The 70,513-nt window shown below is 44.2% G+C and overlaps 2 protein-coding genes and 1 pseudogene across 10 annotated transcripts; 2 read left to right on the plus strand and 1 right to left on the minus strand.

Annotated features, from left to right (window-relative positions):
• Positions 1-9,416: 9,416 nt before the first annotated feature.
• CD244 (CD244 molecule) lies at positions 9,417-39,819 on the plus strand. Its single transcript, XM_024757666.1, has 9 exons — positions 9,417-9,676; positions 28,640-28,978; positions 29,068-29,343; positions 30,793-30,900; positions 31,344-31,411; positions 33,568-33,621; positions 36,003-36,068; positions 37,482-37,538; positions 38,604-39,819. Exons 1-9 carry the CDS (start codon positions 9,616-9,618, stop codon positions 38,682-38,684), a joined length of 1,110 nt encoding a protein of 369 aa, XP_024613434.1. The 5' UTR covers positions 9,417-9,615; the 3' UTR covers positions 38,685-39,819.
• A 1,534-nt stretch (positions 39,820-41,353) lies between these two features.
• Positions 41,354-60,744, minus strand: LY9 (lymphocyte antigen 9). Of its 9 annotated transcripts, none has more exons than XM_024757168.1 (10): positions 60,589-60,744; positions 56,535-56,861; positions 52,239-52,514; positions 51,378-51,716; positions 49,942-50,211; positions 48,741-48,848; positions 47,696-47,749; positions 44,387-44,667; positions 43,943-44,014; positions 41,579-41,828 (listed from the first exon to the last, which is right to left on the minus strand). In XM_024757168.1, exons 1-10 carry the CDS (start codon positions 60,713-60,715, stop codon positions 41,760-41,762), a joined length of 1,923 nt encoding a protein of 640 aa, XP_024612936.1. In that variant the 5' UTR covers positions 60,716-60,744; the 3' UTR covers positions 41,579-41,759. The 9 variants fall into 9 exon arrangements, with proteins under 9 accessions (XP_024612956.1, XP_024612936.1, XP_024612931.1 ...); XM_024757163.1 differs by having other exon boundaries at positions 44,387-44,709; XM_024757166.1 differs by having other exon boundaries at positions 49,906-50,211.
• Positions 60,745-65,872: 5,128 nt separating this feature from the next.
• LOC112408137 (SLAM family member 9-like) overlaps positions 65,873-70,513 on the plus strand; it is a 10,718-nt pseudogene continuing 6,077 nt past the window's right edge.

The following is a 70,513-nucleotide window of genomic DNA, read 5'->3' on the forward strand; positions in this document are numbered from 1 at the left end:
AGAAAATGAAGAACAAAGAAAACCCAAAGTTAGTAGAAGGAAAGAAATCATAAAGATCAGAGCAGAGATAAATGAAATAGAAACAAAGAAAACAATAGCAAAGATCAATAAAACTAAAAGTTCGTTCTTTGAGAAGATAAACAAAATCAATAAACCTTTAGCCAGACTCATCAAGAAAAAAAGGGAGAGGACTAAACTCAATAAAATTAGAAATGAAAAAGGAGAAATTACAATTGACCCTGCAGAAATACAAAAGATCATAAGAGACTACTATAAGCAACTTTATGCCAACAAATTGGACAACCTGGAAGAAATGGACAAATTCTTGGAAAAGTACAACTTTCCAAGATTGAACCAGGAAGAATTAGAAAATATAAACAGACCAATCACAAGTAATGAAGTTGAAACTGTAATTAAAAACCTTCCAACAAACAAATGTCCAGGTCCAGATGGTTTCACAGGTGAATTCTATCAAACATTTAGAGAAGAGTTAACACCTATCCTTCTCAAACTCTTCCAAAGAACTGTGGAGGGAGGAACACTCCCAAACTCATTCTATGAGGCTACCATCACCCTGATAGCAAAACCAGACAAAGATATCACAAAAAAAGAAAATTATAGACCAATATCCCTGATGGACATAGACGCAAAAATCCTCAACAAAATACTAGCAAACAGAATCCAGCAACGCATTAAAAGGATCATATGCTATGATCAAGTGGGATTTATCCCAGGGATGCAAGGATTTTTCAGTATACGCAAATCAATCAATGTGATACACCATATTAACAAATTGAAGAATAAAAACCCTATGAGCATCTCAATAGATACAGAAAAAGCTTTGGACAAAATTCAACAACAATTTATGATAAAAACTCTCCAGAAAGTGGGCATAGAGGGAACCGACCTCAACATAATAACAGCCATATATGACAAACCCACAGCAAACATCATTCTCAATGGTGAAAAACTGAAAGCATTTCCTCTAAGATCACAACAAGACAAGGATGTCCACTCTCATCACTATTATTCAACATAGTATTGGAAGTCCTAGCCACGGCAATCAGAGAATAAAAAGAAAAAAAGGAATACAAATTGGAAAAGAAGTAAAACTGTCACCGTTTGCCGATGACATAATACTATACATAGAAAATCCTAAAGATGCTAGGATTCTAGAAACAAATGAAACCAGAAAACTACTAGAACTAGTCAATGAATTTGGTAAGGTTGCAGGACACAAAATTAATGCACAGAAATCTCTTGCATTCCTATACACTAACAACGAAAGATCAGAAAGAGAAATTAAGGAAACAATCCCATTTGCCATTCTCAACAAAAGGAATAAAATATCTAGGAATAGGACTTCCCTGGTGGCGCAGTGGTTGAGAGTCCGCCTGCTGATGCACGGGACACGGGTTTGTGCCCCGGTCCGGGAAGATCTCACATGCCGCGGAGCGGCTGGACCCATGAGCCATGGTCGCTGAGCCTGCGCGTCCGGAGCCTGTGCTCCACAACGGGAGAGGCCACAATAGTGAGAGGCCCGAGTACCGCAAAAAAAACTAAACAAACACACAAACAAGCAAAAAAATAGGAATAAACCTACCTAAGGAGGCAAAAGCCCTGTACTCAGAAAACTATAAAACACTGATGAAGGAAATCAAAGATAACATAAACAGATGGAGATATATACCATGCTCCTGGATTGGAAGAATCAATATTGTGAAAATGACTATACTACCCAAAGCAATCTACAGATTCAATTCACTCCATATCAAATTACCAATGGCATTTTTCACAGAACTAGAACAAGAAATTTTACAATTTGTATGGAAACACAAAAGACCCCGAATAGCCAAAGCAATCTTAAGAAAGAAAAATGGAGTTAGAGGAATAAGGCTCCCTGACTTCAGACTATACTACAAAGCTACAGTAATCAAGACAATATGGTACCAGCACAAAAACAGAAATATAGATCAATGGAACAGGATAGAAAGCTCAGAGATAAACCCACGCACTTATAGTCAGCTAATCTATCACAAAGGAGGCAAGGATATACAATGGAGAAAAGACAGTGTCTTCAATAAGTGGTGCTGGGAAAACTGGACAGCTACATGTAAAAGAATGAAATTAGAACACTCCCTAACACCATACACAAAAATAAACTCAAAATGGATTAAAGACCTAAAGGAAAGAATGGACACTATAAAACTCTTAGAGGAAAACATAGGAAGAACACTCTATGACATAAATCACAGCAAGATCTTTTATTTATTTATTTATTTATTTAATTTTTTGGCTGTGTTTGGTCTTCGTTTCTGTGCGAGGGCTTTCTCTAGCTGTGGCAAGCGGGGGCCACTCTTCTTTGTGGTGCGCGGGCCTCTCACTATCACGGCCTCTCCTGTTGCAGAGCACAGGCTCCAGATGCATAGGCTCAGTAGTTGTAGCTCATGGGCCTAGTTGCTCCGCAGCTCGAACCCGCGTCCCCTGCATTAGCAGGCAGATTATCAACCACTGCGTCACCTGGGAAGCCCTCAGCAAGATCTTTTTTGACCCGCCTCCTAGAGTAATGGAAATAAAACCCAAAATAAACAAATGGGACCTAATGAAACTTAAAAGCTTTTGCACAGCAAAGGAAACCATAAGATGGAAAGGCAACCCTCAGAATGGGAGAAAATATTTGCAAATGAAGCAACTGTCAAAGGATTAATCTCCAAAATATACAAGCAGCTCATGCAGCTGGATATCACACACACACACACACACAAAAACCCAGCTCAATCCAAAAATGGGCAGAGGACCTAAATAGACATTTCTCCAAAGAAGACAAACGGATGACCAACAAATACATGAAAAGATCCTCAACATCACTAATCATTAGAGAAATGCAAATCAAAACCACAATGAGGTATCACCTCACACCAGTCAGAATGGCCATCATTAAAAAGTGTACAAACAAGAAATGCTGGAGAGGGTGTGGAGAAGAGGGAACCCTCCTGCACTGTTGGTGGGAATGTAAATTGATACAGCCACTATGGAGAACAGTATGGAGGTTCCTTTAAAAAACTAAAAATAGAACTACCGTATGACCCAGCAATCCCGCTCCTGGGTATATACCCTGAGAAAACCATAATTCAAAAAGATACACGTACCATAAGGTTAATTGCAGCACTATTTACAATAGCCAGGACATGGAAGCAACCTAAATGTCCATCAACAGATGAATGGATAAAGAAGATGTGGTACATATATACAATGGAATATTACTCAGCCATAGAAAGAAATGAAATTGAGTTATTTGTAGTGAGGTGGATGGACCTAGAATCTGTCATACAGAGTGAAGTAAGTCAGAAAGAGAAAAACAAATAGCATATGCTAATGCATATAAGTGGAATTTAAAAAGTGGTATTGATGAACCTAGTGGCAGGGCAGGAATAAAGACGCAGACGTAGAGAACGGATTTGAGGGCACAGAGGGGGAAGGGGTGATTGGGGTGAAGTGAGAGAGTAGCACTGACATATATACACTACCAAATATAAAATGGATGGCTAGTGGAAAGATTCTGCATAGCACAAGGAGATCAACTCGACGCTTTGTGACGACCTAGAGGGGTGGGATAGGGAGGGTGGGAGGAAGGCTCAAGAGGGAGGGCATATGGGGATATATATATATACATATAGCTGATCACTTTGTTGTACAGCAGAAGCTAACACAACATTGTAAAGCAATTATACTCCAATAAAGATGTTAAAAAACAACAACAACAAGAACAACAAAAGTAGCAAAGAGCCTAGAAAAAAGAATTAAAAGGAATAGCCAATGGGCTGCAAACGTGCCTGAGAAATCTTTTGGGGGTGATGAAAACATTCTAAAACCAGTTTGTGGCAATGAAACCGCAAAATTCCATAAATTTACTAAAAGTCATTAAATTGTGCACATAAAATGGGGGAATATAAATTATACCTCAATAAAGCTGGGATGGTATTTTTTTTTTTAAACAAAACAAAACAAAACAAAAGAACAAAAAGAACAGGGCAGGAGGAACCAATGCATTTAGAAAAGATAAAGGGGCTGGTTGTGAAAGATAAAATGTTATTTTTCAGACTTGAGGAAGTGAACAGGAATAAAATTTCTGGGGTCCAAGACCCAAAAGTTATCCTTTGTTATAGGCTGGGAAGAATTACTAGAATTAAAACACAAGGCAACAAAAGTCTCTGCCAAGGACTTATAAACCTGAAATGATGCTTTAAAAACCTCTGTTGGAATGAGGCTGATGTACTTTTTGACATTTAATGGTGTGTCTAACACTTGTGCTTGTGCTGGATTGCCCTGGCTGGGATGGAGGACAGAAAAGCAGTATTAGATAAGAGAGTGGAGCAAGGGGAGGTCAAGGCATGTGATCCCCAAGTCTCTTTCCTCACAAGAAGAAAGCACACAGATGTACTAAGGACCACCAGCAGAGGCAGTTAGAACAGAGTCTTCCAGAAAGACTGAGAGAACTTCACATGAAAGTTATATAGGGAAGTTGGATGGGGGGAGAAAAAGGGGAACTCTTGGGGGATGGGAAGTCCAATCTAGGCTCTTCATTTTTTGTGGTCTAATATGTGGGTATGTGGACATGTGTAACCTGTGTAGTAGATGTAACCGCACATGGAATCAAAAACCTGTCAGCACTGATATGGATTATACATGACAGACAAACAACAATGTGGAGAAAAGAAAATCCTCCAGAATAGAGTTTGCCATGTCAAGAAAATTTCATTTATGGTTTATTGCGAATGTTCATATCATTAAAAAAAACAAGATAATTTGGTTTTAAGTTCCTAACTGCAGTATGAAACTTTGATCACATGCGCTTGTTTTCAGAGGTACCAGTGTACCACAACTTAAAAAATTAAAGGGAACATTGGCTTGCACAAATTATCATTCACACCTCAATTTTGATCTTCTAAATTTTTTTTTTTTGCGGTACGCGGGCCTCTCACTGTTGTGGCCTCTCTCCCGTTGCGGAGCACAGGCTCCGGACGCGCAGGCTCAGCGGCCATGGCTCACGGGCCCAGCCACTCCGCGGCATGTGGGATCTTCCCGGACCGGGGCACGAACCCGTGTCCCCTGCATCGGCAGGCGGACTCTCAACCACTGCGCCACCAGGGAAGCCCTGATCTTCTAAATTTATAATTCACAAAGTAGGTGCAATTCACAAACTAGGTGGCAGGGCACCTAGAGTCATTTTGTTTTCTTTTCCATTTTTGCAAAACACTCTGATATATTAATATGTCAAATGTAACAATTTAAGTATAAAATTTGATGCTAAATCAGATTCTGATTTATACTATACAAGTTGACCCTTGAAAAATGAACAATGTGGAGGTTAGGGGTGCTGATCCCGCCCCTACCAAAGTCTAAAATTTGAGTATAGCTTTATAGTGGGCTCTCCATACAGGCGGTTCTGCATCCGTGGATTCAACCAGCCACAGGTCGTGTAGTATTGCAGAACCTATTGAGTGACCAAAAAAAAAAAGGTTTACTCTCCCTCAAGTAAGAGAAAATTCTCCCGCCTGATGACCTTCAAACTGAGACATTGGCTCTGCAGATTTTGGATTTGCCAGCCTCCATAATTTCATGAGCCAGTTCTCTATAACAAATCTCTTTATCTCCATCTCCATTTCCATCTCTATCTCTCTATCTATGTCTATATATCTCCTATTGGTTCTGTTTCTCTGGAAAGCCTCACTAATACATTGATCTTATGTTATGTAGTTGAAAACCTGGGAACTTGGAGAACTGGTATTTTAAATCACTGCACATGCAATATAGTTATTGTAAAAAGTTCTGGACAGGAGGTATATGTGGAATAAAAAGTAAAAGTCACTCACTCACCTCTACTCAAAATTCTATTTCTTAATCTAAATGTTGCCATCATGAATATATATATATATACATATATATATATTTTTTGACTGTGCTAGGTCTTTGTTGCTGTGTGCGGGCTTTCTTTAGTTGTAGTGAGCGGGGTTTACTCTTCGTTGCTGTGTGCGGGCTTCTCATTGCGGTGCCTTCTCTTGTTGTGGAGCACGGGCTCTCTAGGCGCGTGGGCTTCAGTAGTTGTGGCACCCGGGCTCAGTAGTTGTGGCTCATGGGCTTAGTTGCTCTGCGGCATGTGGGATCTTCCCGGACCAGGGCTCGAACCTGTGTCCCCTGCATTGGCAGGCGGATTCCCAACCACTGTGCCACCAGGGAAGTCCCCATCTTGAATATTTTTCCCCAGGCATGTTTCTTTGCATTTACAACCATTCAGAGAACATAAATACACACACATTAGTTTGTCCACCTAAACAGAACTATATTATGCAGATGGTTTTGTGAATGTCTTAAGCTTCTTTTCATGTGAGTATGTAGACATTTATTTTACTTTTTAAAAGTCTTCTTAATATACTGTAGTATAGAATGAATACACCATATTTTTTAAACTGTTCCCCACTGATTAACTTTAGGTTATTTCCGATTTTTTTACTTAACAATGCTATAAGGAAGAATCTTGCTTATCTTTGGGCATTTGTGAAAGTATTAGTGAGAGTATTTCTGTGGGTAAATTCAAAGAGGGGTATTGCTAGGTGAAAGGGCATATGTATTTAACATGTTAATGATTACTATCAAAATGCCTTCTAGTAAATTATCAAAATTGAAGGTGGTCTTAGGGACCCCAAATTTAAAATTAGTCTCAGAAGTGGGTGGATTGTTTCAGACATTACATGAAATTTCTAAAAATAATATGTGTTCTGGTATAATGTTATAAGTCATAATTCTAGTTATTACTTTAAAATGTATATCTCAGAAATAACTAAATTTCCTTGTCAATTGCATTATTATGAACTTTCATCAAATCCTTAACCATGGTCATTTTAAAGTTTTTTGTCATTTACAGACAGTTCTGGGTGTACTCTGAGGCTTTTGCAAAAATGTTCCTATAAAAGGGTTTCATCTTCACGGAATCCGTGGAAAAGACTGACAAGTACAGGTTTCTGGTAACTGACGACACTCCTGAACTGAATGAATAAGCATTTTCAGAACTCTAATGGAAAACTGATGAATTCATAAAAGTGCTAACAAAACATCAAGATAAAAAAAATTAATTACATGGGACTGAGTGAACTGATGAGGATGATTATAATTTTTGTGACTTTCTGTTTGAATAAAAAAAGAAAATCCCACAAGGACTCAGAGGCAAAAAATATACAAATCAATTTTCACTGCAAAGTAAAGGAGCTGTTACAGTGGAGGATTCCTGGACTGAATGTCAATATTATGACATAGTATGAGTGTGTTTCGTGTTTGGTAATTGCCATCATTGTTGCTTTTGTTGTGGTCATCCAAAAAAAGAAAAAAAGAAGTGAGTGGATTTGGGGACTCATCACTATTGTAGCTGGGATATACTAAAATGAACTTGACTCCTTGAAATACGGTGAAAGTGTGATTTGAGAAAAAGAAGGATGAGTGGGTGGGGGTTGATGAAACATTCATTCTTGGATGGTCACAGACCGTTAAATGTCCAAGACTTACAAAGACCTGGGGAATATGCATGGGAAATGGGAATACAGGAGTTTCTGAGTTTATGTGGACTTTGTAGCATCTTGGGTCTTCATACTAAAGTGGCTGGATTACACAGAATGGCTCTTTGTACGAGGATCCTGCAGGGCAAGGTATAAACTCCATGAAGGCAGGGACCATGGTGACTTAGTTTACCAGTGTATCTCAGAGGGAAGGGAAATGCTTTCTCTAGGGAACTCATTCATTCCTTCAGCACTCAACAATCTATAACCAACCATTAAGAGCCAGGCACTGGGCCAGGCTCTGGAAACACTAAACTAAGGAGAGAAAAGACTTCATGTAGAAGAGCTCAAGGTCAGGCAGGGCAGTGTGTAGAACAAGTAGCAGTTATCATGGGGTAGAGTATGGTAAGGGCCACAAGACACAAAGTGGTACATCTGCTTCCAGTTCAGTTTCCACGGGATGGTAGGTCATCCATGTGACTGGTGGGAAGAGGATGGAGTTGGTGTTGGGGTCAGGAGTGGTGAACCAGATTCCTAATTAATGTTGTCCATTAGTTGCTTTGAACAGATGGACCTTGTCCTCCATCTTTAATGAGAGGAAATTTACTCTTCCTTATTTTATCATGCCTTGAGCACCAGTTCTTAAGGTCAAGGGCATGGCCAGATCAACTCTGAGGAAATTTCCCAGGACTGAGGACTGCCCCTTGGGAGGAGAAAAATGAGAGAAGAGCTGATAACCATTAGATTAGCTGGAAAAATCTGTGTCGGTCTCCGTTTAAGAAGACAAACAAAACCTTACCGTTGTCCAGAGTGTTTTACACGCATCCTCTCAGGTACAGTTTTTAATTTGATTCTGAAACTACCTTGTAAGGGATGGGAGCCAAGTATTGTTGAGCCCACAGGCTCAGAAAATAATTTGGTCAGGATCACACAGGTTGTGTGTTGCTGAAATGGAACTCAAGTCTACATCTTTGACTCCAAATCCAGTGCTCCATCCGGAATATCACTGTTGCCTTTTTTGGCAGGCAAGGCTTTCAGTCTGCCTCCCCTCAGCCCAGCTTCAGACAGGGTGACTGGAAATGGATCAAAAGATTGAAAAGGAGAAGAAAGACTGACCTGAAGTGAACTGAAAGTATTTTCTGCTAAGGGGAAAGCAGAAGAAAGAGAAAGGCATAGAACTCTGGGGTGTGGTCTCAAAGCAATTGCATTCTGAGGAAGGTGGGATGCCTCCACTTCTCCCTGGCGGGGTGAAGAGGATCAGATGCTACCTGGCCTTTCTGGAGGGTGGAATCAAAGTGCGTGCTGGAGGGAAGCAAACATGGGTCTACATCCTGTCTGGGTGAGAGCAGCTGAGAGAAGGAATAAAGGACTATTACGGGAAAGTAGAAAAAGAAGAAGGGAGGGAATTTAGAAGTACAGATAGGAAACTAGGGCAAAAGCACATTCTTAAGAAAAAAATTTAATTTGCATATGCTTAAACTTTGGTATCAACTTGCAGAGATTCCCCGGGCCTGTTAGATTTTTCTAGTGCCCCTTACTTGTCTTCTTCAACATTTCACCCACTTATCTAGGGTTCCACTCCTCAGTCCACATCCTTCCCAAACCCTCTCCCCTCCACCTTCACAATGTCTGTTGGGATGGGACAGGCTCTGATGATGGCTGTTTGGCCCCCATGTAGGTTTCTCCATATTGCCAGTAGGATGCAGAGAATTGGAAGATTCCTTGGGCATCTGTCCTTTAAACAAAGCAGCTGGGCTGGGGCAGAGCTTGGGACAAGATATTGAAGCTGGTTTTGTGAGTCACTGTGAACTCTGAACACCCGCCCACTTGAGGCAGACTTTGCAAGTTTAGCTTGCGGGAACTATCAGACCAGGTCCAGGGACTGGGGCTTCCTCAACGGCCTTGTTAGTGTTCAGCTAATGAGAACAGCCTCAAGTTGAGGAAACTGTGGCTGGAGCGAGGCCGTTCTGCTCTCCGTCAGCCTCCTGCTGATGGGTGGCTGCTGAGCCTGTGCAGGGCAGAGCATCTGGTGGGAGAGGGCCCGGCCTGACCCCTCTGTCTTGTGGGGATGTTGGGACAAGTGCTTACCCTCACACTCTTTCTGCTCATCAAGGGACATCAGGGCCAAGGTAAGGAGGCTCAGCCTGGCAGGGGTGGGGCTGGCATGGACTAGGGGCCGTGGCCTTCAGGGAGATCAGCATCTAGAGCCTCTGGGTTGTGCTGCTTACATTGGTGACCTGGAACTGTGACTCTGAACAGTTCCGCACAGCTCTGGACAGGCTGGGTCAGAGAGCAAAGGCTGGCAGTGGGTTGGGAGGTCCTTGAGAAGCGCCTCTGGCCAAGCAATCCAGGCCACCTCAGGCAAGGTAAGTCTTTTCCACTGGCTTCAGTTTTCCTTTCTGTCTAGTGGGGAGAAAGTATCCTCCCTGCTGGCTGTAAGAAGGACAAAGGAAATATCCTCTAATTTGGTGCGATTACCAGCAGAGAGGAGAAGTGGCCATGAGCTTGGGTTTCTCCAAGCAAGTAGGGGTACTGGAGCTCAGAGACTGACAGATTATTCTCTGAGGCAGGAGAGCTGAGCCCTGGCAAGGGAGAGGGGAGAGGGGAAGGGTGAGGCCAAGGCCAGAACAGAGGCTTTACCAGCATGGCCTGGTCCCTCATCCCTCAGCTCTCCCAGGAGCCCAGAAGCCATGGGAGCCTGAGGATTATTAGGGAAAATGTTGTCTGGGGGCAGGGTGAGGGGAAGGGAAGAGAAGGAGACAGTATAAGGAAGCTCCATAGCAAACTGATAACTGTCAGCTGGGCCCTGAGCCAACTAATGTTTGTGTGTGTGGGAAGCAGGCTCCCCCTCTTTTTCCAACCCTAAGTCTAGGATGCTCTGAGACTTGGAGCCTGCATTTTAGATCAGTGACTCTTTGAGGGACATCACGAGCGGGGGGTGCAGTGAGAGGAGGGCACACTTTTGTGCAAAGGGAAGAAACAGAGGCACAAGGAAGTATTTGTGCAGGGCCTGTTAAAAGCCATCCCTGGGTACTCAGTTCAATCACGGAGCCCCTGAGCACTCTGGTATCCTTCAAGAAGACACATTCCAGGCTCCGGCTTTTGTAACGAGTACAGGCGGAGTAGGGCAGGGTGTAATAAGGAACAGGGAGCAGAGAGAGAAGTCTGGAGACTGGGGCTCATGCGTGTGGGCTGGGGAGACCCAAAGACGCAGGATCCTAGGTAAGAGAGCTAGGTTGGAACCTGGGCTAAGTAGCCTTGAAAGCTGAGGTAGGACCCACATGCTTTGATGCCTGGCTTTGGGGGTGGGAGGGACAGAAGGTTGAGGCTGACTCAGATCCTGAGCCCAAGTGGCAGGAGGACGATGCTCCCTCCATCCCCATTCCCAGGGCTGTGGTGCTCTCTTTGGGTTTGGCTATGACAAGACCCATTGGTGGGAGGTAGGGGGGAACCTGGCGAGTGATTCTTTGAGCACAGGGAGGGATGGACTTTGGTCTTAGGGAACTTCTCTCTCTTCTTTCTATGCCCTGTGTCTGTGGGTCCGGCCTGAAACTGCTCTGTTTATTTAGTTCAATTTGTAAACTTCTTAATTGAAAATGATTTTTAAGTTTCAGGGAATTTGCAAGAATAGCCCAAAGAATTTTTGTATTTCCTTCACCTAGATTCACCAGTTGTCAACATTTTATCACATTTGCCTTATTTCTCTTTCTCTCCAAATATAGGTATGTGTGTATTGCTGTATAATAATAATTACTTTTGTGGAATATTCAAGAGTAAGTTGCAGACATCATGCCCCTTTACTCTTAACTATTTTAGCACACATCTTCTAAGGACAAGGATGTTCCCATATCATATCATATATCAGCACAGTGATCAAATTTAGTAAATTTGACATAGATACAATCAAACATACAGTCCATATTTAAATATTACCAACTGTCCCCCAAATGTGCTATACGACATCTTTTTTCCCCAACCAGAATCCAATCAGGATCATGTATTGCATTCAGTTGTTATATCTTTTTCGTCATCTTCAATCTACAATTATTCCTTTCTTTGTCTTTTATGAATTTGACATTTGTGGAATACAAGTCAGCTGTTTTCTAGAGGGTTCCACAATCTGAGTTTGTCTAATGTTTTGTCATAAGACTTAGGTCACGCACTTTTGGCAGGAATACCACGAAAGTGATGGCATGTCTTTTTCAGTGCATCCCATCAGGTGGTATGACAGTGGAACATTTTTTCTAAGACTTGGTTTACTGAAGAATGTAATATGCATCACATATGTGTAAGAGGCTCATAGCACTCTTGAGCATTGCAAAAGTCTTCCAAAGGCTTCTCACTTCACGTAGAGTAAAAGCCATACATTTTACAATGGCCCACGTGATCTGGCCTCCCTGACCACTGCCCCTTCCTCTCTGGTCTTCTCACTGCATTTCAGCCACGCTGGCCTGCTGGTCCTCACGCACGTTCCACTTGGGGGCTCTGCACTGTTTCCTCCACTTAGAATGCTGTGTTCCCCTCATTTGCCATGAGGCTTGCTTCCCCATTCTGCTCAAATACCACTTCTGCAGTGATATCTTTCCCACTAAAAATGTCAACCCCTTCATCCTGTAACTTCTTATCTCCCTCTTCGTTTATTTTTCTCTGTAATGCTCGTCTCCATTTTACATACTATATGTGTACTTATTTGTCTTATTTTCTATCTCCTAGGCTCTTCTTTACCTCATTAGAATGTAAGATCCTTGAGGCCAGGGCTTTTGTTTGTTTTGTTCACTGCTGTATCTTCGGCATCTAGAACAGTATCTGGCACAAGTAGACCCTCACTATGTATTTATTGAATAAATGAGTACTTTAAATAATCCATGGAATAAAGTGAGTTTATCTGCCTACCAGAAAGTTTCGTTGGGAAAACTGTTTTAGATTTTAAAGCATGTAAATACTAACTACCTCTGTGGCCTTGAGGAAGTTAACTAACTTCTTGTTTCTCAATTTTTCATTCATAATATGAAGTTAACAGCGGTGCCTGCTTCCTGGGGGATGTGTGAGGACTAGATGAGATATAGTGTATAAAGTGTTTAGAGAAATGCTGAGTTATAACAAGTCCTCCCAAATGAATGCTCATGTTAGTCAACTCTTTGGAGGCAGGGTATATATTTCACTTAGTTTTGTAGTCAGAGTAAAGAGGAGAGACTATTCAGCAATCTTGTGTTGACTTTAATTAATCGAATAGAAAGTGAGTTAGAGAATCTTCAGATAAGATGATAAAGTTTTAATGTGTGACCCTTTTCTGAGGGTTTCTCATTATCATAACCAGGATCTTAGGGAGACTTCAACATTTTTAACTTAAAGAAACATGTATTCAAGGCAGTGAATCACATGATTACATCGTAATGTAAAGTAGTCTGTTTTCACAATAGCATCTCCCTCTCTATTCCCATTCCTTCCCTGGATATGTTTTGAGTAGCTCTGCACCAGGTGCTGGACAAGATATGCAGGATTCAGTAGTGATTAAGTACACGGCCCCTTTGTTTATGGAGCCTACACCATTTTTATCCATCAGTACATAATTACAGCTGTGATTAGTGCCCAACGAAGTGCCCAACACAGTAAGTGCTCAAAACACGTTAGATGAAAGAATAAATGAATTGTTTTCAGGCATCTTAGAGGAAGATTGGGATAATTTTGGGGTCAGATGGTTTGGGGACCGGGGACCTTCAAATCACTGCCCATAAGAGTGGACTTGGGTCCTAAAGTTCATTTTGGATACTAAATTCAGATTTTGGCTATGCATTCTGAAGAAACTACAAAGGACACACCAGAGGCTATAAATGCCCAGGGACCACAAGGTCTGGGGTGAGATGTGCTGGACAAAAAAAAAAGGGGCAGGGGCAGCATCTCACAGATTAGCTCTGAAGGCTGCAGGCTGTTCCCATAGGTTGTGTTGAAACTCACTTCTCAGGAAGGAGTCACTGATCGCAACTGCTCTGGCTGGGATCCAGACATGTTCTAAAAAGGCTGGATTTATTTTTGTCCATCTTTTCCTTATTGTACTCCCCCTCAGACAAAGTGTGAATAGTGAAGTATCTGTCCACAGGAGAGAGATCAGGACTCAGAGAACTCAGGGCTGCAGCACCACTGGAGGGAACCAGTTCTATAGAAATCCCTCCAGAGATAGCTGGGCCATTGTCTTCATGATATGTGTGCAGAAAAGCGTGCAAAATTATAAACGTACATCTCAATGAGTTGTTAAGTGAAAACACCTGTGTGTTTACCACATGTTCCCTCCTTTCCTTACCTCCACCCTCTTCCACAAATACAACCACTCTTCTGACTTCTAACATCATTGGTTAGTTTTGCCTGTATATAAATGGAATCATAAAGTATATACTCTTGTATTTGGCTTCTTTTGCTCAACATCTGATGAGATTTATCTCTGCTATCACTTGCAGCTGGTCGTTTTCATGGCTGTATTTCATTGTATGATTATATAATGGTTTATTAATCTATTCTACCATTGATGAACCTTTGGGTTGTTTCAAGGTTTTTTTCCCTATTATAATCACGCTGCTAAGAGCCTTTAGGCCAAGCTGCTCAGCATGCGGGATCTTGGTTCCCTGACCAGGGATGGAGCTCGCGCCCCCTGCAGTGGAAGCTCAGAATTTAAACCACTGGACCACCAGGGGAGTCCTCTCTGAGCCTTTTAGTGCATGCATGTCTGTTGGGTGTATCTCTGGGGGTAGAATCACTGGGTATGTAGATATACCTCTAGTCGTTGCTGCCAAACTGTTTTCCAAAGTGGTTGAAGCAAGCAGTGCGTGAGAGTTCCAAGTTTCAGGGCCATCAGCTTTGTGTTCTGAGGACGTGCAAATGGGAAATGAAAGTGCAGGGGTGTGGAGCCTGAATGGTGAAAGTCAAAGCCAAGAGAACCATGTCTGTTCTGGTTTCCCTGGTATACTGCACGAAATTCCTACATGAGAGTCATTTCTGGGAGCTGAATTTAATTAATTAATCAACTGAACACTTCATTAAACCCTTACTATGTTCCAAGAACCATGCAAGATTTTGTGGAGGAAACAAAGATGAAACACACATTGGTTCCATCCTTAAGAATCTTTCAGATAGTTAGAGGAAAACAGACCTGTTACAATATCCACTCTAAGGGAAGACAGCAAATGCTAAAGCTAAGTGTCTCCGACAGGCAAGATACATTTAGAGCACAAAGGGTGCAAAGAAGATGGAGAGTCCTTCTAGGTAGGGACACTGGGGAAGTGGCCTTGAAGGATAAATAAGAGTTCAGGAGATAGGGGTAAGGTAGAAGGACAAGCTAAGCAGAGGGAACAGCCTAAACAGAAGTAGGGAAAACAGGTTTGAACGAGGAGACGTGAGAAGCAGATGGTCTTGTCATCTTGGAGAAAGACAGTATTACAAATGGGATGATTCAGTTAACTGATACAAAGAGTCGGACATAGCCTAGGTAAGTTGACAGAGGTAAGGGGTTGCATCGTCTGAGAGATGGAGTCAGTATAGTCAGGAAGAAGCCCCCCAGGGTGGGGCTAGGTGAAGAAGAAGAGAGGTGATGAATTGGGTTGTGGACCTGGAGGGGATTTTATCTACTTTATAATTTTGCCTTGACTAGGGCCGGCCCTGCCCCAGCACTTCTGGGATCTCACTGAGCTTTATCCACCCAGACCCCATCAGGAACCCCTTCTGTTGCCTTCACTCCAAGCCTGGTGACATAACCCCGAGCTGAGAAAACCTCAACATCCTTTGTTGGCTGGGGGAAGTTATACTTTTCTGAAAGTTTTCTTTTCTCTCCCCTGTCCCCTCTCCCAGGCTCTCAGGCCTCAACCTTCTTCCCATCTCACCCTTCCTCTGACCAGCAGGTCAAGGTCAGAGGAAGCCGAGCTGACGGTGGACACCGTGAGACTTTGGAGGCTGCAGCTCCTGCACCCAGCTCTGGGGCTGAGCGGGACTCACTGCTGGGTCAGATCATCTGCTTGACCGTCCTCTGTGCTGGCTTCCCTCTTCTTCCTGAGGAGGTGGTGGAGTTAATCACTTGACCTCTGCCCTCCCTCTGCAGAGTTGTTTCACCCCATTCTTTCCTAACCACCGGAAGAGAGGCCCCAAAGCTGCTGAGTGGTAACAACAGAGGTAGCAGCAGCCCTGGGGCCTGCTCTGACCACTGGAATCTGCTGTGGCCTCTCTGCTCTGAACAATCCACCACTTGTTGGGGCCTCCTCCACCTCTCACTAAGCATGTGAGAATTTGTGTTGAAGTTATCTTTTTTTTTTTTTTTTTTTTTTTTTTGTGGTATGCGGGCCTCTCACTGTTGTGGCCTCTCCCGTTGCGGAGCACAGGCTCCGGACGTGCAGGCTCAGCGGCCATGGCTCACGGGTCCAGCCACTCTGCGGCATGTGGAATCTTCCCGGACTGGGGCACGAACCCGTGTCCCCTGCATCAGCAGGCGGACTCTCAACCACTGTGCCACCAGGGAAGCCCGAAATTATCTTTTCATACTGCCATTTCTTGTCTCTCCATTTGGCATATGTGCCCCTCTGGGACAGGGACAGAGGTCTTTCTGCCTCAGTCACAATACCCAGTACACAGTACCTTGCCCACTCATCTTTCTGCTGTATCCTCCCACTCCAACCTTCACTGTCCTGGGAATCCTTGTTTCTGATCCACAGCTTTCCCCTTTCTCCAAAGGGGTGATTCCAAACCTTCATCATATCTTCAGGATCCTGTTCCATCATCATAGCTTTTATCAGCCTACACTCTCCTTCTCCAAGTAAATGGAGGCCCCAGTTAGGGATTCTGCCAACCTCACCAACAATCCCTCAACATCAACTGACCTCATCTGTGCCCATAAATGACCACATTCACCTCTGCTCTGCGTTAGGGAGCTCTCCTCCTTTCCTTGGTCTGTCCTTCCCCGTGTGCTCTGGACATCACGGCTTCATCTGGTAGGTCATCCAGGACCTGCCCAGTTCACGATATCTCTGTTCTTTCTTCAACTGCTCCTTTTCTGTTGGCTTTCCACTCTTAGTTCATTATCCTCCCATTTAAAAATCTATGTTGGAATACCATCCAGTTTTTCCCTACTGTGTCTTTCTTTCCCATGTGTCTCTTTTACTACTCATACAGAACACTTCGCTTCTGATACCTCTGGTCTCCAAATGTGTGTGTGGTTCTTTCCCCACACCAAGCAACTCTCTGTGGCCCCACCTGGGTGTCTTACAATTTGACTCAATTCTGACACCATCTGCCCGGAGACTGTTAGATTTCACAGGTTAAGGGCTCGTTCCCACAAGATTACCTCCCTCTGCCATTTCAGACACCAGTCTCAAGCCCAGGTTGTAGATCAGAGGTTCCAGTGATCCCCTCTTCTGATACAATTAATTTGTTGGAGTGGCTCACAGAACAGTGGGAAACACTTACTTACATTTACCAGTTTATTAAAGGATATGATAAGGGATACAGATGAACAGCCAGATGAAGAGATAAATAGGGCAAGGTCTGAAAGAGAGCTTCTGTTCCCTTGGAGTTGGGGTTCATCAAACTGGTAGCTTCCCTAAACTCGTGCTATTGGGATTTTATAGGGGCTTCCTCATGTAGAGGTGATCAGTTATTAACTATTAACTCCATTTCCAGCCTCTATCCCTCCTCCGAAGGGTGGGGAATGGGGTTGAAAATTCCAAGCTTTTAATCATGGCTTGGCCTTTTTTGTGATCAGCCCCTCCCACCCAGGAGTTCATCCAGAGTCATCTTAATAGAATAAAAGATGCTCCTGGTGCTCTCATTACTTAGGAATTTACAAAGGTTTTAGGAGCCCCATGTCAGGGATGGGGTCAAAGACTAAATACTAAAGCAAGAGATGCTTTTATCACTGAGAAATTATAAGGATTTCAGGAACTCTGTGCCAGGAACTGGGGGGAGAGAATAACGTATATATTTCCATTATCTCACAAAAACCAAACCAGCAAACCAAAATAACAGCTGGTGTTCTTCCTGCGGTAGCTTCTTTCCTAGATCCTTTTTAGTTGGAGACAAACCCTTCTTAAGCGTATAAACTAATACAATTTATGTGAAAATATAATAGAATAGTATCATTAAAAAATGACGACAATGGCAGTATAGCATCAGGAGTGTAGATCACATATTTGATTCCTTAATAATTTAATAGTTTAGTTCATAACTTAATCATTCCCTGTACACTCTATATTCAGTTTTTTAAAAATTAATTAATTAATTAATTAATTAATTAATGGCTGTGTTGGGTCTTCATTGCTGCTCGCGGGCTTTCTCTAGTTGCGGTGAGTGGTGGCTACTCTTCATTGCGGTGCGTGGGCTTCTCATTGCGGTGGCTTCTCTTGTTGCGGAGCGTGGGCTCTAGGTGCGTGGGCTTCAGTAGTTGCGGCACGCAGGCTCAGTAGTTGTGGTGCGCAGGCTCTAGAGCGCAGGCTCAGTAGTTGTGGCGCACGGACTTAGTTGCTCCACGGCATGTGGGATCTTCCGGGCCAGGGCTCGAATCCGTGTCCCCTGCATTGGCAGGCGGATTCTTAACCACTGTGCCACCAGGGAAGTCCTATATTCAGTTTTGTCACAATGAAGGAGAACCAGAATGAAGGCTCTATGTTTTGATCTGATAGTGGTTATTCAGGAGTTTACTTTATAATTATTCATTATACTATGCATTTATATTTTAGGCACCCTTTAATATTTGTGCTACCTCTCAATTTTACAAAAGGTAAAAATAAAATAAAACCATCACAAGCCCCTAAAAACTAAACTCATGTTCTATCACCCCACTCTCCAGACCTGCTGGAGAGAGCTTTATTACCATCCTTAGCAGACCCATAAGCCAGAAGTATGGGTGTCTGTAACAATGCTGCTGTTCTGTCTGTGATGCCCTCTTCCATACTCCTTTCTCAGTCCGCCTGGTAGGCCTGGGTGCCTCAGGCAGTGCCTAGCTCACCTCCTCTGGGAAGTCACTCCTAATGCCCCAGGGAAGAGTAGAGCATGCTTTCCTTATGCTTGTGTCACACCTTGGGCATACCCCCATAGCACATTTCACATCAAGTCTTAGTTGGCTGTTTTAGGTTTATCTTCCTCTAGACTGTAAGCACAGTAAAACAGAGATTGTAACTTTTCCTTTACGTCTTTGCCCAGTGCCCTTAATTGTCCCCTTCTCCAAAATAGTGATATTACAAATATCTACTTACAGATATGATATGGGCAACAGCAATCATAAGAGATGCCAACTCTGAGCAACCTGGAAAGCTTTATTTGGTGTATTGGCTGAACTTCTTCCCTGCCTTTGGGCAAGATGCACTCATTCATGCACCAGTAACCTTCGCTGTTCACTGCTCCCATATTACACTTATATGCTTCTGTTTTGGTCCTGTTCTCTTCTTATGATTTGGCTTTCATTTCTTATTTAAAATCCTGCCCAGCACTATAGATTTTGGTTTTGTGGCAAGCATTTCTGGCACCCAACCTGGAGCCCTTAAACTTGGCATTTCATGTTGGTCTTGGAGTTGGCTCCTCTGGGATACTCAAGATCCATCTGTAGTCTCGGCCCTTTTTCTGCCTTAGATGGGGTGGAGTTTTAGATACCCATTACTTAGCCCAGTGCCTGGCCAATGAAATATGTATCCATTGGTGTGGCTCCCTCTCTACTGAGCCTTACCCTTGACCCTTCATATGACTGACACTGCTATTGCCAGTTAACCAGTCTTGGGAGTTCCATATCTTCCTTTAGCACTTGCTTGTTATGTATGGGGGGCATTTCTATATTTCTGTGTACCATTCTATTTGCAACTGTCCCCAACTCTACTTGCCTAGGTTAATCTCTTGAATGTAATTTGGTTGTTTTATCATCTCCCATTTCTATAGTCTGTGAAGGTGATGTCCTGTTTCTAGGAAATTAAGACTTATCATATGTATGTATTTCTTTGCAAATGCTGCCAACCACTAAGACCATCTTGCTTAGTTCTTCTATCTCTAATATTCTGCCTAAGGGCTGCACCTTCTGCTTGATTCCCTGTCCCCAGAGGAGCTGTGAAGTTGCAGTTCCCCCTACCCAGAATGTTTTTTTCTGTAGCTCTTCGCCTGGCTGGATCCTTCATTTCTACCATTTCTTAGCTCAGATGTCACCTCCTCAGAGAGGTCTTCTCTGGCCATGAATCTACCAGTCACTCTGTTATATCACCTTTTAAAACTACCTTCATGGCACTTATGCTTCTCTGAAAGGATCTTGTCTCATTTTTCACTTATTTATGGTGCGTACCCCAACTGGAGTGTAAGCTTCATGGGAGCAGGGACCTTGTATCTCTTGCTCACCCCTCTAGTCCAATGCCCTTGAGCAGTGGTTCTCAATTGGGGACAATTTTGCCCCCCAGGGGACATTTGGAAATGTCTAAAAACTTTTTGCTTGTCGTGAATGGGGCAGGGGTGCTGGCATCTAGCAGGTAGAGACCAGGGATGATGTTACACATCTTTACAATGCACAGGACGGCTCCCGCTTCCTCTGCAACAGGGAATTAACAGGCTCCAAATGTCAAGTGTTGAGTTTAAGATATCCTCCCTAGAGCAATACCTGACACACAGAGAGTATTCAATAAATAATTGTTGAATATAGGAGTGAATAGTCTTCTCATTGCCTCAAAGGGGCTCACTGATTCTTATAGATGTACCTGGAACCTAGGTTTAGAACATCTTTGTTAATCTGTAAATTTGCCCAACCTATTCTCTAGTCTATTTTACCTGTGAGAATTTCTGATACACTGATTTCTGGTTGTCATTTGAGTAAGTATCAGGAAGAATTTTCTAATATTTCACCAAAAGGTGAGTGCAGAAATCTCCTGTTTTTCCACTCTTGCTGTGGTAATGTTTCCACAGTGGCAACATCTTACTTTGCTCTTATCAAAGTACATTTTACTAAGTTTAATGATCAGAACAGCTCTCTGAGAGGTAGTAATTACTCCTTTTTTACATTTTGTATTTTTATCAAGATATAACTTACAGTAATGTACAAAAAGTTTAAGTGAATAGCTTGATGAACTTTTACATATGTATGTACATGTAACCACCACCCATCTCAAGATGTAAAACATTTCTAGCACTCCAATAGTCTTCTTTGTGTCCCCTCCTACTTGATAATCTCTTCAGAGTCAACCAATATTCTAACCTCTTACCATGGATTTGTTTTTTTTTAATTTTGAATTTCGTATAAGTAGAATCATTCACTATATACTTTTTGGTGTCTGGCTCCTTTATTAATAACCAAGTCAAAAAGATCCATCCACATTTTTGCTTGTAGAAGTAGTCTATTCTTTTTTTTAAAAAAATTAATTAATTTATTTTTGGCTGCATTGGATCTTCATTGCTGCGTGCGGGCTTTCTCTAGTTGGGTGAGTGGGGGCTGCTCTTCATTGCGGTGCATGGGCTTCTCATTGTGGTGGCTTCTCTTGTTGCGGAGCACCGACTCTAGGAGCGCGGGCTTCAGTATTTGTGGCATGTGGGCTCTAGAGTGCAGACTCCATAGTTGTGGCACAGGGGCTTAGTTACTCTGCGGCATGTGGGATCTTCCCAGACCACGGATCAAACCCATGTCCCCTGCATTGGCAGGCGGATTCTTAACCACTGCGCCATCAGGGAAGTCCCAGTTTATTCTTTTTCATTGCTATGTAACAGTCCATTATATGAATCTAACATGATTTATTTATTCATCTAATGATGACTGATATTTGGGTTGTTTCCCATTTTGAATTATTATGAATAAAGCCAATATGAACGTTCTTGTATATATTTTCTTGAGTATGTACAAATTCTCCTGGGTTATAGGTCATATGTAACTTTCTTGAGTATGTACAAATTCTCCTGGGTTATAGGGCATATGTAACTTTAGTTTTAAAAGATATTGTCAGTTTTCCAAAGTGGCTGTACCAATTTACACTCCCATTAGCAATGAATCAGAGTCTCAGTTGTGCCTCATCCCTGTCAACACTTGGAATTTTCAGTCTGTTAAATGTTAGCCATTTTGGTGGGGATATAGTAGGGTCTCATTGTTTTCTGATATCCAACAATGTTGGGAACCTTTTTGCTGCTTGTTGGTTAACTGGGTATCATTTATTTGCCAAGTGCCTGTCCTAGTCTTCTGCCTTTTTTTTTTTGGGGGGGGTTGTCAGTTTATTTCTTACTGATTTTTAGGAATTCTTTATAGACAGGTATACCTCGTTTTATTGAGCCTCACTTTATTGCACTTTGCAGATACTGAGTTTTTTACAAATTGAAGGTTTGTGGCAACCCTGTGTCACACAAGTCTATTAGCTCCACTTTTCCAACAGCATTTGCTCACTTTGTGTCTCTTTGTCACATTTTGGTAATTCTCTCAATATTTCAAACTTTTTCATTATTATTATATTTGTTATGATGATCTGTGATCAGTGATCTTTGATGTCACTATTGCAATTGTTTTGGGGTGCCACAAACTGCACCCATATAAGATGGTGAATTTAATCAATCGTTAAGATGACAACAAAGGATTCAGAATATTACATAAACTTAGTTGATGAAGCAGCAGCAGGGCTTGAAAGGATTGACTCCAATTTTGAAAGAAGTTCTACTGTGGTCAAAATGCTGTCAAACATCATTGCCTGTTACAGAGAAATCATTTGTTAAAGGAAGAGTCAATCCATGTGGCAGAGGAGGCTCAAGTAAAGGGCGGAGCCTGACTTTCCTTCTCCAACCCACTACTCACCATCTGGGCAGAGACTACTTCAATGTGCATGGTGTGAGGGTGTGCTCTAACTTCATTGATTTACATGTAGTTGTCCAACTTTCCCAGCACCACTTGCTGAAGAGACTGTCTTTTTCCCATTTTATATTCTTGCTTCCTTTGTTGATGATTGACTGCAGGTGTGTGGGTTTATTTCTCGGCTCTCTATTCTGTTCAATTGATCCATATGTCTGTTTTTGTGCCAATATCACACTATTTTGACTATTGTAGCTTTGTAGTATTATCTGAAGTGTGGGAGGGTTATGCTTCCTGCTTTGTTCTTTTTCCTTTGTATTGCTTTGGCAATTCTGGGTCTTTTATGATTCCATACAAAATTTAGGATTATTTGTTCTAGTCCTGTGAAAAATATCATAGGTATTTTGATACAGATTGCATTAAATCTGTAGGTTGTTTTGAGTAGTATTGCCATTTTAACAATATTAATTCCTCCAATCCAAGAGTATGGGGTATCTTTCCATTTCTTTGAATCATCTTTAATTTCCTTTATTAATGTATTATAGTTCTCAGCATATAAGTCTTTCACCTTCTTGGTCAGGTTTAATCCTAAGTATTTTATTTTTCTTTTGGTGTGATTTTAAAAGGTATGGTTTTGTTACATTCCTTTTTTGATATTTCATTATTAATGTAAAGAAATGTAACTGATTTCTGTATATTAATCCTGTATCCTGCTACCTTGCTGAATTCATCTATCAGTTCTAGTTGTTTTTGTATGGAGTCTTTAGGGCTTTCTCTATATAGTATTATGTCATCTGCATATAATGACAATTTTACCTTGTCCCTTCCAATTTGGATAACTTTTATTTCTTTTTCTTGACTGATTGCTGTGTCTAGGATTTCCAATGCTATGTTGAATAGAAGTGGTGAGAGTGGGCATCCTTGCCCTGTTCCAGATTTTAACAGGAAGGATTTTAGCTTTCCACCATTGAGTATTATATTGGTTGTGGGTTTGTCATAAATGGCTTTAATTATGTTGAGATATGTTCCCTCTATACCCACTTTCGTAAGAGCTTTTTTAAAAATCATGAATGGATGCTGAATTTTGTCAAATGCTTTTCCTGTGTCTGTTGAGATAATCATGTGGTTTGTCTTTCTTTTATGAATGTGGTGTATCACATTGATTGATTTATGTATGTTGAACCATCCTTGTGACCCTGGAATGAAATCAGCTTGACCATGGGGTATGATCCCTTTTATGTAATGTTGGACTCAGTTTGTCAATATTTTGTTAAGGATTTTTGCATCTATGTTCATTAAAGATATTCGCCTGTAATTTTCTTTTTTTGTGGTGTCTTTGTCTGATTTCAGTGTCAGGATGATGATGGCTTCATAGAAGCCATGAATTTGGGAGTATTCCCTCCTCTTAAATTTTTTTTGAATAGTTTGAGAAGGATAGGTATAAGTTCTTCTTGGTATATTTGGTAGAATTCCTCAGTGAAGCTGTTCAGTACTGGATTTTTGTTTGCAGAGAGTTTTGTTTTGTTTCATTTTTAAATTACAGATTCTATTTCACTTCTAGTGATCAGTCTATTTAAATGATCTGTTTCTTCTTGACTCAGTTTTGGCAGGCTGTATGTTTCTACAAACTTGTTCATTTCTTCCAGGTTGTCCAGTTTGTTTGCATATAACTATTAGTATTCTCATAATCTTTTTGTATTTTTGTGGTATCTGTGGTTAAAATTTCCCTCTTTCTTTTCTTATTTTGTTTATTTGGGTCCTCTCTCTTTTCTTCTTGGTGACCTTGGCTAGAGGTTTGTTGATTTTGTTTACCTTTCCAAAAAATTAGCTCTTGGACTTATTGATCTTTTCTATTGTTTTTTTTTGATCTCTATTTTATTTATTTCCTCTCTGATTTTCATTATTTTCTTCCTTATATTGACTTTGGGTTTTGTTTGTTCTTCTATAATTCTTTTAGGTGGTAGTTTAGGTTGTTTGTTTAAGATTTTTCTTGTTTTTTGATGCAGGCCTGTATTGCTATGAACTTCTCTCTTAGAACTGCTTCTGTTGCATCTCATAGATTTTGTAAGGTTGTGCTTTCATTTTTGTTTGTCTACAGGTATTTTCTGATTTCTTCTTTGATTTCGCTTTTGATCCAGTGGTTTTTTTTTTTTTTTTTTTTTCCGATACGCGGGCCTCTCACTGTTGTGGCGTCTCCCGTTGCGGAGCATAGGCTCCGGACGCGCAGGCTCAGCGGCCATGGCTCACGGGCCTAGCCGCTCTGCGGCATGTGGGATCTTCCCGGACCGGGGCACGAACCCATGTTCCCTGCATCGGCAGGCGGACTCTCAACCACTGCGCCACCAGGGAAGCCCGATCCAGTGTTTTTTTAAGAGCATGTTGTTTAGTCTCCATATGTTTTTCTTTTCCTGTTTTTCTTTCTGTGGTTGATTTCTAGTTTCATATTGTTGTGGTCAGAAAAGGTCTCAGTTGAGTTTATTTTTCAGTTATTTTATATTTTATTCCTACAATTTTCATTTGGTTCCCAAAAAATTCATTTTTTCAGGTAACTATTGCTGCATAATGAAGCACCTCCAAACTTAGTAGTACAGGCGGACTCTCAACCACTGCGCCACCAGGGAAGCCCGATCCAGTGGTTTTTAAAGAGCATGTTGTTTAGTCTCCATATGTTTGTTCTTTTCCCGTTTTTCTTTCTGTGGTTGATTTCTAGTTTCATATTGTTGTGGTCAGAAAAGGTCTCAGTTGAGTTTATTTTTCAGTTATTTTATATTTTATTCCTACAATTTTCATTTGGTTCCCAAAAAATTCATTTTTTCAGGTAACTATTGCTGCATAATGAAGCACCTCCAAACTTAGTAGTTTAAAACAACAACCACTTATTTAGTCAATGATTCTGCTAGTTGGCAATTTGGGCGGGGCTTAACTGGGTCATTATTTTCATTTCAGCTTGCACCATTTTTGCATATAGGGTCAGCTGCCAGATTGACTGGGGACGGCTGATCTAAGAAGGCCTCAGCTTGCTGCATGTGATTTCTCATCCTCCAGGAGGCTATCTGAGTCTTGTTTATATGTCAGCTAGACAACATGCCAAGAGAACATGTAGAGGCACATTCCAAGAGGCATGTGCAAGGCCTCTTCAGATCTAGGCTTAGAACTGGCACAACATCATTTTTACTGCATTCTGTTCAGAAAGCCAGCCCAGTTACAAGAGATGGGAAAGTGAACTCTATCTCTTGATGATGGAAGGAGCTGCAAAGTCACATTTCAGGGAGCATAGCCATTTTGCTTTCTATCACACTAGTTCTCTGCTGTAATTCTCAAACATATTTTATTTCCTTGAACATGTTAAACAAAATTACTTTAAAGTTTATGGCTGATAACACTATTATCTAGATGTCCCTTGGATTTATTTCTATTTTTTCTTTTGGTTTTTGGACATGTTTCCTCTTCTTATGCCTGTTTATTTTTTTATTTCATTTTGGACACTGTTGTATGAAAAATTTTAGAAATAGTTTAATGCGCTGGTTTTTGTTATTTTCCTCCAGAAATAATTTATATTTGCCTCTAGTCAGATTAGAAATACTAGAGATATTAGATAATGTTAATCCAATTCAGGGTTGAAATTATTCAAAACTGGGCTTCAATCTCTGTGAGAGCTGGCCTATTTCTTTTCTTTTCTTTTTTATTAACTTTTTGGCTGCGTTGGGTCTTTGTTGTAGTACATGGGCTTTCTCTAATTAAGGAGAGCTGGGGGCTACACTTCATTGGGGTGCATAGGCTTCTCATTGCGGTGGCTGCTCTCATTGTAGAGCATGGGCTCTAGGTGTGCAGGCTTCAGTAGTTGTGGCACACAGGCTCACTAGTTGTGGCTTGCGGGCTCTAGAGTGCAGGCTCAGTAGTTATGGCACATAGGCTTAGTTGCTCCATGACATGTGGGATCTTCATGGACCAGGGATCGAACTGGTGTCCCCTGCATTGGCAGGCAGATTCTTTTTTTATTTTTAAATTAATTAATTCATTAATTTTTGGCTGTGTTGGGTCTTTGTTGCTGTGCGTGGGCTTTCTCTAGTTGCGGTGAGCGGGGGCTACTCTTCGTTGCGGTGTGCGGGCTTCTCATTGCGATGGCTTCTCTTGTTGTGGAGCATGGACTCTAGGGTGAGCAGGCTTTAGTAGTTGTGGCACACAGACTCAGTAGTTATGGTACGTGGGCTCTAGAGCGCAGGCTCAGTAGTTGTGGTGCACAGGCTTAGTTGCTCTGCAGCATGTGGGATCTTCCAGGACGAGGGCTTGAACCTGTGTCCCCTGCATTGGCAGGCAGATTCTTAATCACTGTGCCACCAGGGAAGTCCTTGGCCTATTTCTTCTTCACCCTTACTCTTAGTGTGTAGACCTTTATGGTACAAACCCCAAATCTGCTGGATTTTAGGTATACCCACTTCCTCTCAAGGGGTTCCTGAACTCCATGTTCTCTTAGTTCCTTGAGCTTATTGTAAGCTCTGCTTAGCTTCTCAGCATTTCAGATGCTTTTTATGGACTCAGAAGATGCCTCCAAGGGGCAGCAGTCAAAAATTCTGGTTTCACCTCTCTGAGTTTCCTTCTTCCAGATCTTGGCCCTATAACTTTATACTGCTTTATTAGCTCTCTGATGCCATTAACAACATACTTTTTTACTTTGCCCATTTTTTCTAGTTATTCTCAGTGGGAGCATTGGTTAGCATGTCTTAATCTGGTCTTCCATAATCCGAATTAGAATTCTTTAGATGATTATGTATCTCAACCTTAAATGTATGCTGTGGCATGAAAGCATGTTCTATTTCCAGATCACAAATTCTCTGGAGTCAGGAACCATATCTTACACATGAAGAGGCCCTGCCTTTTCAGGGCCCTCATTACAGTGGGGACTCAGTAAAGACTGCATAATTGGTGATGACAGTTCATGTCCTTTTTGTAGGTTTAGTAATTATTTTTCTGTTCACCTTTGTTCTCAACATCTTTAGGCAGTGCTAGGACCTCAAGAGACGAAGTCACAGAGATGTATATCACAGTCTCTGCTTTTGGCTTGGTAATAAGCAGAGCCAGCCCAAATCATGGGACTATGAGTAGGAACCTCATGTGTTTTACTCTGAGGAGTGTCAGATCAGAGGAACATATTATATTAACCAGATTGTAATTACGAGTCCTTTAATTATTTACTTAGTCTCTTGAGAAAATGCTGACCTGAAGGTATGGTTAGGAGTGAGCGCATTTATAATGCACGGGACATCTAAGGATCTCTCTCCATCGCTCTCTTCTCAATGTCCTCCATTTTAACAGATCTGTTTGTATAACTATCTCCTTCTTCTATTCTCTCCTCCAAATTCTCCCTGACCCTTTTCAACCTGCCCAGACAGACCTTTTTATTTCCAGCATCCACTGGGCCATGCCGCATACCTTCCTTGCCAAAAATGGCTACAAGGATTTCTACTTGTTTTCACTGATTGCACTGGAGTGCTCTAGGGTAGGCAATGACAAGCAGCTCTACGTCACATTCTCACGGTCATTAGCCCCCATAATGGTCCTTAGAGAGGGATGTGCTAGGATATGCCTTGGTAATATAGTTTTATTTTTCTCTATTTGTTTTCTACGGAGCAATCCTGTGGATACTTTCTAGTAACTAAAAAATTGGCAAACACTAATGAATAAAGACCACAATCTTATGTGCAAAGTGCTACAAGAAAGGATTATGAATCTAGTTCTATAAGGATGGAGGATGGAGGAGGGAGCCATTAGTTCAACTTGGAGGGTTAGTCTTATTAGGTCTGGCCATTAAGAATTTCCAGCAGTCACTGATGGCCACTGTTGGTTGCCTCAGCACTGCAGGGAAAGAGTGACATCATATATGATATTTATAACATTGTGGTTAAGAATTCGTCCTCTAAAGCCAAGTTGACTGGATTTTAAGCTCATCTTTCTCACTGTGTAACTTGGGCCAATTACTTTTAAGCTCTTTCTAACTCAGTTTCCTAACCTGTAAAATGGGGATAAGACTCTTTTAGGGTCATTGTAAAGTGAAATAGTAAAAATATGTAAAGTGTTTAAAATCTATCTGTCCCATAATAAGAACTCAGGAGATTTTAGCTAGTATTACTGGCTTGTGGGCCCTTCAGGCACAGAGCGTGGAGGGAGGGGAGGCAGATAAGGGAGATACACTTTCAGGTTCTCTTAGACTTTGGGCTCCTCATAGGCATTTCCATCCTCTTGGTTTAAGGGAGGTCACATCCAACAACCCACAATGCTCAGGCTTGAAACTTTTCTTTCCACCTCCAGCCTGGGTTCTCTTTCCTATAATCCCTAGGTTCTGCTGATCATGTGGTTGGAATCTCGGGAGAGTCTGTCTGGTTACGGCCCCCCAGCATACAGATAAGGACATACTCTGTTATATGGAAGATGAAGCCATACTCAAATTCAAGCTGCTATCTCATACACTCTTGGAAGAATGTTTCCAGCCAGAGCGATGTAGGGAAGAGTTTGAATTGGACTTCAAATCATTTCAACAATAGACTGAGCTTTATAAGAGAAAACTTAACTCTTCTCATCACGGCAGTTCAGCAGCAGGACAGTGGCCTCTACCTCCTGGAGGTCACTGAAGACACTGGGAAGGTTTGGAGACATAAGTTCCAGGTTTCTGTATTTGGTGAGTCCTCGGGACAGCTCATACTGCACCTCTGACTCCTGCAGGGCTTGTATTTCCAGCACCTTTCTGATCAACATCTCTGCTTCCAGATCGTGTTGAGAAGCCCCAGCTGGTGGAGAGGTGGAAGGTCCTGGACAGGGGGATGTGCCAAGTGACTCTGTCCTGCTCAGTCTCCAGAGGTGGTGATGTGAGCTATGCTTGGTATAAAGGGACTGAGCTGATTCAGACACCCAGGAACCTCACCAAACTGGAGGAGCAGATTGATGTCGGTGATTTGCACACATATACCTGCAACGTCAGCAACCCTGTCAGCTGGGCGAACCACACCCTCCAACTCACACAGGGCTGTCTGAATGCCCACTCGAGTAAGTGGAGCTCTTTGCGCTGTAACAGGGGCTGAAGGTGTGGGACCCCACAGCCAGGCTCATGTGCAAAGGAGGCTTGGCTCTGAGATCCCTTGGCTGCCTCCCCCAGGGCTTTGCAGTCCTTCCCCAGGGAGGTCCTGGCCTCTCGGCACACAGTTTCCATAAAGCCAGGGCTGTCTTTGTCTGGGAAGAATTTTATCCCAATAAAGAATCTCCTTCTGGGAGATGTGCATTTCTCCTTCATGTAGGGAATGCTTACTTGTTTGGTGAGTCGCAGCCCTGCCATGATTCTGATCATCACTTCCTTTCTCTGAGAGACTGATGGAGATCTACTTTCTCCTCCTGAGTGATAACTCCCCCAAACCATAGAGCTCCCCAAGAGGTAACTATGCTGTACACAGTACTCTGAGTCATAGGGCCATCAGGATGATCTTGGGGGTGACTAGAAGAGTTCTTGTGTCTTTTTTGCTTATGCGCATCCTGAGGGTTACCCCGAGTTAAGTTTACACCATTATTGATTAGGTAAACAAAGAATTACTGTGCCATCAGCGTGGGCATGACGGGGAAAAAACAACCCCCAGTTCCCATACTTAAGGAACTTATAATCAAATGGGGCAACACACGAAGCATTCATGGGCAAAAAAGAAACAAGCAAGCTGAAGTAATGTGGAGTGACAAGGACACTGGAGTTTGGTTCATGCCAGCCATGGCTCCATCATTCACTAGCTCTGGGAACTGAGGCTGATGCATTACTTCTCTGAGACTCAATTTTTCTTTTGGGTAAAATTGGGGATGATAATAATAAGTACCTCACAGGATTGTTGTTAAGGTTAAATGAGATAGTGTTTGTCAAGAGCCTAGCCAGCTGGCATCTGGAACTTTAATTCATTTCCCTTCTCCTCATGTTGGCTGGGTTATATAAGAGGTTACACGTGTGACTCAAATGTTAAAGTTTGAATGAAGAGCAGTGAAAGCAAGAATAGCAGAAGGTGAAATGGAAGACTTGCCTGGCACATAGTAGGTGTGCAACAAATGTCTGTTGAGTTAAAAACAAAAGAGTGAATGGATTAACATTTGCTGTGCCAGATGTTTTACATATATTAGACTGCGTAATTAACCCCCATGTGTAGAAAACATTATCTCCTTTCTGTAAGTGACAAAACAGAGGCTCAGAGAGTTTAATTAAGGAAGTTGCCCAAGGGCACAGATGTTATAGAATTAGAATCGAGCCTGGCCTCTGAGACACTAATACCCAGACTCTTAGCATCACTCAGGGGAGGTCACCCAATTGAGAAGAGAGATGACTTTGATGGTGAATTCACAGGGTGCGAGGAGACCAGCCATTTGAGAGAGGAGTGTGGGTTTTGAGACAGTCCCTGCAGCAGACAGGTGGGAAGGGAGAACAGAGAGGGCTTAGCACTCAGGCCTGGTGCCTTCCATATCTCTCAGATTTCATCTTTCTGTCCACTTTGGTGAGCACCATGGTTCTCCTAACGGCATTGTTCCTGGGCGCCTTCACCTGCTTCTATGTGCGGAGGTGGAAGAGGAAGCAGTCACGTAAGTGGGGGGTTCCTAGGAGGTGTGTTGCCTGATTTGTCATCCCCAGTGGCATGTACCTGGGAGCACAGTACCTGCTTTTTCTTGGGGGCATTGAGGTATGTGTGTGTGTGCTTGGGGGAGGGGAAGCAGTGGCTGCTGGGCCCTCTCTCCCAGGTCACGCCTTCTGGGGTGGCTGCTGGATGTTTACCGTCTGATCCCCAATGTGCAGCTTTACCTGCACTCTGCCTGGCCTGACGGAATAGGTATGTCGGGGCAGGTTGCTGCCACTGTGCCTTTCGGGTATCCTAGGAAGAGCACTAATCTGCCTCCTTTCTAGAACTTTTCTCAAGGTCTTGGTCATCTGGGATGGAGGGAGGATTTCCAGAAGCAGAAGCCTGGACAGGACGCCCTCTGGAGGTCTCTGCAGCTCTTTTCTTTGCTTCTTTGCTTTCCTCTCACAGAGACCAGACCAAAGGAATTTCTGACGATCTATGAAGATGTCAACAACGTGCAAACCAGGAGAAATCAAGTATGGCACCCTAGGGGCTGCGGTTTCTCTCAACTAGTCTGGGAGATGCTCTTGGGAGAATGACCATCCAGAGCAGGGGGTCAAAGAGGACCAGACAATTGTCCTCAGTCCTCCCCATCTGTCTTTTCTCTGACAGCCTCCTAGCTCTGGCCGTGGAGGAAAAGAGGAAAACAAGGGGGCCTGGGTGCAGAAAAAATGAAGGAGGCAGAAGGGGCATCTTGGTGCAGCATCGCACCTGTTGGGGAGGGATGGCCCCCTGGTGTCCTCATTTCTGTCCTGTCTTACCAGCCAGGCTCAGCCACATGAAGAGTCCAACCTTCTTGTATTTTGTGTCTGACCACAAATTCCCGTGTCCCTGCAAGTCCGAGTTTACTTTTGCGGGTCCCTTGATCGTTGCCCAGGCCTAGAAGGAGGCCAGCCTGAGCAGCCAAAGCACAGCAGTTTCACAGATGCCTCAGTGGTCTGTGCTCACAATGCTTTGGGAGGAAGAGGCCCGAGTCTGGCTGAGGTGCTAGAGAGAGTAACCAGGTTAGCACAAAGGTTAGTTCCTCTGCGAACCTCTCTGGCCAGTCAGTCTCTGCAGGTAGTGGCCAACTCTGCCTGTCATCCAGGGGTGTCGAAGAGGAGGAAACTGCAGGGGGCTGCAGGGGCCCTCCTGTTGTTCTGCCCCTGAGCAGGGCAGGATGTGTGACAGGCCTCGGGGAAAGGCAGTGCCCAGCTGAGAAGCCAGGTGGGAAGGGTGATGGGTGTGGGGAGGAAGGGCCCTCTTCCCACCCCTATTCCTGGTGCGTCACCTGCGGGGGCGAGGCAGGAAGTCACAGCAGTGGGACTCTTGCTTGTCACAGGTGTGAGGCCCTGTGAGACCTCATAGAACAGAGAAGCAGCTTCCCAAAGGTCTGGGCTCAGTGGGAATTAGGAATCAGTGTGGCTCCCCTGGCCTGTTTCCTTGCCACACCCATGGAATATTTTGGGGCATGAAAAACAAAAGGAGACTTTGTTTCTCCCATCATTACTGGATGCTGGTACAAATTCCTGAGAGCAAGTGCATCTTCCTACAGCCACGGATGCCCAAATGCTCAGTAAAAATAACCTTGCTTCCCCAACAAAATGAAGGTGACTTCAGATTAAGTAAAACGGAGGAGAAGACAAAGGAAAATAACTACTCAGAGTAAAAGAGACCTCTTGGGGATTCAGGTCTGTTACTCTGCATCTGATTCAGGGCTTCCTCCCTCCGTGGCCACATCTCTCTATGGCCTGTCCCTACTGTCCCCAAGGTTCTGCTTGAAGGCCTAAATCTCAAGCTTCACGTGCTCTCACTTTGGGCCCCAGCTCTGACCTTTCTGGAGACACTTCACTCAGGTCTGGGCAGAAGAGAAAAGCACAAACTCCTGTTTCTTGCCAGATGCCAGTGACTCCAGCCTCCACGGACGGCTCATGTTTCTCTGCTCCTCTTAGCGTCTTCCTGCTTCTGGGGAGTTCAGCTTCTTCCTTGTCTAATGGACTCTAATGGTCTCCATGGGCTCTCCCCCAGAGCCCCGCCTGGCAGTCTGTGTTCGGGTCGAGCAGCATGAAATGCCTCCAGCCCCAGTCTCCCGTGGGACAGGACTGAAGAGGGAAGCAGGAAGGGCATGTGCTCCCTGCCTTTGGCCTCGCTCCAGGGCTCCACCCAGCACCACCAGCACTGCTCAGAGGCTGGCTTGAGGCCAAAGGCAAACTGGCCACCAAAGCTGGATCTAGAGAGGGGGCTTTAGAACATGTAGAGTGCCTGAATTTGTGTCCTTATAGGTGCGACTCAGATTAGAGCCCCACCCAAAGCTCTGCCCATTATCAGTAGTTATGTGGCAAATTTAGTCAGAAAGTCAGCAAAGGCAAGTTTCTAAGTTACTCAAGTAAAGCAAGTGACAGGAGACCCTTTGGGCAGGGTCACTCGATGCAATTCTTTCACACTTGGGGGGTTCCTCACTTCTGACACTAACTGCTGCACGGTGAGTCGCTCCTACTGTCTCTCCCTATCCTGAGATGCTCAAAGGACACCTCCCTCCCAGGTTCCTGGGAGCGCCTCTTCTTACGCTGTTTCTCCCCCACTCCATCCAAATTCAGACAGACACAGCTGTCTGCTCACGTTACCATATGTCCTTTAACTATCTCTTGTGCAGGAGCAGAATTCCCCTGGAGAAGGGAGAAGCATCTACTCCATGATCCAGTCCCAGGTAACACTCTGGTTTCTCGAATCCATTCTGTACCTGTCCATGGGGTTTCCTAATGCCTCCTAGACACTCACACCCTTGAATGGCAGAGTAAGACCTTGGTGCTCCTGGAGTCCCGGAGACAGCTTGGCCTCAGCTGCATTAAGTTGTTTGTAAAGATGAGTGTGATTCTGGAATGTCTTGACAGCTGAATAGAGCTGGAAAGTCTGATGCAGACATTCTTTTCTCTTCCATGCCTGGTAGCAAGCGTGGTCCAGATAAAGTCAGTGGGAGGAGGAAACTTGTCAGGGGACTCAACTTCTGTTTTCCCTCCCTGTTGCTTCCAATACTTGGGGGCCTTGCACTTTTTATTCCTGCCCTTGATTATACCTGTTTTCAGGAGAGAATGCATCTGTGTTGTTCCCTTTTATCTAATTATGACTTAACAATAGCATTTATTAAGCACTTAACATGTCTATTTTCTTATTGAATGTCACAAAACAACCTCATGAAGTAGGTCTAATAAAAAAAACCCCCATTTCGGGGACTTCCCTGGTGTCGTAGTGGTTACGAGTCCGCCTGCCAATGCAGGGGACACGGATTCGAACCCTGGTCCAGGAAGATCCCACATGCCGCGGAGCAACTAAGCCCGTGCGCCACAAATACTGAGCCTGCGCTCTAGAGCCCATGAGCCACAACTACTGAGCCTGCATGCCACAACTACTGAAGCCAGTGTGCCTAGAACCCATGCTCCACAACAAGAGAAGCCACTGCAATGAGAAGTCCGTGCACCACAACGAAGAGTAGCTCCCACTCGCCACAGCCAGAGAAAGGCCGTGCGCAGCAACGAAGACCCAACAAAGCCAAAAATAAATAAATTAAAAAAAAACCCATTTCGTGGATGAGGAAACAAACTCAGAGGTTAACTAACGTGCTCAAGGCCACATAGCTGTGTTGCGGCAAAGTTGAGCCAAATTGTTTCCGAGTCTTCACTCCACCTCTACCTAGTTCATCTCTAATATTCTGGGATTGTGGAAATTCACCCGTAAACTGGAGAAGGAGCCTGTACCGTAATATTGACTGCTAAAATGACTGTATTGATAACCCAGACTGCTGAGGCATCTCTCGCAAAGGAAACACTGCCCCCTGGTGGCCAGTAATGATAATTTCTGATACAAATGACATTATTTTACCTATTTATTTTTTAAAGAATTAAGACTTGAAGCAGCAACCTCTTCAGCTTGGTGGCTAGGCTGCAGGGCAAAGAAAACTCTTGGGGAATGGTGATAAGCTTCAGAGGGAGATCAAGAAAAGAGGGAAGAGGTGACGGGAAGACAATGGAGGGGAGAGGAAGAGAGGAGAGAAATGGAAAAGAGGGAGGAAAGGAAGAAGGAAGGTACCCGACCCCTCAGAGGCACTCTGGAATTCCCAAGCTGGGTGTTGCCTACTTCTACTCCCCTTAAGATAACGTGATTCACTGATAATGGGTCAAAGTCAAAGAGAGATGTAAGGACAATTGATATCTGGCAGTTTTCTGGCTTTAGTCACATTGAATTCCAACAAGAGGAATTTAAATAAATGCAAGGAAGAAATCCTCTTAGACTGAGATGGTGGTGAGAATGAGATTTCTCCTCTGGAGCATCTTAAAAAGAGGATGCTTACCTGCCTTTGAGGACACCTGGCTCAGGTCCAGAGAGGGAAGGCATGATGTCAAAGGGAGGCACTGAGGTGTTGAGGAAAGAACCTTGGAGAGTCTGAGGTTTAGATCCTGCTTCTACTGTGAGCACACTCTCTGACTTGGGCTATTTACCCTTTTGGAGTCTCATCTGTAGAATGGGGCAAATTATGATTATTCCTATTTTGTAGGAGTGTTATAAGGGTTAAGGGAGAATGCATATACAGAATAAGCACTCAAAAAGTAGCAGCTGGGGCTTCCCTGGTGGCGCAGTGGTTGAGAGTCCGCCTGCCGATGAAAAAACAGCTGCTACTTTTTTTGTTTTGTTTTTGTTTTTTTTGCGGTACGCGGTGCTCTCACACTTGTGGCCTGTCCTATTGCGGAGCACAGGCTCCGGACGCACAGGCTCAGCGGCCATGGCTCACGGGCCCAGCCACTCCGCGGCATGTGGAATCTTTCCGGACCGGGGCACGAACCCGTGTCCCCTGCATTGACAGGTAGACTCTCAACCACTGCGCCACCAGGGAAGCCCACAGCTATCTTTAATAACAGAGCAGGACTACCTTTCAGGTTGTCTGACCTCCCAACTAGTCCAGGATTCTTTTCACTAACACTTAAACCTGCTGTCTGGGCAAGGTTGAAGGGGAGGAATGGAAGAGATAGATGCCTGCCTCCCCAGGGCTGTGTTGGATCTCTGCTTCTGAAATGGTTTTATTTCTCTTTTCTGTAGTCTTCTGCTTCCACATCACAAGATAACGCAAATACATTGTATTCATTAGTACAGTCTTCCTGGAAGGTAAGTCTCCTCCGCAGGTGCTCTTTATGCAGATACGTATTTTGCCTGTGCGTATGCAGGCATGTGTTTGCAGAGGGTGTGTGTGTGTGTACTTCTGAGTGAGTTGTCTTCCACTGTGTGTATCTGAGTAGCTTGTGTTAAATGACTGTGTTTAAATGTTAATGGGTCAACTAGAAATGCCTTTCTGGTTCTGTCTGGAGAAAAAGAACAGCTCTGAGATTAGGAGAAGAGTGGATTCTATAGGAGTTTCTGTGGGAGGCGGAGGACCGTCAAAGTCAGAAAGGAGGTGCTTTGTGCAGAAGGACCACAGAGTCCTCATTAGACCAACTGAGGCTATGGTGGGAGATAATGGAGTCATTTCCAAGGCAGGGGCATATAACCTGGAACTGGAGGAGTAGACTGGACGTAGAGAGAAACAGTGTTGACTTTCAGAGAATCAGACAAAGGTTCTGGCCAGTCACCTGCTGGTGGTGGTCTCCAGAACGAGGCAACCCATCACGGTCTCCTTGAATCCTTCTCCAAGCTGAGCTCACAGCTGTTACATGTGCCTGGGACCACAAAGTGGGACATCCTAGTGCCCATGGTCATATTTCCACCTTGGGGGGTGGGGGGGTGGGAAGAATGTTAATTCCAAGGCTGGAGTCACAGTATGAAGCCAAAACCTTACCACGGTAGTATGGGAAGTTTGGAATCTGCCGAACTGTGGAAGTGTTGAGTTCATGTGTGTCAGGATCCTGTGTTTGTGTCAAATGGGGGAGAGGTTTGGGAAGATTTTTAGACTTTTCACTCACTTTCCTTCTAATAAGTCATCAAATCAACTTGGATTCTACCATGAGAGGTATTTATATTTAAAGTATACACTAGAGTTTATGGACGTATAGATGGTCACGGGCACCATGATCACATGCTTTTGTATTAGGTTGTGAAGGCTCTGTAGACTACTGAAAGTGCTTCTGAATTCCTGCACTGTCTCCAGTGTTTCACCATGTTCAGGGTATGTGCTAGGATTGGTACTTATGTATGTGCCAGAATTGTTTACACTAAGGTGTGTATGTATGCTATGTGTTGAAAAGATACACGGTTTGAGGCAGTATTTGTAATAGGTTTGTCTGAAGGGGGTGTGTGTGTGTGCTGGGAATGTGTGTATGTGTGGATTTTAGGGGTCTGTGGGTGTGGAATACTAAACTCTTTTGGTTCAGAAATGTCATATCATAGGCAAGTATGTACTGTGCCTTCTTTGGAAACCGTAAACACCATTGTTTACTCCCGGGGTAGGAAATTCTATTCACTTCTGGCTGGGGACACTTTAGGGACTTTCTGGGCCCTGAGTCTCCTTTGGGACCTCTCACATCAGTTAGGAGTGGAACATTTCTTAACTTGAAATTAAGCACTCTTTACCCTCTGAATTTCCAGTCTGGATCCAAGAAGACGAACCGCAACACTTCCTTCAATAAAACTATCTCTGAAGAGGTAAGGAGCTCCTCTGAATGGGTTTAGTGCTCATAGCATAGCCCTGAACTCATACACGTGTGAAAAGTCATACATAGAGTCTCAGGGTTGTAGGGATTTTAGGGATCTTCTAATCCAAATCTTCATTTTAGAGATGAAGAAACTGAGGCTCAAGGAGAGTGATGGTCTAACCCAAGATCATATCATATTTTGGAGTTTGACCCCTGTTGGGGAGATAGAGTTTTAAATTAGGGCTAACCCCAGGCTAGTTTCCCAGCTGTGTGCCACACACTGGACATCTCTCCTTTCTACGGGTATGTGTGTGTTGGGGAACGGGGAGCCGAGAAGGGAGGATAAATGAATTTAAATGATTTTCCCATTAGTAAGTAATTGAGAATCGTTCCAGGATATAGGTGATCTTCAGCTGCTGCTGGGATGGACACTGCACGAAAGAGACCAACGAGCCCGGTGGCCGAAATGATTCCCATCAGGCCATTTAGGGAATGGAAAGTAGGGGCTCAATGTTTATTGGAGGTTTATTGCATATATATATATGCCTGCCAGTGTCTTCATGTGAACTATCTAATTTAATCCTCACAGAATACTATGAGATAGCATAGTTATACTTCCCATTTACACCCAGAGAATTTAAAGCATGGAGAGCACCCCACCCATCAGCCTCATTTAACACCTGAGCTTCCACCTGTGGCCTGATAAAGATGTTACCCCTGGTCACAAGGGAGAGGGTAGATGGGTGCCTGCTGGAATTTCTGGCACTTGAGCTGCGGCCCTACAGTAAAGCCAGCTGGACAGGCCAGGGTTGTAAAGGACACCATGTGGGCCAAAGCATTCTAGGTGGGTCACGAAGAGGGGTGGTGTGGTTAAAGAGCACTAGAAATGGAGCCAGAAGAACTGGATTCAAGCCCTCCTTTACTTCTTACTAGTAGTTGACCCTGAATTATTTGCCTTACCCACCTGAGCTTCCTTTTCTTACGAATTATGAATCAGGATAATAATTCATAGCCCATAGGGTTGTTATAAGGATCTCTTAGTGGGAGGGTCTGAAGTTCTCCTTTTCTTCTGCAGGTGGGAAAGAAAGCATCCAAAGCTGAGAACCCGGCTCGACTGAGCCGCAGGGAGCTGGAGAACTTCTGTGTATATTCCTAGTTGCCGCAGCTGTTCTCACCTTCCTTACAGTCCAGCTTCTGTTACAATGGATGACACCACATGACTCTCTGCAGAGCAGCTCCTAGTCTGGAGAGGATATGAGAGTTTGTGCATGGTCTATATTTTCTTTTGAAAAAATGATTGCTAACAGCCATTATAGGAGCAAGGCTCAACTCACAGACCGGACAAGAATGAGTAGAGATATTGGGTAGTTTCCAAAAACGGACTCAGCAATCCAAGTACTGGTAATCTTTCAAGTGCGATGTAAATGTACGGTGGTGTTATTACTAGCATTAAGATTCCTTTCCTCTGGTTTTCTAATCTATGACTTGTCTTCCTTCCTCCCTAGTCAGGGATGACCATGTTTTTAGACCCTTCCCTTGCCCAGGTCCATCTTCCAAAGAGGAAGGAAAGATAATGGGGATGCAGAGGAAAAGAAACAGCCCCCTCTGTGAGGGTGGAATAACTAGCTGTAAGCCAGCTGGTAGGTTCTCCAAGGGGGCCATGCCTGGGCTTTGGTCACAAAAGGGTGTAGGCAGGCGCGAGGGTAGGTGGTGCAAAGCAAGCCCATCTCTGAGTGGAAAAGTCACCCAGAGCCCATGCCATCCTGATAACCTGGCAGTGGGACCAGCTTTGTCTACAGAACGAGATTTGACTTACAAAAACACATTATTAGACATCTATTCTGGTCTCTTCACAGTTACAAGCAATATTGTATTTAAGTTCTGAGTCCTGATGTTTCCCATGGCACATGCTGGAGGGAGGGCTCAGACAGCTGAGCAATCGGGAACCAGGCACCTTGCTGGGCCCCCCTGAGTCTTCAGGCCAGACCCTTCCACAAGGCTGTGGAGAGCAGGCTGAGACTCTGGCCGAGCCCAGGAAAGAGTAAACTGGAAGAGGGCCTACTCAGGGACCCCCAACAGGTGACATTGCATGGAGCCTGTTCTTCAATTGCCCCACTCTGTATATAAGGTATGAATTTAATATAGAACTGTGTTGTTACTTAGAGGCAGTCTAAATTTCTTTCCTGAATTAAATGTCTGGGTCTCCTCCCTATTCTGTACTTTTCTTCTCTATCGCAGCCAAAGGGCACACGTGGGCCATCAATAAACACGTCTGTTCAACTCCTGCTGGAGAGGAGTCAGGCCTCCTGGTAAGCTGTCAGTGTCTCCCCGCCTGTGTTCACACTGGAATCACAGATTCTAGGGTCCCCAGATCCCAGGACCACTTAGTCTTGGGGGATAAGCCACTTGTTCATGCCCCACTTGATCCCTCTCCCCTGCAGGTGTGTGGTTGGCCAGGCTAGCTTCTTCCTGGAGGCAAGTGTGGACAGACCACATCCTAGAGAAAGTGTCAAGGGTAAAACTTGGAAAATATATGCAAAAGGAAGGGCAGGGGGAGGAGCCGAGGCACCTGTTAGGAGCTGAGCTGCTCAGTCAAGGAGTTTGGTGAGAAGAGGGAGTGGGAAATGATAGGGGTCACAGCAGGTCCGATGAATACCAGAGATGTGGACCGTTGCCTGCTGCTGGCCTTTCACATGTCCTGAGTTGCATAGCTCTTGAACTGGCCAGATTTGTTTAAGGAGCAGAAGAGATCCTATGGGCCCAAGACCTTTTGGGATGCTGTATTCTGGAGTGTAATCATGTATATCATTATCATCTTACATGTCTTTGTTGAGCTTCTGTGATAAAGCCTTACAAAGATGATTATCCATGCAATGACCAGCCAATGAGCAAAGCAGTAATTAAGCTCCTGCTGTGTAGGAAGCACTGCCTGGCTCCCTGGGAGTACTCACTTCAGGCCACAGAAGTCATACTGACCCCATGGACCATGTGCAGGGGCGCATGACAGCAGAAACACAGTATTCAGAAACATGAACGGGCTGCAAAGCACATGTAACGCAAGTGGACACGAGAGTATTATGAATGTAAGTCAAGGGCAGTGTAACTTACAGGCAGGGGGACAGGGCTGAGGCCACAGTTTGGGGGAGAAGACAGATATTATGGCTGTTATGTATCCAGGCCTGACAATAAGGAGGGCAATTCTTTTGGGTAAATACAGGAGGCTTATTCAGAAGAGGCATTTTAAGCACTTAAAAAATATATCAAATGAGTAGTACACACGAATGGTTTAAAAAATATCTGGCAGTACAAAAAGTATGCATTAAAAAAATCCCCGGGCTTCCCTAGTGGCGCAGTGGTTGGGAGTCCGCCTGCCAATGCAGGAGACGCGGGTTCGTGCCCCGGTCTGGGAGGATCTCACATGCCGCAGAGCGGCTGAGCCCGTGAGCCATGGCCGCTGAGCCTGCGCTTCCGGAGCCTGTGCTCGGCAACGGGAGAGACCACAGCGGTGAGAGGCCCGTGTACCGCAAAAAAAAAAAAAAAATCCCCAAGCCCCTCCACAGAGGCAGCCACTGATAAGATTTTTGTATTTCCTTTCAGAACTTTTCTTTACCTATATAAACATAGTTATTTTTTTATCCAACTGGTAGCATATGATACACACTGTCCAAGACTTTGTTCTTTCCATTAACAATGTATCTTAGAGCTCATTCTATATTAGCACATATTAGTCTTTACTTTCCTTTCTTTACAGAAGTGGCAGGTTTTGCCATTGCATGGGTATACTTTCATGTGCTTAACCAGATTCCTACTAGATGGACACTTAGGTTATTTGTAGCTTTTTATTTAAAAAAAATACTACTGTGGTCATGATTTCACCTAGATCTTTGTGTCTGTAAGTGAGAATATCTGTTGGTTTTATCTTAGCAGCTCTTTAGAGGAACACGTGAAGGTCCAGGTCCCCTTCAACAACATGACAAGCCTTGGCAGAGTTCTGAGGTGTGCATCTGAGCTGAGAGGCAGAAACACTATGAGCATGCAAGGAGACAAATGGAGCCCAGAAGTTGTCTATCTGTTAATGGGTTTGGGAAGTCGTGGGTGTGAGAGGAAGGGGGAGCCACAAATCCAGGTATCGCTGGGACACTGAAGGAAATTCTGAAGTGCTTCTGCCTGCGGGAGCCCCAGGTCCTATTAGGTCCAGCACTCCAACCTCATGGAGGGAGGCAGCTGCTTTTCAGGGGACATTTTCATAGGTAGATATTTCAGGAGACTCAAGATCATTCTGTTGCGGTGCTGGCACCACCTGTGAGCCAAAAGACACACAATAATATGGTTAATAAAGCAATTATCCAAGCTGATGGCAAGCATTTATGGAGAAACTCCTAATGGTGAAGGCCATGCGCTAGGCTCTTTGGAAGGGAGATATAAGACAGTTTAGTGCAGCAAATTGAGGGTGTTCAAAAATGACAATAAAAGACCTCGCTCTCATGAAGCTACAGTCTAATGATCCCAGTCTACCCTAGCGAGAGAAACAATGCAGACATTTATATAAAGATAATTCAGGTGATAGAAGCTAAGTTCCAAAGTAATAGTCCAAACCATTAGACCTTCATATTCCAAGGGTTCTGAGGATCCCTTGTCTGACAGTGTTCAGGAAAAGCTCTAAAGAGAAGATGAGACTTGAGCTGATGCAGAAAGGAGGTTAAGTATCATCAATAGCTTGGAAATAGCACAAACCTTCTTTGAGATATCATGCAGAGACAAGTGTCAGAAAATAACTAAAGTAGGTTTGAGAATTTCCTGATCAAGTGGGAAATAATGACCTTAGGAGACCCAGAACCAGAATTCCTGGTCCTGAAAATTCTGAGGGCAAGGAATAAATTCTTTCTAGAGTTTGGCTGAGGAAATGCACTGATTTCCACTTATATTGTGGGTGAAGGTGGTTTTAGGGGTCTTGAGTTCCTGGAGTGGCGTGGGAGTCATGCAGGACTGACCAGACAAGGTGTGTGTGTGTGGGTCACATGACCATTCTGAAACTCAGAGCAGGGACTGCTGTCCATGACTTTAAGATTGACCAGTATTGACCCAAACGCAAAGGGCCAGGCCCAAGCAGTTTTAGTGAACGTAGTGAACAGTACAGATTTGGCCTTGAGGCCAAAGATAAAGTTCCTTGCTGGCTAGGCATTAGGCCATGCTCTAGAAATCAGGACATGAGGCAGAGATGGTTGAACCAAACTGTGTATTTGCACAAGTATTTACTGAGCAAATTCTATCCATCTTTTAAGACCTCATCCAAATTATTTTTTTCATGAAGCCTTTCCTGGCTACCTCCATGCAGTGCTGTCTACCATTTCCAATGTCCGAAAAACCCTTGGGAACTGCACACATAATAAATAGTCATGTAGAGTATTTTCTCCCATCTTTCAGGTGACTAAATCAATCCAACTCTCCTACATCAAAGATAGATAACAAGTCTTCAAAGTCAAAAGTGGTGCCTTAAACATATTTGAATCCCCATAGCACTCAGCCCAGTTCTGGGCAAACAAAAGGTATTCAATACATATCTACTGATTGATTCATCAATCACAGAGAAGTAGCATAATTGAAAAACTTTGAGAGTTAAAAAAAAAATCTTGTTCGAACATATTACAGGGAGGAAATTCTGGGGGAGACTTGAAAGCAAAAGTATGAATGGACCCAATATTTCCAGGAAAGTGAAAGTGGAGTGGACAGCCAGATTCAGATCAAGGTTAATTGTTTAAGACTTTTCAGGGTTATTTAAAAACTCCTTGTGGTTTTTAATATTGAAATTCCAACCACTATCTGTGTGAACTTAGGCAAATTTAATTTCCTGAATCTCAGCTTCTCTGGCTATAAAGTTTGGATGACAGCACACTTGTAGAGTTGTTTTAAGGATCAGATGAGAATATGTTTGCTAATGTTTTGTAAACTGTAAAACTTTATATAAGCTTATTATTAATGGGAAATTCTATGCTTAAGGGATGTTTTAACACTCTAATGAAACCAATGTGCTATAGTTAATAGCACATATTCCAAAAAATCTTGGCATTAGACTGTTGGCTAATTTCCAATTGTTTTGGGAAGTTGCCATTTTGATGGATTAGAGATAGATTTAGAAACATACATGGACCATACGGTGTTTGGGTTTACAGACTGTTATTCTGGTAGTGTTAAGATTAATCAATATAAGATATCATTAAATTAATTAGAAATGTTCAGCTTTTGGCCACACAGATGTAAATCAGGAATATTTGTTTCAGTATCTCTATGCACCATGGAGTGTGTCAGGGGGGCACACAGTGAGTGGAACTTGAGCTCCTCTGCTTTCAGTTAAAATGGTCTGGGCAATATTTCCTCACTTTATGGGCTTTAGGACGCAGAGAAAATTGTTCTCACCTTCTGAGGTTTCTGTATAGAGCAGTAGATTGTGGCTGACCTCTCTTTCTTCTGAGGAACTGGGGTCTGTCCCTGTAACAGACCAGCACCAGGATATCCATAATCACCAGACGAGAGAGAGCTTTCCAGAGATTCGCCCTCAACCCTTGAGGAAAAGGGGCACCCCACCAGGTTCTGATTACACATAGAGGGTGGGAACTGCCTTAGTGCAGTGGAAACAGCGCCTCTGGTTTCCCAACACCTCCCTTATTTACGGCCCAAGAATGGGAGCGAAGTTCCTTTATATCAAGGGACCCCAAGGTTGGTAAACATGGATAGAATCACAATTCTCCGTCCTTGCACCGCTGGTCCTGTCCCCCAGTTTGGAGAGATTAGTCTTTCAGGTTACTGGATGGTCCTAGAATGGGGAGGGGGAGGGAAGGTGTACTGATCAAAAGAGCTCACCTGAAAGTCAAGGAACACCTGTGTATACACAGTTTCCCCTTCAATCGCAAACGCCAGTGTCGTGTCATCTGGAGTGACGAGATAATACTCTGCTTGCCCCTCAGAGTCCGAGTCATGTCCAGCGTCCTCCTGAGTGACCAAATCACACACCTGGTCTCTTCCATTGGCGGGCTGGTGCATCTCTGTCCTCTCCTCATCCTCCTCAGTTGTCCCATTGCTGTCAGAGCTGCTGTCGGAGACGTGCCTGGCGGTCTTAGGGAAAGTGTCCACCTTCTCATACCCTTGGGAGAGCATGGAGCATACTGTGTGGTCAGCAGCGGGCTCTGGAACACATTGTGCAGGGTTGGAAAAGTATGTGCCAGCCCCCTTCTCTCTTGCTTTGTGCAAGGATCCAAGCTGCTCTGACTCCTACCCCAGACGAGGCCTAGAGAACTGGAGGAGAAGGTGTTTTCCTGTCTTCCCTCACAGGACTCCATTCCATTACCCCCTTCCTTCTTCCTTTCAAGCATCCACTTATTCATTCATTTGATAAGCATTCATCGAGTGTGATGTGTGATGGACTTAGGAGCTCTCAGTGAGCAGGACTGGCCCCGCTGAATAAACCATCCTAACTGCCATGACAGGTACTCTGGGGAAACACAAAGGTGAGTTAGACCTGGTCTTGAAGGAGTACACTGTCTACCTGGGGGTCAGATCTATACATAAATCAACTAATGTAAGGCCAACTGTGTCATAGGAAAGGTAGGAGGAAAGTGCAGAAGTGAGAGGAGATGGTCTCTGGTTAGGAAGCAGAGAAGAACTTGTGAAGTGACAGAATTAAAGTAGGCCTTGACATTGGGGCAGGACTTTGTTGAATGACAGTGTATTCTTGGTGGAAAGAACAGCATGATTAAAGGCAGGCATGAAAACTGAGACACCCTCTCTTTTGGGAAAGGATGGTACTTAAAATATTTAACAACCACAATGGTTTGGGCCTAGGACAATCAGAATGGGTGCCTGCTATGAACACCTGGGTGGATGTCTACTGCCTTTGGGACATATCAAGCAACCCATTTGATCTAAGTGTAGAATAATAATGGCTCACATTTATTAAGTGTCTACTATGTGTCAGTCACTGTTCTAAATGTTTTTCATGAATAAATTCATTTAACCTGCATAAAACCCCATGAAGCCTAGACAATAACTATTCTTATTTATGTTTCACAGATGAGGAAACTGGAGCACATAAATGTTGAATATTTGCCCAAGTAAGTGGGAGGGCCAGGATCTGAATGCAGGTAATCTGGTCCCTGGTGTTCTTAACTGCTACTCAATACTGCCCCCTATGCACTTTGTGTAGGAAAAAAGTAGACAAAATGTGGCCTGGCCCAATACTGAGCAATAATCATAGTCATCACCTATTGGGTGCATACTGTGGGTGCTGCCCCACACAGTCCTCACAGCAATTGAGAGGTTGGTGCCTTCATTTTGCAAAGTAAGGAAACTAAGGCTTAGAGATTGAATTGCCCAAGATCACTAAAAAGGAGGAGAGCTAGGATAGAAACACAGGATTATCTGACCTCAGGACTCATACACATGACCACTAGATTATCTTGCCTTTTGAGTAACAGACAAAGCCATGAGGAGCCATTGATGGTTTTAGAGCAGTCAGAATTAAGCTTTTCAAAGGGGGAGCAGAAGGGATAGAAAGGAAAAGTTCTGGAGCGGGAATGACCAGTTAGGAAACTATTCACAATATTTCAGGGAAGAAGTTACAAGGAATGGGAATGTCTGTTAATAAGGACTTGTTAAATAAACTAAGGTACGTCTGTAGAATGGAATAAATGGGAGTCAGTCTTAATCTATGTATGCTAATATTGCTAGGATCTACTGTTAAGTTAAAAAAGCAGGTTCAGAAAAATGTTATAGATGGCTCCCATATGTGTAATCAAAGAAAGAATATATGGCTTGTAAATGCGTTAAAATGCTCTGAAAGGATTTAGACATACATATATCTTAACAATGGAGGTCTCTTCAGGGAGAGCTGGAGATTGGGATTTAGAAGGAGATTATTTTTAATTTATACCATGTGAATATGTGACTTTTCAATTAAAAAAACAACCTGTTTAATAAAACAAAAAATTGATGACAGCATGAACTCAGGCAGTGGCAGAGTCTCCAAAGAGGAAACTCTGGAGAGATAGTGGAGAAATAAAAGAAGCAGACCTTGGGCACTGAGAAGAGGTGCTGGGGGAGGGAGGAGGGACAGGGATGACAGTGGTAATCCCCAAAACATTTTTATTCCTCCTCCTGTGCCCAGGGTGCCAAGGAAGGAGGGTTCAGGCTAGGGGAGACCAGGGTCTGTTCTGCCAGCTCTAAGGAGGAAGCTGGTGGGAATCTCCAAAGTCTAACCTCATTTCCATTTCATGCCCCCTTTTTCTTGGTTACACTTTCCCATCAGAAAAGGCTGCAATGTTGGATTTCTGAGCCCGTGGCTCCCCCACACATTCCCTCCTCCTATTCCATCTCCTTGGGGCATCCCCTCCATGAGAGGTGACGTAGGGTTTTTTAAAGCAGGGTTTGACTGAGTGGCCAGAGTTTGGGGATTCCTTAGAACTCCAGAGCTTCAGAGTTCAAGGTGGTAATTTAGGACACTGAGATTTGGGACTGGGAGAATAAGGAACAGGCATCTCAGCTCTCCACCCCAACACTCATCAGAACAGCTCCACTTTTACGTGCATTGTGATTTGGGGGTGTTGCATAATATTTTGTTTGAAGAAAGCATTCCTTAGCTTTTTCGAAAATTGGAAAACCACTGCCTCAGTAATACTTATGGGTAATAGGTATCTAAACAGTCTTATGAGTTTTCGTTTCAACTAACTTTTAATTTTGCTTCAGTCACAGATTTACTGTTTCATCTGGTCTTTGTTTCTCCATTCTTGGAGTGGAGACAGTAAATTCCTCCTCCTCATGGGGCACATTCCAGTGATGGCAGTCAATACCTGAGGAAGCCTAGAGACCCCGGAGGAAGGACTAGTTCTCCTAGCTCTGGTTACCATCTTTCAGGAGTTCAGTCTGGTGGTGGCTTTTGTTCTCCAAACCACCTTCCTTTAGCATGTTGTTTCTCAGACTTTAACAGGCATACGATTGACCTACAGATCTTGTTAAAATGCAGATTTGTGTTCAGTATTCTGGGGTGGTGCCCAAGAGTTGCGTTTCTTACAAGCCCTTGGGTGTACCCACGTTGCTGGTCACACACTGAGTAGCCACATTCTGGAGCTTCCATCTGGCCTGGGAACCCCGTAGCCTGTGTCACTGGTGATATATTACCTGGTGTGTCAGCTGGAGCCTCAACTTGACTGGAACTGAAGGCTGGGGCTGAACCTGAGAAATCAAGTTAGAGAAGGATTATCATTAGGGCTGTGAGGGGAGAGAGTCTGATTCTGTGAGAGTCAAAGGAGAGAGAGAGAGATTTCTGAGGACATAGGGAAAAGGCTTTAGGGAGGAGAGTGAACCCTGATGTGAGCACAAGCCCATGGGAAATGTTGGCCAGAGACTAGGGTCATCTTCAGCTGAGGAGAATTCTCTGGAGTTTCCTGCCATCTCTCTGGAAGGGAGCGCTCTAACCCCTCTGTGGTAGCCACTCATCAGGTTGGTTTGCTGGCTCACAGTAATTCTTCCAGGGACCCTATATATTCTAACCAATCTGTTCTTTCTGGGAACTACTCCATTCCCACTTCAATACTGACATTCTAGAAGGAGCTACCAATCACAAACACTCATTCCATTGCCCACAGTGATTAGTCTAAGCAATAGTCACATGACCTAAAGCTGAGCCAATGAGAGAGATTTCTGAGGTTCTTCAAATTGGAGTTGGAGGGGAAACATCTTTTTCCCCTTCCTGGTGTCAGAACTACTAGTATGTGTGAATCTGGAGCTACCAGTTGCTGTGTTTTGATACATTCCACCCCCACCCCTTCCCTTCAGCTGGCTGTATTAAGAGAGTTAAGCTGGCTTATAGGGAAAAATAAGGATGAGAGATGGAGAGCTCTGGTGGCTTTTGAGTCTCTGGTGACATTTGTCTCTAGGCCAGCTCTTCTCTTCCTTGCCCATAGACTGATTATGTGAGTCTCCAAATAATAAACCAGTCCCCTTGCACCTCTCCCCACCCTTTCTTGTCTAAGCTAGTTTGAGTTGGGTTTCAATTATTTGCAACTAAAGAGTCCCAGCTGACACTCCTCCCCTATCATTCTGAGAGGAAATGAGGTCTTGGGAGAGAAGGGGTAGGAGGGAATTATGAGAGGACAAAGAAGTCTCCAGAGGTCCTAGGGAAATGGCCTCGTACTGGCAGATATCATTGATCTCAGAAACTCACATCGTCCTTTTTTCTTCCAAAAGCACCAGCCAGAGATCCCAAAGCACAGAAGGGTGAAAGGAACCATCAGGGAGAGCCCAGACCAAAGTGCTGTCCTTCTCTCAGGTCCTGTGAAGAGGAACTGAGTGATATCAATATAAATAACAACAAGGGAGTTGGGGCAAGCAAAGGACAAAACATAAAGGCCATCCTACCTGCCTCTTAAAATCCCATACTATTGCAGGAAATATTCCTTTTCATTCATTCATTCATTCTACAGCTATTTATTGGGCAGTCATATTCCAGGCAAGAAATTATAGCAGTAAGGCAGACACTGTCCCTGGGTAGAGAGGTTTATTGCTTGCCCAGTGTCACAGAGTTTTAAGTACCTGAGCTGGGATTTGAATGCAGGCTGTCAGATCCTAAAACATCCTTATCCATCACACTACACTGCCCCTCTCTATAAATGGCATAAGGACAGTTCTAGAAAGTGAATCCAGATTACTATTGATCGGGGCTCTAAAACCACTTGCCAGACACAGCCTGACCCAGCATTTTCACATCCTGGGTAGACCTTCCTTTTTTTCTACTTCTCTCTAGGGAAGAGCAGAGCACAGAACTCAGAGCCTCAATCCTGCTTCTGCTGGGTGACCTTGGTTAGTATGACTGAGGAATTAAATTGTCTATTTAATTTTAATTAATTAAAATTTAAATTAAAAATCAGCTACTCTATTCCTTATTGAAAAACGGATAAGTATATTTGGAACAACTCAGATATAAATATATTTTTTCAACTGCAAATTTTATGAAGTCTGAATACAGATCAACTACTGCCCATGAGAATTTAGCATCTGAATTAAGATGTGCTGTAAGTGTAAAGTACATACTGGATTTCAATGACTTAGTACAAACTGAAATGCAAATTATGTCGTGAATAATTCTTTGTATTGACTACATGTTGAATTGATGATAGTTTGGATATATTGAGTTAAATAAAATATATGATTAAAATTAATTTTACCTGTTTCTTTTTGCTTCTTCTAATATGACTATTAAAAATTTAAATTGCCTATTATAATTTCATTATATTTCTATTGGAATGTGCTGCTCTAAAGACTGTCACTCACACTCCCTCACTGCACTTCATAAAGAACCACTCAGAATGAAAACTCTTGGGTCCACGAACTTAAGGCTCTGAGGTCTGGCTGAACAGGAGAGCAACCTGGACAGAGGTCCCTAGAAAGAAACTGCTGGGAGCTGTTGCTGACAGGATTGCTGGCTCTGCATGTGAAGCTGGGGTGTTTTTCTCCACTTCTCCAGGAGACACTGAGGTGAGCTCCCCCTTGGGACACAACAGCTCCTTTCTGTAGGGGGCTCCATCTGTATGTCACATTGTGTCCACTGTCCTCCACTGAGCACGTCAGGCTGATCCTGCAGACGCCGTCCTCTGTGAGCCCGAGGCTCCTGGTGACTTTTGGCTTCTTCAGCCTCCCTATGTGAGGAGAAAGGCAGACCAGATGTGGAGTCAGGCCTGCACCCTGGGCAGTTACCATTCAAAATATATTCATGAAGTTGTGGGTTGACACAGCCTTAGGGCTGGGAAGGTGCCTTCAGGAGTGCACCTGGACTTTTCTTTGATAGATCTAAAATCTCAGACTCATCACTTTGCTCATCTTTGGTCCTTGGAAATAGAGGGGTTAATGAAAAGTGAAAAAGATACCCCATCATTCTATACAGTATACTGTGAAGAACAAGCAAACCAATCAACACAAATAAGCACAAGACTTCCAAGTGCCCTGAGGCCCTTCAAGGCTTACATTTTGGGGTCCCATCATCTAATTTGTTTCCTTACATGGGATAAGGAGTGTGGAGAGGTGAGCACAGCACCGTCACAGAGTAAGCACTTAATAAATGTTAACAATTTTAAGAGCAGCGTAAGACTGGCACTCTTTGTTCCCAATTTCTTATTCTTTTTGCTTGATCACCTTCCTGGTTCTTTGATATCTGAGTCACAGTAGGCAATAGAAGTGAACTAGCTGACTTGCATATTTTCACAGGACCATGGACAGTGACTCTTTTCTCATGTACTGAGACACCAACATGCCCAGGCAGGGGATAGGTTGACCATGTCTGAATGGTAGAGGTGAAGGAGCTGGCAAATTTAAATTATACAAACCGTCCAGCTAAGCTCCTGTGAAGCACGGGGCTGAGGAGGAAGACTGAGTTCTTTCCCTCACACTCAAGGAAGCCAAGTAGCCTTCCAAGCTCTTGGAGGTCACAGGACAATAAAGGCTTTCTCCTCAGTCTTCTATGATTTTACCCAGCCAGCTCTGCCTTTATGCAAAATGATAATGTCCTATAAAAATACAGGTTGGAGAGTTCCTTGTCCCACCCAGTAATCAATGCAGGAGGACAGGGCAAGTACCAGAAGTTGGTTGATTGAGGCTTAACTGGAAGCCTAGAAGAAGGGGGCCTGGGCTAGGGGAATTTGCTCAGCTGCTGATTGTATTGTCCTCCCGTGAACGTACTGGTGTGAACTGAGTAGCTGTCCTGTGGGTCTGAGGCATTTTGTAGGAGGAGGGAGGTGGGCTAGGCAGCAAAGAGGAGAAAGCTTTCAGGGCATTAATCGAATGATGGACGTTCTACTCAGAAACTCACGGTAGACGCTCAGGTTGATATGTTTTGTGCTGGCAACTCTGGCGTTTGAGCACACATAGGCGTGGTAGGGGCCGGCGTCCTCCATCTTCAACTGGCCAATCTTTAGGGAGTAGTCCTGGCTGGAGACCCACACCGTGCTCTGATTTGGGTCCTTGAACTTAATGAGTTGATTGGCTGTTGCTTCTTCTCCCCGCTCTTTGCTGATAATAGAGGTGTTAAACATCCAGACAACGTTGTCTATGTGCTGACTGTCCGGGAGCGCCAGGGACAGGGTGATGGACTCCCCCAGGATCCCTGCCACTGTCTCCCCCATTGGTCTTCCTCTGGAAGCTCCTAGATCTGTAGCCAGAGGTGAGACATTGCAGTTTCAGCCACTGGTCTCGAACCCTTGACCCTGAGCCTGTCTGAAGGGGACCATAGCCTGATACACCCTCCTGCCCAGGCCTCCTTCCCCCTTTCTCTGATGAGGCATGCCTGCTGCTTTCCCATGACCACTTGTCATGCACAGGTATGCACCTGGCTCTGCCTATTGCATACCCAGTCCTCTCCTGCCCTCTCTGCCCTTCTAAGGACACCATAGGAAACACCCCTACTCAAGCAAAGAGCAATCTGGATTTCTGCATCCATACTCTCTTTCCCTCTCTTGTGTTATAGACTCTTGGAGTTTCAGAGTGCCCTGGGAGTTCCCAAGTCCCCTACCAGTCTCTCTCAGGCTCCTGAGGGTAGAGAAAAAGGGATTTTCGGGCCTGTTCTCTTACCTCCCTACCTCATCTGTGTCTTGCCAGAATCCTGGGGTTTAGACTCTGTAGCTGCTTAGACTGTTTCTGGAATCCCCTGGAGGGCCTCAGTGGAGCCAGTTACCTGTACAGAACTGCCAGGCATGGACAGGGCGGGAGCTGCTCTGGCTGACGGGGTTCTTGGCTCTGCAGATGTATGGCAGGTTTGGGTCACAGGGCAACCAAGAGATGGTGAGACTAGGCCCCCCCCAGGATTCAGAAGCATGGGGATCCCTCGAAGTCCAGTAGTACTGAACATCTTCCCCTGACCCCTTCACGGAGCATACAAGGGTGATGTTACAGGAGGCGTTCTCAGACATGTTCACAGACTTCATGGTGACTTGGGGCTCCTGCAGCTGTTCTGCAGGAACAAGGGCAATAGGAAGACTATTCAGACTGCTTCCCCAGCAGGAAAGGGCTAAGTGAAAAATATGGTGTTGGTAGAAGAGCTGGGGGCCAAAGGAAGAGGCCAGCATTATCTGTTCCAGTGGGAAGTCTTTTTTTTTCCTCTTTGTATCTCATGCAAGCTAGGTTGATTGCCTTTCCTCAGTGTTTCCCTAGTATCCTCTACAGCTGTTATCACCAAGACTCAACATGACAATAGTCTGATTATTCTCTCTCTCCCCCACCAGTTAGTGAATTCCTTGAGGACAGAGCCAGTGTCTGTGTCTGAACATCTAACAGCTGCCTGGTCCATGAAAGACACTCATGAATGTTTGGTAAATAAATGGATGAATGAGCCAGCCTCAAACACGGGGGATTTGGAAGCTCTGCCTCTATAATTTGAGTTGCCCTTGTCTTTTGGTCTAGATTTGGGACCCACTGTGCTTCCAGACTTTCTTCCTGGTCCTCTCCTTTCCTTTTGTTCCATCTCCTCTGTTCACAGCCTGTGTGTGTGCATGTGTGTGTGTGTGTGTGTGTGTGTGTGTGTGTGTAAGTTCATTTTCTTTTTTGAATAGGCAATACATACATAAAATTGAAATTGCAAAGATACAAAAAGGTACATATGCACACACAAAGAAACAAGCTTTCTTGCCCCAGCCACCTAGTTCCTCTCTCCAGGAATTATTGTTCTTGGAGGCAATTACTGTTATGAGATTCTTGTTGATCTTTCCAGAGGTATTCTAGTTGTAGACACATATATATAATAGCATGCTGTACATATTGTCCTTAAGCTTTTAAGAATTTTAATGATATATCTGGGAAATTGTTGTATGTTAGTACATATTAAGTTGATTCATTCTATTTCTGTTAACTGCATAGAATTCCATTTCTTTAATATATCCAGAGCACCCTAAAAAATCAATCAGAAAGGTCAAACAATCCAATAGAAACACGGTGTTATAGGCTAAATTCTGTCCCCACAAAGTTCGTATGTTGAAATTCTAACCCCAAGTACCTCAGAGTGTGATTGTATTTGGATATAAGACTGTATTTGGAAATGGAGGTAATTATTTTAAAATAGGGTCATTAGGATGGTCCCTAATCCAACATGTCTGGTGTCCTTATAAGACGAGGAGATTAGGACAGAGACAACACAGACAGAGAGACAACCATATGAGGACATAGGGAAAGAAGGTGGCCGTATGTAAGCCAGGGAAAGAGGCCTCAGAAGAAGGCCTCATGACCAGCCCCAGATGTGTGAGAAAATAAATCTCTGTGGTTTAAGTTACTCAGTCTGTGCTACTTTGTTATCACAACCCTAGCAAACCAACACAGATTTTGGCACCAGAACTGGGGTGCTGCTATAATGAATACCCAAAAATATTGAAGTGGCTTTGGAACTGGTTAACTGATAGAGGCTGGAAGAGTTTTAAGGTGCCTGTTAGAAAAAGCCTAGATTGTCTTCAAGAGACAGTTCATAGAAATATGGATGTTAAATGTGATTCTGGTAAGAGCTCAGAAAGAAAAGAAGAGATCTGTAAAGAAAATTTCTATTATCTCAGAGATAGACGTATTATTGTCAATATAACATTGATAGAAATATAAACATTAAACGTGTGGCTGGTAAGGTAATAGTTGAAAATGAAGAGCCTGTTATTGGAGGAAAGGTGATACTTATAAAGTGACAAAGAACTTAGACAAATTATGTTCTAGTGTATTGTAGAAAGCAGAACATTTAAGTGATGAACTGGGTATTCAGTTAAGGAGATCTCCAGGCAAAGCATTGAGGGCACTGCCTGTTTTCTTCTTTTGCTTGTAGTAAAATGTGAGAGAAGAAAGATAAATTGAGGAAGGAATTGTTAAGCAAGAAGAAACCAGAATTTAAAGATTTGGAAAATTCTCAGCCTATCTATAGAGCAAAAAATGAGAATTTGTGTCTGGGGAAAACACTGAGAGTATGGATAGACAATGCTGTAATTCAAGGATCCAGTCAACCATTTCAGTAGAAATTCTGCCACCTTGGACTAAAGGGACACAGATGGGACAAAATGAAGGAAGGCTCTCAGATTTGGGGGATTTTACAGGATAAGCCAATAGAGATGTCCAGCTGAGACCATGCTTTATCTTTCAAGAAAAGGGAAGAATGACCCCAAGGGCAGTTCAGAGGTCGACAGGTCTGCCACTGGCACCACAGGCCTAAAGGTCATAGGCCCAGGGGCCGTTGGTGGTGTGGTTTCCTCCTTGGTTCCAGGGGGCAGGGCTGCTGGCCAGGGCCCAGGGCCAAGGAGGTGTGGTTGCCACCCCAGTGGACCAGGAGGATAAATCATAGAGCCAAAGGGGATTATTCTCAGATCTAAGAAGATGTGGAGACTTCCCTAGTGGCGCAATTGTTAAGAATCCGCCTGCCAATGCAGGGGATACGGGTTTGAGCCCTGGTCCGGGAAGATCCCACATGCTGTGGAGCAACTAAGCCCATGAGCCACAACTACTCAGCCCGCGCGCCTAGAGCCCGTGCTCCGCAACAAGAGAAGTCACCGCAATGAGAAGCCCGCGCACCGCAATGAAGAGTGGCCCCTGCTCGCTGCAACTAGAGAAAGCTGACATGCAGCAACAAAAAACCCAATGCAGCCAAAGATAAATATATAAATAAATAAAATTTATTAAAAAAAAAAAAGAAAATACATCATCAAAAAAAAAAAGATGTGGTACATATATATACAATGGAATATTACTCAGTCATAAAAAAGAATGAAATAATGCCATTTACAGCAACATGGATGGACCTAGAGATTGTCATACTGAGTGAAGTAAGTCAGACAGAGAAAGACAAATATCATATGACATCACTCATATGTGGAATCTAAAAAATGGGTACAAATGAACTTATCTACAAAATAGAAATAGAGTCACAGATGTAGAAAATAAACTTATGGTTAACAGGTGGTAAGGGGGGATAAATTGGATTGACATATACACACTACTATATATAAAATAGATAACTACCCCAATAAAAATTTTTTAAAAATCTAATAGAATTTGCCCTAATAGGTTTTAGACTTGTTTGGGACCTGTGACCCATTTTTCTTCTTTCAGATTTCTCCCTTTTGGAATGCAAATGTCTATGTTGTGCCTGTCCCATCATGAAAGCAGGTAACTAGTCTGGTTTCAAAGGTTCACAAATGGAGAGGAATTTTGCCTAGGATGACTTATACCTCAAGTCTCACTTATACATGATTTAGATGATATCTAGATAAGATTTTGGACTTGATGTTGGAATGGGTTAAGACTTTGGGAGCTGTCGAGACGGGGTGAATGTATTTTGTGAGAAAGACATGAGTTCTGGGGGACCAGAGGGCAGAGTGTTATGGGCTGAATCAAAATTCATACGTTGAATTCATAATCCCTATTACCTCAGAATGTGACTGTATCTGGAGATAGAGATTTTAAAGAGATAATTAAGTTAAAATGGGGTTATAATGTGGGCCTTAATCCAGTATGACTGGTGTCCTTGTAAAAAGAGGAGACTAAGACACAGACAACACAGATAGAGGGACGACCACGTGAGGACACATCAAGAAGGTGGCCATCTGCAAGCCAAGGCATGAGTCTCAGAAGAAATCAAACTTGCTGGCACCCTGACCTTGGACTTCTACCCTTTAGAATTGTGAGAAAATAAATTTTTGTTGTTTAAACCACCCAATCTGATATTTTGTTATGGCAGCTCTAGCAAGCTAATACAGATGGATGGATAAAGGATATTAACACAGAGAGAGAATCCACATGGCAGAAAACAGAATCCAAATAGCTCTTAAACACATTTTGGCTGTTCTTCGCTCTTGACATCTGTATTTATGGAATTGGGGGAAAAGGGGGAAATTGGGGGAAAAGGACCAATGTGATAGTTCTCTTTGTCCTAGAGAGATTAATTCCTGGAGAGGGTAAAACCCTGCTTTTAAAAATAAAAGGTCAAAACCCACAGACGCTCTCTGGAACTCACCATAGATAGACAGGGTGAATTTCTCACTTGTGGTGACTTCAGAATTCTTTTGGTTTATCTGGGCTTTGTAGGATCCTGCATCTTTCAGAGTCAGCTTGTTGATAGACAAGGAGTTGTTCTGGGTGACGTTTATTCGCCCCTGGTAGCTTTTGTCTATTAAGATAATCTTTCCTTTTGCATCTGCTAAAGCCAAAGCTTCTTGGGGACCACTCCAGGTGATGTGCTCAATTTCCGTGTCTACTGAAATGTTCAGGGACAGAATCACTGAACCCCCTAGAATCCCTTTCACCACTGGTGGGGTTGAGTCCTTTTCAGAGGCTCCTAGCCCTGCAGAGACAAAAGAGGGACTTGGTGGAGGAGCTGGAGTCCTCAAGCCAGCGTTCATTTGTTTGTTCGTTTATTCGTGCATGTGTACATTCGTTCATTCAATAAACACATATTGGTAATAAATGCCAGATGTTGAGAAATGAAATGATATTTTGGCTGTCCTCCCTCTAGGTCCATTGCTTAGCAAATGGACCTCATTCATCCATTCATTCACTTCCCAAACATTCTCTCCCAGGAATGTAGCTACAATAATCAGTAAAACAGACTTTATAGGTTTCTATTCCTACAGGGAAATTAGCATTGTGGCTTTCGACGAATTTCTGAATTTCTCTGAGAATTAGTGTACTCACCTGTGAGACAGAAATGTTCACACCTGTACCATCTTCCTCCAGGAAAGTGGTAGAGATGAAATAAAATCAGGTTGCTGTAAAGCATGAAGAACTAATGAAGTAAAATATGGAGCATCTTTAAAAAAACAAGATGGATTGATGGATGGCTAAAAGGGTGGATAGATGAATAGGTGTGTGATACAGGAAGTAAAGTAAAACACCAGTGATAGAACTGAGCTGGGAGGTATCTGAGTGTTCACTGCAAAATTCTTTCAAGTTTTCTGTACGTTTGAGAATTTTCGTAATAAACTATTGGGAGTGAAAGGAGCATCTCTCGTCTCTATTATCACCTTACCTTTCCCTCTTTGCCCACGGATCTCAGCCTGACTTTGGCTTGGCCAGGGAAATCTGGTCTGTGCTTGGGAACAAGGTTTGGGGTTGGGAATAGGTAGGTAGCATTGATTCAACACCTGATTTCCTCATCTCAGGAAAGACCCAGATCTCTGATAACCATTGTTACTAAGGGCTCCAGAGGCCTGACATTTGGCCGCGGCAGCTTATTTCCTTGTAGAGGTCCTGTGAGTATCCTCTGGGTGACCCCAACCTGGATTCCCAGATTCCAGGGCTTCTGAGGCTCTAGAGAGTGCTCTGTAAACCCTAGACCAACTCAGATGGGTTCAGGACCCAGACTCCACCAGGAATTCTGGGTGGAAAAATATGTAGAAAATGTTAGAGAGAGAGGAGTGTCCAAAGTACAGCCTGGACGGATGGGAAAAGGTTGAAGTGTGTTCTGAAAGCCTAAAGGTTACAGGTTCCGTAGACACAGAGAAGAGATTGGTGCAGGCCAAGGGGGTCTCTGCCCAGACCCCCATCGGCAGAGCACTTGGACCTTGTGGCGTGGTAGCTAGAGGACACAGGACTAGGAACCCTGGACAAGAAAGGGTCAGTTCAGGTAGACTCTGGGGGCAGATTCAGAAGACAGAAGCTTAGCTGAAGTGATGTTGGTTTGAGGTTGCCTAAAAGAGAGCTCTTCTCATCCAGAAGACACTGCTTATGATTGCTATGTGTGTATTAGGCACTTTGTAGAAATCACTTCACTTAATCCTCAAAATTATCTGATAAGTAGCCTTGTTTTTCTGATAAGGAACTGAAATTTAGAGAGTTTAAGCCACTTGCCTGAGATCAGGGGTTTGGTCAGTTGCAGAGCCCAGATTCTATGTACGTGATGCCCCAGAGTATAGAGGCCAAGAGCACTGACCACCCCATCCTGGAAGCCCAGAGGTGCTGGGTCTTGGCTGGGCTCATATGGACATGTTTTGACATTATCGCTCCTCACATCAACGATAAACAAAGCCTCTCATACTGTCAGTGGGAGGAGCAGGATGTGGTCCTGATCATATTGTAGCAGAGTGCTACACAGCTCCCTGCAGAGTGACAGGAGCCCCAGGTATCAGCCATCTTATTTTCTTTATTTTTTATTTTTGCGGTACGCGGGCCTCTCACTGTTGTGGCCTCTCCTGTTGCGGAGCACAGGCTCCAGACGCGCAGGCTCAGTGGCCATGGCTCACGGGCCCAGCCGCTCCACCGCACGTGGGGTCCTCCCGGACCGGGGCACAAACCCGTGTCCCCTGCATCGGCAGGCGGACTCTCAACCACTGCGCCACCAGGGAAGCCCAGCCATCTTATTTTTAAACTACGTCATTTGACAAATAATTAAAGGGGGGTTCAAAGATTGTGATAACTGAATTTGACTTGCCCATCCTTGAATAGTGTCTGAGAATAATGTACTTAACAGTGATTATCATAATAACAAACATAGCTTCCCCCCACTACGTGCCAAGCAGTGTACACATACCATCTCTATCGATAAAACAGTCTTGCATAACACATCTTATTATTTGTATTATACACTGAAGAAATAGAGGCTCACACACCTAAGAAATGATGGAGCAAGGACTTAATTTCAAATATTCCTGGTACTAAAGCTGGGGGCGAGGGGTCAAAACTTTTCACCCTACTGACTCCTAGGTTCCTGAAACAACTTGGAAACACAAAAGCCTCAAGGAAACTCCCTTCTAGACCCAAACAGTGAGGTTTGAGGTAACCCTAATTGGTGGAACCAGACAGAGGGAGATGTCTCTTTGCCCTGAACTGTTTGAAATTCCCTGCATTGACCACCTGAGGCTTGGAGGTCGTTGGATGTGGCTAATTCCAGGTTTATCCAACATAACCAAGAAGCACCTCAAGAGCTGGGTGTGGATATAAACAGCCCTGCTGCCACCTGTGTTTTTATGGTGAGCAAAGATGAAATAGAAAGTGAAGAGACGGGGCTTCCCTGGTGGTGCAGTGGTTAAGAATCCACCCGCCAATGCAGGGGGCACGGGTTCGATCCCTGGTCTGGGAAGATCCCACATGCCACACAGCCACTAAGCCCTTGCGCCACAACTACTGAAACCCATGCGCCCTAGAGCCCATGCTCTGCAGCAAGAGAAGCAACAGCAATGAGAAGCCCGCACACAGCAACGAAGACCCAACACGGCCAAAAAAAGTGAAGGGAGGTCAAACTAAAATTCAGCCTTGAGGTCTAGGCTCCCTCTACCCCCATACATGCATCTAAGAGTTTTCTAGAGTTTTCCTCACTGCCCATCCGCACCTCCATCCTCACTGCTGTCAGGTCCTTAGTGCTACCTGCATTATCCTCCCTGAATCCCTGGTGAGGAAGAAGGATTCCAGACGGATAGTAACTGCCACAGCCCCAGGTGGTTGAGATACTCCCTGAGGTACTGGGTTAGCTCTGCCCACTGGAGAGGGGTGAGCAAAGATGAAATAGAAAGTGCTCTTGAGAAATGTTTCTCAGAAACTAGCAGGACTTGGGCCTTGAGGGGGTGGTAGGATGGTGGGCAGAAAGGATATTCACATAGAAGCCACCTAGCCGAGGGCAACCAGACCATCTCCAGATCCCTAATGAAGCCTCCATACATGTGATAAACAAGGCAGGATGTAGAAAGAAGCTCCAGTGGTTCTATCCCTCCCTAGGAAATTGACAGGTGGCTTACCCTCAGGACAAGTTCCTTGTATCTCTCTGTGTGTTTTACCCACAGTGTATAGGGAACAAACTCATCACCCAGTATTTCTTAGCAGGAAAATGTGAGGGTGAGAGGAATAGAGTCTGAGCCCAGAGTTATTTGTGACCGGGGCTAGAATGTCACCTATTCATGGTGTGTAACTATGCATACTCACACACACACATACAGAGCTCAGAGTAAGCTGGAACTTGCAGAATAATTACCAAAAGGAGAAGAGTTTCCTGCTTTTATCAATTAGAATCCCCAGCAGAAATGTGACCAGCCTCAGAGGAACACCAGTAGCAAGCGGCGGTGGCCACAGTGTGGACTTACCCATGAGCAGGAAGAGGAGAGGGATCCATAGACAGGGAGAGAATATGTGTGGCTGACTCTTTGGTGGCTTATTGGAGAAAGTTTGTAGAGCCCAGCCATCTGTTTGTCTCCCTGGGCTCGCCATCATGATCTGTTTTCAGATAACATGCTGAAGGAGGAAACACTTACCACAGCTTCCGCAATTGCATGTGAGTGTGTGTGTGTGTGTGTGTGTGTGTGTCCCAGGTAGGGTTGTTTATACCCAGCACCACGGACTCCTCCCACATGCTCAGGCTGGGGTAGAGGTCCCAAGTCTATTAATAACCTTCCTGGGATTTGCAAACCAATAGTGGGTATCACTCGCTTCAGCCTCAGGAGACTTAGGTTCTAAACTTGGCTCTGAAGATGCCGCTTAAAGATCTCTACCTCCTGGTATTCATGCCCTAGTGTAATCACCTCTTCTTAAGTGTGGGATAGATTTTGTGACTTGCTTCTAGTGAGCAGAATGTAGCAGAAGGGATGGGATGTGGCTTCCATCTTGGGCTCTCTTTCTCCACCCCCATCCCTCCTTGAGCTCATGCGAGGAGCCAGGTATTATGCTGTGAACTGCAGGGCCCCAAGATAAGGAAGGCCTCCAGCCAGCGTCCAGCATGGAACTATCGTCTCTGGCCAATGGTTGATGAGAACCTGAGGCCTGCCAAGAGCCACAGGAATGAAACTGGAAGTGGATCCTCCCCTAGGAGGGCCTTGAGATGACTGCAGCCCTGGCTGACACCTTGACTGTAGCTTAGTGAGGGACCCTGAGCCAGAGGCACCCAGCTAAGCTGTGCCTGGATTCTTGATCCACAGAAGCTGTGAGATAATACATGTTTATTGTTTTAAGCTGCTAAGTTTTGCAGTTTGTTACACAGCAATGGATAACTAATACAATGGTCTAATAAATTCCCTATTTTGCTTAAGCCAGTTTGTGTTGGCTTCCTGTCAATGCAACTGAAAGACTTTGAATTAATCCTGAGAAAACACCAGGGAAACTGTGCTGAGGATGGATGTTGCAAGTAACAGTTTTAGAACTGGCTGAGTTGAGAATTAAGTTGCGGCGGGGGTGGGTGGGTGGTAGCATAATTCCCTTTATTTGCCTTGGGAAGCTGACTTCTTTTAATTGATAGCTGGTTAAGCTGTAGCTTGTTGTATCTTGAGATTTATATGTTTACTTAGGCTATAACATTAGAGGACTTAGAAAACTTCAGGATGGTGGAGTGTGTGGTTCGAGCTAACATTCAGTGAGTGCTTCTCAGGTGCTAGGCCCTCTTCTAAAACTTGACACAAATTACAGCATTAGTCCTCACAACAGCTTTATGAGATAGGTATTTTTTTTTATCATCCCCACTCTATAGATGAGAAAACTGAGGTATAAGGAGAGTAAGTAGCTTGCTCTGAGTTTTGTAGTTACTGAGAATTTGAACCCAAGAAGTCTGGGAGGAAGGAGGGAGAGAGGGGGACAATGAAGATAACAGGTCTCTGCCCATGGAGAGCTTCTTCAGAGGCTGGTCATGAGCTGGTGCTGTACAATCCTGAGAGGGAAGGCCTCCTTAAATTTGTGCTTTAGACACCTCTCTCACCTCACTCTAGTACTGGTCCTGTGGTTAGAATATGGTTGCCTAGAGAGGACTGCAGGACATGGGGCCAGGAACGGTTGCCGCAGCTCAGATAGAGGGTCTTACAACCTAGGAGCTACGGACTAAATGTTTTGTGTCTCCCCAACATTCACATGTTGAGGTCTGATCCCAAATGCATGGTTTTAGGAAGTGGAACATTTGGGAGATGATGAGGTCTTGAGGGTGGAGCCCTCAAGAATGGGATTAGTGTCCTTATACAAGAGACCCCAGAGAGCTCCCTCACCCCTTGTGCCATGTGAAGACACCTTGAGAAGATGGCTGTCTGTGAACCAGGAAGCAGGCTCTCAACAGACGCCAAACCTGCTGGTGCCTTGATCCTCGACTTCCCAGCCTCCAGAACTGAATTTCTTGTTTATAAGGCACACAGCCTATGGTATTTTTGTTATAGTGGCCCAAATGGACTAAGACATAAGACTACAGGCAGTGACGGTCCAGCAAGTGTTTTTAAGCAGAGGCATGGCCTGACTCAAGGACTCGAAGAAAGATTACTCCAGCAGCAGAGTGGAAGGTGGATGGAAGGAATGAGACTGAGATGTGAGAAGACAGGTCACTAGGGATCCCAGGTAAGAGCATGAGAGCAGGGACAGCCTGGATGGGAAGAGAGAACAAAGGTGGGAGAGGGTTCAAAGATATTGTTAATAATAAAAATGATCACTAACATCTGTTGAGTAATTGCTGTGGGTAAGGCTTTGTGCTTGGAGTTTTACATACGTTTTCTCTTTTAATCCTCAAATCAACCCTATTTGGTTGGTATTCCTATTATCCCCATTTTAGAGATGAGGAAACTGAGGCTTAGTGAGGGAAATGTCATTGGAAGGACCATCTTTGAAGTTGTGAACATAGGTAGGCACAATCTTGTGATAGAATCCAAATGAAGTATCATTTAAGTATAGTAATTAAGTACAATAAAAATCTAAAATGATGCGAGTTTTGATATAATGCAGTTGGCAAATGGGGTCTTGCACTCACCCCAGCCCCTGTCTTCACACAGTGAGGGCTAATATTCTCATTGGGCCATGGATGCAAAGGCACCTAGCGTTGGGAAGCAGAGTGGAGGCAGGTTGGTCCCAGCATCTCCAGTTTCTCAGTGTCCTTGTACCAGGCCAACAAAGGGTGCAAATGACTGGAAAGTCTGGAACCCCTGCTACTGTCCTGGAAATCCAGTCGGTCATAGGCTCCTATTTAATGGGCATTGCCTTCAGGTAGTATCAAACTCCAGCCTGGGCTGCAATTTGGATCCTGTAGCCATAGTCCCAAATTTAGATGCATAGATTCACCATGAGCCCCAAACCAGCCCTTCAATAACTTTGCAATTAAGATGAACCTGCATGTTACATAACTGCATTTTTTTGACTTTACTTTTAATGTTATGTGGGGTTCTAATATGAAAAGAGTATAGAATTTTGGCAAGTTCAAAGCTCTTTACACCTAAATGGAAAGAGAGTTAAATATCTTAAGAGCAAAAAGAAATGCAAAGGAAAAATCAAGTTCTGTAGCTGCAGGAAGGGGAAAAATTAGGTAATATCACAGTGTGCAAATTGAATCTAGGAGACAAGGGCATGAGACCAGCCTTTTAGAGGGCATCAACAAAGTAAATAAAGGGACCATCAGCTAAAGTCTCAGTGATATCTGATCATTAACCAACTGTCCTTGGTTGAGAAAGTTGCCCAGGGAATAGCTGGGATTGAGATGATTGTTTCCTTTGTAGCTATGAATCTTTCAATCCTGGAAAGATAAGGAATTCAGAATAGACATGTTCAAGATATCAGTTAATACGTTTTGTTTAAGCATATGTGTTGTTTAAGAAATTCAGCTTATTAAAGTTATAGTTAAGTTTGTGGTTCTGATTTGAACTGTGTTAATTGAGTAATTGATTTACACTTTGATTTTAGTTGGAAATCTTAAGTATATATGAAGTATTGAATATTTTAAAACCACTTAAGAATCACCATATTTAAAACTCTAATTATTAGATTTATAAGCTCTCTTTAAGTATTTGGGGAGACTTATTTGTTGATTAAAATACTTTAGAAGGAAATTAAATATATGACATCCAATAGTGAGGTTTGAAGTCCTTAAGGGAATCAATCTATACATTTGTAAAATGAGTCAAATATTATCAATAGCCACTAAAAAGGGTTACTAAAAGTTTCCTGACTTGTAAATGGAACAATAAGTTTGTAAGCTGAACTGGCCTTAAGGCTGACAGGTTTTTAATTTGTCTGTTTGGGTTTTTTTTTAGTAAATTGAATATGAATTCTTTTTTTTTTTTTAAAGTATTTGTTTATTTGACTGGGCCAGGTCTTAGTTGTGGCACACAGCATCTTCGTTGCCACGTGTGGAATCTTTAGTTGCAGCCTGGGGGATCTAGTTCCCTGATCAGGAATCGAACCCAGGCCCCCTGCATTGGGAGAGCGAACTCTTAACCGCTGGACCACCAGGGAGGTCCCTGAATATGAATTCTTAAAAGCAGTATAACCTATGAATGATTTTTTTAAGCACTAAAACCAGCTTCAGGGAAATAAATGATAGTGGAGGAGTCTTATTTACTGGAAGGTAGTTTGCTAGGGTCACAGGGCTAGAAAGCAGCAGAGGCAGGATTCAGATCAAAAAGCTTCACACACACCCCACTGCACCCAATCCCTCCTGAGGCTAAGTCATTCACATAACTTTATTTTTCCATTGATGTGACTTTCCCACTGGCCTGTGAGCAACATGCCTGCAGAAACTTCTTTTCATCTTTGAATCCCCAGTCTCAACACGGTCCCTTTGCAGCTCCCAGCAGGAGCTCATCATATGTGTGTTGAATAATTGAGCGAGGAGAACCCAGTGAGAATAGCATCCCGCAGCACCCTCAAGAGAGGGTTTCAAGTAAGGAGTGTGCCAATGTCAAATTCCACCAAGCGGTCATATAAGATAAGGACCAAAGGATCTACAGGATGTGACGGATGGGAGACCGTTGGTGATGTTCTTAAAAGCAACATAGATTCTCTTCAAGTCTTGTCGGGGCACCTAGCCGCCACACACGGAAGGCCAGGGAGATACTTATCAAAGTCCAAGGAATAAGGGAGCCTTACTTCTGACTAGATTGTGACTAGTGACAGGTGACACTAGTCACAATCACATTCTCATGGAGTTGTCAGAGGAGCCTGCATAGCCTAGCAAAGCCATCAGGACTCCTTGGTGTGGAGGGGAACACCAGGACTTTTCACACAACTCCCTCAACCGTACCACTAACAGGGCAAGAGAGTAAAATGATGATCTGGTCGGTCCTTCGTGGTTGGAGGTAGAGGCGGTCCCAAAAGTCTTGTCCCCTGGATTCTTCCAGCCTTGTTTCTGTGCCTAAGAAGCTACAGCCAAGCCTGTGCCTTTCCCATTTTTGTCTCTGGGCCATTCTGGGCTCGTTCTTCTCTGCCTGTTGACTCCGTGTCTGCTCATGGACTTACCAAGCGTGTAGGAACTAAGCCCTTACTATACGTCGTCAGCTTTGGCTTTTAAATAGCTCACTCTGCTGCCTCTCACACTTCTTTCTTTCATATCCCCTTATTTTCATAGCATGTGACTCAAAAACTACATGTGATTAAAGCAGTGAAGTCTAAAAATGGGAAATGTTTGTGGGCTGATATTTCCATGCACACAGTCTGTCAGCTGTCGTGAGGCAGGCCAGTCTGCTGCATATTATGGGCCTTTCTCTACTGTGGTCCTCGCTCCTCCTAGGTCTTTTCATTGGTAAGTCTGTCCTTGCCACTGCCTCCCAGGCACCTCTATCTGCCTGCATATTGGGTTTCTCCAGCAATGGGTCATTTTCACTGAAGATGCTGCCTCACTGGGAGCCAGACTCTGTGTGTGTGTGTGTGTGTGTGTGTGCGTATGAGGGGTGTGTGTGCTGTCATCTCAGACCATGCAAACCCAGATTGTGTCCTGTCACTTTCACACTTCTTCTGCTGGTGAGTCACAAGGACCCTGGAAGTCCCCAGACAGACCGATGGTGGAGGCATGAGATAGGAGATCTGCCACAGCCAGTTTCAGGACCTCACCTGCATCTTGCCATTTCAAGCATGATCCTCTTATGTTCTCTCCCCCGAGCCTCTGAGAGTCACCTTTATTGTGAATTGGGCTTTCCTGTCGCATAAATGACTCCAGTAGGGGATCTCAAACCTGGCACCTTGTGGCTGTTCCTGTCCCTCTGGGTTCTTACTGCTCACTCCCATGGTCCCAAGGACCTGGGTGGTGGCAGGAAACAGGCTTGAGAACTGGAGGCCAGAGGAACAGAGCTCTTAAGAAACCCATGGTGAGGGGCCAGGTTCTGCTTTTAGTTTCCAGGGTTTCAGTCTTTTGCTTTCATCCTCATTTAGGAGAAAACCAGCTTGCACTGGTTATCAGGGTCACATGCTTTCAGGGTGGCCACCACCCCAGCCTTTAGGGTGTCCCCTAAGCCTGCTGTAGAATCCTTTAAATGTGTTTAAAACTTGGCAGTTTATAAAGAACTTTTACTCAAATTTAAAATAATCTGATCCCCGGCTTCCCTGGTGGTGCAGTGGTTAAGAATCCACCTGCCAATGCAGGGGACACAGGTTTGAGCCCTGGTCCAGGAAGATCCCACATGCCGCGGAGCAACTAGGCCCATGCGCCACGACTACTGAAGCCCACGCACCTAGAGCCCATGCTCCACAACAAAAGGAGTCACCACAGTGAGAAGCCCGCGCACCGCAATGAAGAGCAGCCCCCGCTCACCGCAACTAGAGAAAGCCCACGCGCAGCAACGAAGACCCAACTCAGCCATATATAAAAAATTAAATAAACAAATTCATTAAAGAAAGAAAGAAATTAAATAATCTGATCCCTATCTGATCTGATCTATATCACAACAATCTTGTGATATAGATAAGGTGGGTAGTATTAAGCATATTTTACAGACGATGGACTGAGAGATTAGGTGACATCTTCTGGCACACAGCTGGTGATCTGTGAGAATGGAAGTCAGCATGGCCCAGCTGTGGGAATGCAGCAGCAGCAAGGAAACTCAGAGAGCCACAGTGTCCCCAACCAAAGTCACAGAATTGAAACTCAGATGCCGGATTCCTGGGAGCTTCCCCTTGCCTCCACTTTTATAACCTTCCATGAAGCAACAAGCACATCTGTGAGCTTCCCTTCCTCTGTGGCATCCAGGCCAGGCCCTTGGAGGTCACTGTTCACAGGGACATCCCTAGGGCACGTGGCAAAAAAATGGGTGAGACAGGTCCTGCCTTAAAAAGTGTTCATATTTCTTCGGTTCAATTCCAGAAACATTTATTGAGGCCTCTTGTGTGCTGGTCCTGTGCTGTGTGTGTGTGGTGGGGAAAGGGGTCAGTGGCACACGGGGAGGAATTAGGTGTGGTGCAGTTCTGCTGATGACAGCACGGTGTAGTCAACAGAGCATAAGCTTCGGGGTCAGGCGAACTTGGGTTTCATGTGACCTCTATTGCTTCCTAGCTGGTGACTCTGGGCAAGTAATTTTCTTAAGCTCTTTGAGTCTCATGGTCTTCATCTGTGAAGTGGGAATAAAAAGACGGACCTTACTAGTTTGCTGGGAAAGTTAAATAAAATAATGTGCTTAACGTCCTCAGCAGTGTCTGGCACTGGTGTTTCATGTACTGATCTGATCCCTTTGTGTCTCTTTCCCTCATTGAATCCAGAGACAGGATTCAGAAAGGGAAGCTCTACACACATCCCACTGCACCTAACCACGTGGCTAAACCATCAGCCTTACTTTACTTTATTGCTCAGATACTAATTCCCTTCTACCTTCTCCTGTCCTTGGGGAGCTCATGAACTATGGGGAAACACAAAGAACCCAGCTAGTTGTATGAGGCAGAATGAAGTAAAAGCTTTAAAGAAAACAAGCCAACAAAAGCACAGGCTGAAGGAAACTAGAAGGAAAGCATGGCCAGACCGGAAATACGGAGCTCAGCTAAGGCTCCAGAAAGGAAGTAGCACTTGAACTAGGCTTAACGAGTTACTTCACTCAAGGGTGCAAGGGTGACCATAGCTGCTTGGTCAAGGTGGCATTCCTCCAGGCCAGACTTTAGGTCCTGGGCCAACTTCGGATGAGAAAGATCCATCTGGTGCCAGCACTGCCTTGGCATGCTTCCAGCCGATTTGCACAGTCCTCCAAGTGGAGCCAGAAGAGCTCCATGGAAGAAATGAACACCAGGCCGTCAAGTGGATTCTCTGGTGGGCACACAGGATGTTGTACGTCCCCACAGTGTGGAATCCCCACTCCCACAAGACAGCAACCACTCTCCTACCCCTTGTCTCCACAACTACTATCACAGGACTTCTCAGTTCAACTTTCAGCAGAAAAACCTCACCACCAGGCCTAGGAATCAGTGGTGCGGCCAGTGCTTCTAGATTCCAGTTTGAATCAGGACCTGCATCCCTCCCTGGGCCAGGCAGCCTTTTCTCTTTAAACAGCTATGCAGCAGACCTGAGTCAGTTTCAGACTTTCTGCCTCCTGGGACTGTGTCGGTGTTGCAAAAATAGAGGTGGGTCGCACTACTTAGGAGTGGTTTTTCTTACATTTCTCTGCAAGAGCACTGACTAGTTTTGGTAAGGATGCAAACAAGATACAGTCACCAACTTATTTCAGTGACGTTAAGTATCTTAATAATACCGTAGTGAGGCATTTACTTGCATTATCTCATTTAACACTCACAAAATCCTGGAAGGTGGCACTCCCTGTTTCACAGGTGAGAAAACCAGGACTCAGAGAGGTTAAGTAACCTGCCAAAGATCACACAGCTAGCACCTGGTAGAGCAATGGCTTGAACTTGGGCAGTCTGACTAGTGCCCTGGTGTTACACTCTTCTCTCAAGGGCAGTATAGGCTGGTATCCAAATGACTGTCCCACGGACCACGCTTAACCTGGCTTGGCTAGCATAGCACCATCCCTCCTGCTCTGGAAAGATATGTTCCCAGATTCCTAGCTGGGCCTCAGAGGAGCTGGCTTTTGTTTCAGAAGTGGCCAAATAAGCAATTATGGGGGATGCTGGAAAGCAGTTCCTGCTGTGGATGGAGCTGGGCTAAGTGAGTTCTGGTCCTATTCCCTGAATGGGCAAGAGAGTGACTCACAGAAACAGCAGAGATCACCGAACCCATAGGCCCCTCCCAAGAATTTTGCTTACTCTCCATGACACTTAGTACCTGCAACCCTTAGGACAGCCTTCATTGATTATTTCCTTATATGTTAATTAATGTAAATGCTGAAGGAGACCACTTTGGTGTGGAGGAGTGACCAAGTTGTGTTCTAGTTCTATCCCTAACTAGCTATGTAGTCTTGAGCAAGGCACCTAAATTCTGTGGGTCTCTGTTTTCTCACCTATAAAATAGGAATAATAATCATGGCCCTGACTCTCCCTCTCAGGCCTGTTGTGGCCTCCAATGTAATAGGCTGCCTCTGAAGCCTCTGTTCTGTGTTTGCAGGACCAGGGGCTTCCAGAGAGGACTCAGCCCCCATGGTGGTAACTGGGACCCTAGGGGGGTTCTGTCATTTTGTCCCTGCAGCTGCAGGATAGACAGCAGGTGGAGAGCATCTACTGGATGTGTCGTTTGGTCCCCGGGGTAATAGCCACGGTAACCTTGGTAGAAGCTGGAGGGCCAGACACCTTTTACCAGGCAGAAACGCAGTACTGGGGTCGTTTGAGTGTGGTGGGCCCAGGCTGCTCCCTGCAGATCAGCCACCTGAGCTGGGAGGGTGCAGGGTCTTACCGAGCCCACGTTAATCTGTGGAGTTCCCGCATCACCCACGCCTGGGGGTACAGCCTGCACGTCTATGGTGAGTGTCTGGGGAACGACAACAGGTGGGTGTGTGTGGTGACTGTCTTTCAGTCATTTTTATAGCCTTTCCCACTTTGGTTACATTTATCATTTTCTAATTAAAAGGCTAACACGTGCTCACTGAGGAAAAACATGGAAAATAGAGTTACCTGGGAGAATATCCTGAAAAATCTCGGGGCCCAGGACGTGTCCCAGACCAGTTGCAGCAGAACCGCTGGGTCTGGGCAGAGAATGGTATTTCAGGCCCTGAGAACTGGCTTCTGCCACAACCTACTTGTGTGGCCTTGAGCTCCCTCCTTGCTACAATAGGAACACTACCTTCTGTGAGAATGAAATTCATGGGAAAGAACTTTGTAAAGCTCTGTACAGATGTACGAGAACACTATTACCATATTCATTTAAGGAAATTTAAACGATTGTTTTGGCAGGGGAAACTACAAAGGAAACAAGGAGTC

Source organism: Neophocaena asiaeorientalis, unplaced genomic scaffold, assembly GCF_003031525.2.
Source record: "Neophocaena asiaeorientalis asiaeorientalis breed wild unplaced genomic scaffold, Neophocaena_asiaeorientalis_V1.1 scaffold830, whole genome shotgun sequence".
NCBI lineage: Eukaryota > Metazoa > Chordata > Mammalia > Artiodactyla > Phocoenidae > Neophocaena > Neophocaena asiaeorientalis.

Bases quoted from the DNA above. Each gene is read 5' to 3' on its own strand.
- LY9 (XM_024757155.1), bottom strand. From the start codon at position 60,715: ATGATGGCGAGCCCAGGGAGACAAACAGATGGCTGGGCTCTACAAACT. The intron at 50,212-51,377 runs GTGAGTTTCTGA...CTCCTCACATAG, and splicing joins TATCAACCTGAGCGTCTACC to GGAGGCTGAAGAAGCCAAAA. The intron at 44,710-47,695 runs GTAATATATCAC...AATGTGTTCCAG, and splicing joins GGCTCCAGCTGACACACCAG to AGCCCGCTGCTGACCACACA.
- CD244 (XM_024757666.1), top strand. From the start codon at position 9,616: ATGTTGGGACAAGTGCTTACCCTCACACTCTTTCTGCTCATCAAGGGA. The intron at 9,677-28,639 runs GTAAGGAGGCTC...TATAATCCCTAG, and splicing joins CAAGGGACATCAGGGCCAAG to GTTCTGCTGATCATGTGGTT. The intron at 36,069-37,481 runs GTAAGTCTCCTC...CTGAATTTCCAG, and splicing joins TAGTACAGTCTTCCTGGAAG to TCTGGATCCAAGAAGACGAA.